At 37.9% G+C, this 72,089-nt stretch overlaps 1 non-coding gene across 1 annotated transcript; it reads left to right on the forward strand.

Annotated features, from left to right (window-relative positions):
- The first annotated feature begins 47,918 nt into the window (after window positions 1-47,918).
- TRNAT-AGU (transfer RNA threonine (anticodon AGU)) lies at window positions 47,919-47,992 on the forward strand. Its single transcript has one exon. It is a non-coding gene; the product is annotated as a tRNA-Thr (tRNA).
- The last annotated feature ends 24,097 nt before the right edge of the window (window positions 47,993-72,089 follow it).

The following is a 72,089-nucleotide window of genomic DNA, read 5'->3' on the forward strand; positions in this document are numbered from 1 at the left end:
CAAAAGCAGAAAATAACCAGTCGACTCTTCCCAGGAAAATGTTGAATGCTCGCAACATTAAGGAGCAAATGCAGAAATAGTTAGGAATTAGATTCAATTTTTAGAAATAAGTTTGCTTAGATAAAGGGCGGTCATTTAAACTGTATCCTAAATTTATGTAATTAAGTTATTTAGTTAGCAGTATTTAAACCCTTCTCATGCATTTAGAGAAGGGTCCAGAAATTTGTCAAAAACTTGTCCTCAGAACATGCACTTTTGCACCCTCAGAGGAGGTTTTGGTGAATGAATGGATCAAGGTTTATTGATGTTTGCATTTGATATCTGCTACTGATGTTGCACTTTTGTACTCTTGGTAGATATTAGAACAAGGAGAGATAAATCATTGTTGCTTGAAGCTTATGAGTAGGACCAGTCATAAATGGTACTTTTATCTCTTGACCATTTCTTCTTATATTCTTAAAGTGATATACAGTTTTTAGTTGTTTATATGTTATTGCATGAATGTTTGAGTTACCATTTGGCACTTTTGTACGATGGAGCCATTTATTTATGTTTGATATATGAATAACTTATTATGCGATATGCTGTTCACAACTGTTTTGCCTAACTTTTTATGCAAAGTGGTTCATCTTAATTGATTTCCATTCTTATGATAGCTGAATGATCTTTATTACCAGTTATTATTTGAAATCTCTTTAGATCGCATAATAGAAGAAATACATCCCGGGTTAGCATAGATTAGATGTGTTGTTTTCTTTAGATTACAATAACATAGAATTAGATTAAAGTAGCTTAGATTAGAACTCTTAGATCAGCATCATCCAACTTTGCACACACACACTCCCTTAGATTGGGAAACTGGTCCCATTATCCCCAGTCGGACCCGCTATACCAAACGGATAAGGAGCTGCCAACCAAGGTTCGGACCGGGTGGGTATTCCCCTTGTTGTCGACCCGATTTTCAGGGCTTCAACATATTTGGTGCTAGAAGGAGGGCCTGAACTATGAATGGCACCTAAATCAAAATCTAAATACCATTCTGAGAGTAAATCGCCCTCATCTTCTCCCCTGACTTCTCCAGTATATTTAAATCCAGAGTCAGAAGTCACTCGAGTATCAATCGCTGCTACACACCCTGATATTTTAGACCAATCTACCATTAAACCTCCTAGAGTTGAATCTCTGATTCACAAACTTCAGGGATTTTCCATTTCTCCTCAGAGGTCTCATAAATCTCAAAGCAGTGTGACTTCACAGTACAATCCTGCTCATCCCCTAACCAGGTTAAAGAGTGAAAAATTTGGCATCCAGCCAACTGAGTTGCCTCTTCCCACCAGGAAAAGAGCGAGGAAATCACCACAAGAGTCTGACAGTGAGACTCTTTCGTCTACATCGCCCATTTCAACTACCTCACCGCGAAGTCAACCACCCACACCTCCATTCCAAACCATCATCCATCCATCTACCAGAACTCCCACAACCCCTCTTCAATCATCTACGATCATAGTATCCTCATCTTCCCAGCCACAGAGATCATCTTCTGCACTTTTCTCTACTAGCAGCTCAACAATGGCCCAGTCTCCATGGAACAACCCTGGGGCAGTTTTAATGCCCGCGCCCTTGAGTCAAATACCAGCCCATCCTGAGAAATGGCTGCCCAAATTCAATCCAGAAGTAGGCATGCTAGCAGAAGAACACATAAACAATTTCATGCTTTCTATCAATCTCAACAGAGTTACTAACGAAGATGTTGTTGTTCGGCTTTTTCCCTATACACTACAAGGGACAGCCGAGTCATGGTATTTTTCATTACCCTCCGGGTCTATCACAAGTTGGGATATCTTCCAGAATCAATTCCTTATCAAGTTTGGTGATGACAGATCAACGGCAACATTAATCAATGACCTATCCAATCTTAAGGCCCAAACTAAAGAACCTATCAAAGATTTCGATTTACGGTTCAATAAAATTCTCAACAAAATTCCCACTGCTTCCCAACCCAGTGAAGAAGTACGATGTGAATGGTATATTACTGCTTTACCATCAAACATAGCAATCTTCGTGGATAGAGCAAATAAAACAACCTTAGTTGAAAGCATGACAGAGGCGATAGCATTAGAGAAACGCGTAATAGCCCTGGAAAAGAGATCCATGATAGAGGAACGCAAGTCTAAAAAAGTCACCTTCAAGGAAGACTCCAAGAAGAAACAAACAAAGGACCCTTTCGATTTGGAAGGATTGCAGAAAGTATTAAAGACCATGTCTAATGAGATGGTTGACATAAGAAAACAAGTAGCAGAAACTTCTTTAAAAAAGCCCTACAGAGCTTTTAAAATAGGTCCTTCAATGGATGCAAAACCACCCAATACCATCTCCAATGTTGAAACTGAGGAAGAGGAAGAAGAAGAAAGTGCCACTGAAGGGTAGACCAATGACGAAGAAGTTGTGGAATTACAAGGAATGTTGGATTTCATCCTCCCACAAGAAGAAGATCAAGAAGTATTTTCGGTTAGCACACGAAGCAAAAATTAGCTTGATCCTCCCCAAACTACCCCTAAGCAAAAGAGCGCAAGCCCTACAACAAAAGATAAAGTCGCAACAAAGAAAACAACCACTAAAGCGACTCAATCTATCCCAGTCCAAGCAGATCAAACAACTCCATCAAAAACACTGATAGTGTCGGATGAAATGGAGTACAATATTATTGATGACATGAAAAAGACTAGGGCTAATATTACCCTTTATGAATTGAGCAAATTGAAGCATCAACAGAAGATAATGATGAAAGAATTACATGTTGTGCCTATTGTACCTTTGCCTACCGTTGTACTCTCTCAAGCTTCCCACAACATGGGAAGACCTCCAACTAACGCGATCAATAAGATTGATCCAAATGATATCGCCTTGATTGGAGGAAGATCAAGATCTCACACTCCCCCATTTCTTCTCACTTATGAAATTTTCAATAAAAATGTGCACAATTGTTTGGTAGATTCCGGTGCTTCATCGAATATTTTACCCAGATCAATATGTGCTAAGTTAAATGTTCAACCACAAAAATCCGCAGTGCGCATAGTTCAGCTTGATCGATCTCAAGTCGAAGTGATTGGTGAAATTAATCAAGTAACCATAAGATTGTCATCTAACCCGAAGGTATGTCAGGTTATTGACATTCTAGTGGCTGATATCCCATAATTATATGGCTTAATTCTTAGCAGGGATTGGTCCGAGAAACTCCATGGATACTTTGCAACCGACTGGTCGCACATGTGGTTACCCTACAATGGTAAACCAAATCAAATAAAGGTTGAACGAGAGTTACACCAGAAGTACATAGTAATGGAATTAGAGGGAGAAAATGAAGCAGTATCGTATAACAGCAGTGTCATAGGAAATTACTCGGTAGATTCTTTTCTTGGTAATTTCAATGCTCACACATCACCTTACTTAGAAAATTCAGTTTTGTCCCAAGTCGAAAATTTTTCCCAAACTGATAGTTCAAAGTGTGTTAATTTTGTAGATAAACCTGTAAATACATCTTTGTTTTGGAAATTATATTTTGATGGCTCTAAATCTAATGAAGGAGCAGAAGCAGGATGCGTTCTGATTAGTCAAGAAGGAAACAAGACCATGCTTACATGCAGACTCGAATTCAATTGCACAAACAATACAGCAGAATATGAGGCCTTGGTGCAAGGCCTATACAAAGCAATTGGGTTAAACGTCAAGTATCTTCAAGTCTTCGGAGACTCTAAGATTATCGTCAAACAGGTACGTAACACTATACATTGCCTATCAGGTCATTTAAAACACTATCAATCTTTAGTACAAGATCTGACTGAGCATTTCATAGCATTTAATATTTCTTCAATCCCGAGACTCCAAAATGCAAGCACAGACCTTTTGGCTAACGTAGCCTCTAGGCTTATTCCCTCCGAAGATTTTAGTCCAGATAGAGTCTCAATAGAATTAATCTTTAGACCATCCATCCCTGACAACATTACAAATTGGAGAGTATTCAATGACGATCCTGATATTGTAAATTTCCTCACTTCTGAAGGATCCTACTCCAATCAGATAATTGACGAAGACCATCACGATCGAAAAATACAACAAAATAGCACTGATAATGCTATACCTAAATCGGTGGTTAAGTTATAAGACTTATATGATTTGAAAAATTAGTTTAAAAGGTCTACCAATTCAAAACTCTACAGTCCAACTCTGAACTACGAATTAGTAAACCTAGGAACCGATGATAAACCATAAAACGTTAATCTAGGCATCGGCCTAGTCCCTGAAGAAAAACTAGTGTATATTCGTCTTTTAAGACAATATAAAAATGTTTTTTCCTGGAATTACGATGAGCTGAAGACGTACGACACTTCTATCATTCAGCATACTATTCCTATGATTGACAGTGAAAAACCTGTCCAACAAAAACTGAGAAAGATCCACCCCAATTTAGAAAATCAGATAAAAACTGAGCTAAATAAGTTATTAAAATCCAGAATAATTTTCCCCGTCAGACATTCCAAATGGGTCTCCAATATGGTACCCGTTAGAAAGAAAAACGGAGATATTAGAATCTGTATCGATTTTCAGAATCTTAACAAAGCCTGTCAAAAAGACAATTTTCCTCTTCCACCTATGGAACAGATATTACAGGCAGTAGCAGGCTCAGAACTGATGTCTTTCTTGGACGGATTTTCAGGATATAATCAAGTGTTGGTGCATCCCGATGATCAGTTGAAAACCACATTCAGAACTAAATGGGGCACATATGCATATCGAAAGATGACATTTGGTTTGATTAAGGCCGGCGCTACATTTCAAAGAGCCATGGACATCGCATTTAAGGGTTTAGTCAATAAATCTGTAGTAATTTATTTGGATGATATAACAGTGTACTCCAAGAAGCGAAGCGACCATCTCAAAGATTTAAAACAAATCTTTCAACGATGTTGAAGGTATGGGATTTCACTTAACCCAAAGAAATCTTTTTTCGCATTAAGTGAAGGAAAACTTCTAGGATTCATAGTGTCAAAATTCGTATTCACATTGATCCTGACAGAATCAAAGAAATCTCTTAAATATCTCTACCTCATAATAAAAAAGCCATGCAATCTTTCCTTGGTCAAATCAATTTTGTAAAGAGATTTGTCCCAGATTTTTCACGAATTGTGTCTCCTTTGCAAACCATGATTAAAAAGAATTCAAATTTTAAATGGGCTCAAGATTAACATGAAGCATTCAACCTGATCAAACAAGCTATTATTAATGCTCCATCTTTAGCAACCCCGAATCTTTCAGAATCTTTTGTTTTATACACATTTGCCTCAGAGAAATCATATACTGTGATTCTAACTCATGCAAATCAAGAAAAAGCAGAAGCTCCAATTGCGTTTTTTAGCTCAAATTTACAAGGTGCTGAACTCAATTATTCAGACATGGAAAAACAAGCCTATGTTGTTTTTAAAGCGGTCAAATATTTCGGACCTTTCTTACTTAAAACCCATACTAAGATCATAGTACCATTTCTAGCGGTAAGAAATCTTCTAGTACAGAAGGATATGGGCGAGAAAAGAGCAAATTGGATCACTGCTTTACAGGAATACGACCTTGAGATCAAACCAGCAAACATTGTAAGAGGTCAAGGCTTCTACAAAATGTTGGCTGGAGCATCGCAAATCTCTGAAATTTCATCTGAAGAGATACAAATGTATGAGGTAAGCCTAAACGATGCAGAATCATTGTATGCTGATATCATTTATTATCTTAAGAACGGGTATGCTCCATCACACCTGGATCACACTAAGAAAAGAGCTCTGAGATTGAAAGCTAAACAATATCAGCTCATAAATGATATTCTTTTTAGAAAGAATTATGATTCTGTTTTTCTTAGATGTCTTGAAAAAACTGAAGCTGAAAAAGTTTTGCAGGAACTCCACGATGGACCAGCAGGCGGACACTATGCTGGAGATGCTACTGCACATAAAATTTTACGTGCAGGATATTACTGGCCTACGCTGTTCAAAGATTCACACAGTTACGTGAGGAAATGTCAAGTCTGCCAAACTACTGCTGGAAGACAAAAGAAGTCGTCCCTGCCACTACAACCGGTAAACATCGAGCAACCATTCAGTCAGTGGGGCTTGGACATAATAGCTGAGATCGTTCCTCACTCTTTTAAGCAACATAGATACATCCTCATGGCAACAGATTATTTTACTAAATGGGTAGAAGCAGTTCCTCTCAAGACAGCTAATTTTGAAAATATTATCGAATTCATAGATCAATTTATAATCACTAGGTTTGGATTGCCAACGGCTTTAATGTTTGATAATGCATCATACTTTTCTGGAAATGCAATGATTGAGTTTGCACTTAAAAGAGGGTTCAAACTAAAATATTCGGCCAATTACTATCTGCAAGGTAATGGGTTAGCTGAGTCAACAAATAAAAACGTAATCAGGATTATTAAAAGAACAGTTGACCAGAACCAAAAGAATTGGCATAAAGCTTTGGTAAATGCTTTATGGGCAGATAGAATAACGAAAAAAGCTTCGATCGGCACTTCCCCCTTTAATTTAGTTTATGTGAAAGAAGTGGTTCTTCCAACTCACTTAGTCACTCCCTCTTTGTCTTTAATACAATACATTGATGAAGTACCTACTTCCTCCATACAACTAAGACAAATGGAAATAATTAAATTAGAAGAGCAACGAGAACAAGCTAAGAAAACCCATGCTCATCATCAAGCGCTAATAAAATCCTCTTTTGATTCAAACATAATGACCAGAAAAAATTTTCAGATGGGAGATTTAGTTTTAAAATGGGATAAGGCTCATGAAGAAAAGGGCAAACATACAAAATTTCAAAAGATGTGGCTTGGTCCTTTTCAGATTGTTGAAGTCATAGGTCCATCAACGTTTGTCTTACAGGATTTAGCAGGTAGAAGGGATTCTTTGCCTATTAATGGACAAATCCTTAAAATATATTTTCCATAGAAGATTATTCTTCTATTTTGTAGAATAGTTTTATTTTTCTTTTCTTTTTCATAATAAAACCAGTTGTAAATGGTTACTACCGGTATTCACGAAAAGACACCAATTCTCTTTCAGATTTTGAGCTTTTCGCTTGTATAAATAGAAAATTTTTGAAAATCTGATCTTTATTATTGACAGATACAGTTAAAAACTTTAGCCTAGATATGATACTAGTTTCAACTTCAAAAAATTTGATGAAAGCAACCTTTAGCGAAGAAATTGTTTTATATCAGCACAATGAAAGGTATCAATAACAAAATAAAGATTCTCTGTGAAACTGGTGTTTTCAAACTCCATTATTTTCGTCCAGAGCTTTCTTAAGGAAAACAATGATTTCCTCCCTGTTAAAGAAAATCGCAGCATTCAGAGGGACAATCCAAGAATAACTATATCTCAAAGAATAAGAGGTCTCATCGCGAGTCGGCTTATCATGATCATAGATATTATAACTTTGCTGACTTTGCCAAACACTGTCCATCAAAACAGGGCAATGACTCAAGATTGTTGAAATCAAAAGACAAGGGGCCTCATCACGAGCCAGCTTGTTCAGCAAAAGTGTAAATCAAGTGAATGACTGTGTCATAATTTGGCTACCAAACCAAGACATTGTTCTTTAAGAATAAAAAAGGAAAAAGTGTCAATGTGGATTTTTCTTTGAAGGTTTTAGATAACCTTAAGCAGGATAAAGGATCATTGCTGGGTAATAGGTAACCCTGTCGAGGCTATGGACGCCTGCTGGCAGCAGAGGCTCTACCTACGACAAACGAGCATATTTTAAATCTAGCACACAGAGAAGACTTTATTTTATCTTTACAAAACCAAGTAATGGCTGATATAGATACAAGGACAAGCCTGAGGAAGAAAATAATTAGAATAGAAATAGGTTGAAACAAAATATCATTGATAGAATAAGGCATAGTGTACTCTATCTGTCCATAACAAAGTTTAGATTTATGAAAATTTTTCCGTTTTGGAAGTTTAAAAAATTCAATAGAAATGCAGAGATAACTGGTTCTTCCAAGTGAATCACCGTTGTTGTGGCCACCAACAACCCCCCTCCTTCTTTAGTATTAGCAATAACACTAAACAAGTGGGGACCCTTAGTAAAAAATTCAAAAAAATTTATAAAAAAATTTTGTATTATACTCCTTAAAAATACATCGCACGGAGAAGAGTAAAACATTTCTTTATGAACACAATGAAAAATTGCGAAGAAGTGACGTGAAATTCATCGCATCGCATACATTAAGAAGCGCCCATAAATGAAGATCTTAAGAAATCTCCGATGGCCGATATGCGACATCGCATATCGCAACATCGCATAAACAGCACACAAAACTTAACAAATTGCAACGATCTCTGATTTGCGATCTTGTGATAAATGCAATGTTGCGATCTTGCGACAACGCGATAACGCGATTCTGTGATAAACTGATCAGGAAACTCTGCGATGACACATCTTGATAATGTGATCCGCGATGCTGTGATGCGAGTCACAGAAATCACCCATCGCAAATTTTCCTCGGCTCAACATTCAAGAAAAGTTGTCCCTAAACCAAAAATTGGGTGCACGCCTTAAAGGAAATTAATGAATGTACGCCAAAGTATTCATGAAGGATAGTTTTGTGTTTTTCGAAGAGTCAGATCATTATGGGTGTCATGATTTTATACATTCATAGAGCTTAGAGCTTTCATGTCAAAATTTATTATCATTACTCCTTTCTTTTGCGTGAACTGCAGGAATGAAAAACAGGAAACAACATGAAGCAATGTGCAGGAAACATCTAAGGAAAAAGGGAAAGCGTCAATGCTCGGAGAACAGAGAAGAGATATCCTCATAAACAGATACCGCATGCAACAGAAACGCAGATTTCAGAGTATTATTGAACAGATGCTGATATCAATAGGCGATTCGACACTCAAGGTCAAAATCTCACAAAAGCAGCATGTTTACAAAATTCTAAAGCTTATGCCCGGTAAAGGAAAAAGCGCTAAAGGCGGAAAACGCACCAGAAAGGCCCGGATCAAAGAACAGAGGCAGTTTTAGATGCGCGATTAGCGCCTAGCGCTAATCGCGCATCGCTAAGAAAATTGTTCAGAAAGCAGAGTCCCTAACTTGCTTAGTCATCCATGAGTCACGAAACCGAGATAGCAAAAGCAGAAACAATTTGAGAGAAATTTGGGTTGTTACCAAGTATATACGCAGTAAATTCACCCAGCAAGAGGATGATTCCCAAAAATATCTTCTAGTTTACTAAAAAAGTGGTGCCAGTGCTTGCCATTTCTATTTGCGTAGCTCAAGCAAAAGCAGAAAACAACCAGCTGACTCTTCCCATGCAAATGTTGAATGCTCGCAACATTAAGGAGAAAATGCAGAAATAGTTACGAATTAGATTCAATTTTTAGAAATAAGTTTGCTTAGATAAAGGGCGGTCATTTAAACCGTATCCTAAATTTATGTAATTAAGTTATTTAGTTAGCAGTATTTAAACCCTTCTCATGCATTTAGAGAAGGGTCCAGAAATTTGTCAAAAACTTGTCCTCAGAACATGCACTTTTGCACCTTCAGAGGAGGTTTTGGTGAATGAATGGATCAAGGTTTATTGATTTTTGCATTTGATATATGCTACTGATGTTGCACTTCTGTACTCTTGGTAGATATTAGAACAAGGAGAGATAAATCATTGTTGCTTGAAGCCTATGAGTAGGACCAGTCATAAATGGTACTTTTATCTCTTGACCATTTCTTCTTATATTCTTAAAGTGATATACAGTTTTTAGTTGTTTATATGTTATTGCATGAATGTTTGAGTTACCATTTGGCACTTTTGTATGGTGGAGCCATTTATTTATGTTTGATATATGAATAACTTATTATGCGATATGCTGTTCACAACTGTTTTGCTTAACTTTTTATGCAAAGTGGTTCATCTTAATTGATTTCCATTCTTATGATAGCTGAATGATCTTTATTACCAGTTATTATTTGAAATCTCTTTAGATCGCATAATAGAAGAAATACATCCCGTGTTAGCATAGATTAGATGTGTTGTTTTCATTAGATTACAATAACATAGAATTAGATTAAAGTAGCTTAGATTAGAACTCTTAGATCAGCATCATCCAACTCTGCACACACACACTCCCTTAGATTGGGAAACTGGTCCCATTATCCCCAGTCGGACCTACTATACTAAATGGATAAGGAGCTGCCAACCAAGGTCCGGATCGGGTGGGTATCCCCCTTGTTGTCGACCTGATTTTCGAGGCTTCAACAGTACCCAAACTTATAAAGCACATTCTCCCTTAAGAATTCTGCCACTTTTTCTTATGTTGCTACTTTAATGGCTTTGGCTTCAAACCATTTTTTTAAGTAGTCAGTGCACACAACGATGTACTACTTCTATTTGGATGGAGGGTCAATGGGCTCAATGAGATCCATGCCCCACTTGTCAAATGGCTCGAAAGTCACTTGAGGTTGCAAAGGAATCTCAACCCTTGGGGTAGGTTGCCCCATCCTTTGGCACTGATCACACTAGTTGGTATACCTCCTCACATATTGGTGAAGAGTGGGCCAGTAATAACCAGCTTGTAATACCTTGAATTCTATTCTTTTGGCTACAAAGTGACCTCCACAAGGCCCATCATGATAGGTCAAAAGGATGTCGAAGACTTCCTCCTCCTTGACACATCTTCTTAGAATTTGAATTTTGATCTAGACCTAGCTTGAAGAGATTTCCCCCAATCCAAGTGAATGGGGCACTCTTTCTTATGATTCTACTCTTTTCCTTGGAGAACAAATTTAGAAGAAACTATGTAGACACCAAGTATTTTGCTATGTCAGCAAACCATGGAGAGAGAACTGAAATGGCAAATAAATGTTCATTTGCTAACTAATCATCAACCATTCCTTCCTCCCCTGTAGGCAAAGTCAATCTAGATAAAAAAATCTCCAACAACAGTCTCCTTGTCGAGCTTATCAATAATAGTTACATCAAATTGTTACAATAAAAGTAAACCTCTAATAATCCAGGCATTTACATCAGGTTTATTCATCAAGTATCTAATTGCAGCATGGTTGGTATGTGAAAATGTCTGATAACCAGTAATTTAATGCCTAAATTTATTCAATGAATGCACAATAGCTAGGAGCTCTTTTTTAGTCACTGTGTAGTTCAGCTCGACCGCTTTCAACATATTCTTATTGATGAAGTAAATGGCATAAGGTAGCTTGTCATCTATCTAGCCTAGAGCTTCCTCTATAGCTTTGTGAGAGGCATTGGGATGAATATGAAAAGGAAGAGCCCAATTTGGGCCTCAGATAATAGGTGTAGTAGTCAACTTGTCCTTTAGGGTGTCCAGGGCTTCGTGCCAACTTTCTGACCATAAAAATTTGGAGTCTTTGGCCAATAACCCAAATAAGGGAGAAGCTAACTTGCTAAAATCTTTTATAAATATCCTATAGTATCCAGCTACACCTAAAAATCTTATGACATCCCTCTGTGTCTATGGATTCGGGACCCTTTTGATGATGGCTATCTTATTTGGGTCTACCTGCAATCCTTCTTAGGATATTGAGTGACCTATAATAGTCCCTACAGTCATCAAGAACTCACATTTTTTGTGACTAAGGGATAAGTTCATTTCAATGCATTTTTTTAACACATTTTCCAGGTTAGAGGGAGCCTCCTAGAAATCACACCCATAGGGTGTGAAGTCATCCATATAAATTTCCACTGCATCATGGACTAGCTCTCCAAATATACTCGAGATTGCTCTCTAGAAAGTGGTAGGGGCATTGCATAGACCAAAAGGAAGGACCCTATAAGTGAAATTACCCCAAGGATAGGTGAACGTGGTTTTATCCTGGTCTTCTGGGCTAATCTAGATTTGATTGTACCCGCTGAAGAACTTTTTCCCTGCCAGACCATCTAACATTTGGTCAATGAAAGGTAGAGTAAAAGGGTCCTTCTTTGTTGTTTTGTTTAACTCTCTATAATCAACACAAATCCTCCACTTTCCATTTTTATTTGGAACTAGCACTGGAGGCGACACCCACTCATTTTCTGAGATAGGGTAAATGAATCCTGCATCCAATAGCTTCTATAACTCTTCTTTGACTATATCCCTGAGAGCTGGATTCATTCTACTTTGGGGTTTTCGGACTAGTTTGCAACCTTCTTTGATGTAAATGTGGTGAGTACACACCGATGGGTGCACTCGCTTCATTTCTTTTTAATTCCATGAAAAGGAATCCAAATTCTCTCTTATCATATTACATAACTCTTCTTCTTGGTGTGTGAAGAGAGAGGGGTTGATTTTCAAGGCTCTTTTAGGGATGAATTCTATTGTCTTAACATGAGTAGGGTTTGATTCAGCTAAGCATAAATCAACCTAATGGTTTTTCTTGGTTTCCTTCACTACCTCCTCCAGAGACATGGAGTTGGGAGTTGGATTTTGGAGGATGTGTTCAATAAAATCATCTTCATCAGGTTGCCCTCCTCCTATGGAAGTTTCTAGGGTATATAGTTGGGAGGAGTAGACTTCATATTCTTCCTCCTCTTCTAGCCATAAAGGTAAGTCATGTTCTATATGGTTGAGAAAGAGGGTACAGGACCAATTTCTTAGATAGATGCCCATTTTTTATAGTCATATTTCCATCCCTGCAACTTATGTAGGCATTGATAGTGGCTAACAAGAGCCTCCCAAGTATGAGAGTATAACCATTAAATTTGGTCTTACACTGGAGAACTAAGAAGTCTACAGGGTATTCCCAGGAATCAATGGGGACCATCACATCCTCAACAATCCCCTAGCGGCTCTTGTGGATCAGTCTGCAAGTTGCAAGATTGTCGTGGTCTTTCTTAATGATCCCTGGAGATTCATCTTCAGTATAGTGTCCTTAGTCATTACATTAATGGAAGCCCCAAGATCAATCAAGGTATGGGGGACAATGGATCCATTGATGTGTACATTTACTACAGGGCTTTCAGGGCCTAAATACTTTGGGCAAATTACCTGCCCCAACATTACGTTGGACAGTTGTCCAATGAAATTAATGGTAGTTTTGTCTTGTTTTTGCCTCCCTGGATGTTGGAAACACTTCTCTTTAATCAATGTATTATAATAGGTACATCTTTAATAGCTTGGATAAGTGGGATCTTGATACACAGATTTTTCAATTCACCCAGAAGTCCATTCTCTTCTAGGGTATGTTGGACTGGATGGGTTCATCTTTTAGGAAAGGGTGGTGGATTCACTCTAGGCATATTTTCCTCTCTTTCCTCCTCACCCTCCCTAGGTGGAGATGGAGGTTGGTTGTTTAGGAGAAATCTCCCAGACCTAAGGTTGATTTCCTAAATTTCCACAGCATAAGCAGGGTAAGATGTCTCTCCACTGTAGACCTATTGTGCTTGTCTATTGTTCGGGTTCAGGTTTGGTTGGGCAAGCATCTGAGGTTGTTTAGGTGGAGCAGGGTGTAAAATTTGTGGTTGAGATGGAGACGAAGGCAATAAAGCTATATCATTGTTGTATGGGGCCTCCACCCCTAGGGTGGTGCATTCCACTGAGGTTGTGGAGGAGTATATGGCTAAAATGGTTGGTTGGTTGGCTAGGAATGATATTGAGGTGCAAAAGACTAGGGAGAAGGTGTAGACTGGGAGGGATGAGCATGGGGGGCCCAAGAGGGAATGGATGTGTTTTGATTAGGGTTGTAATATGCATAAGATGACCCTTGCATGCCCCGCTGGTATGGTTGAGACCCATGAGGCCTCCTTTGATTTATGTAGCAGATTTTTTCAATCACTAATTTAGTTCCCTAATACACAACTTTTAGTCCAAGCAGAGAAGGGCACTTGTCTGTGGAGTGGTTTTTTTCATAGACTGAGAATATTTCTATAATGTTTATTAGACATTCATTCCTAGGATGCCTCCTTATGCATCTAGGGTAGAAGATGGCTAATTCTCTCTATGATTCCTCCTACTTCCTCTTGATTTGCATAGTTTCCATCTGCAGGGAAAGGGTTTGCATCATTTCACTCTTAAAATCTTCCAACATGTTTCCAATTTCACTTTTTATAGATGTGTTGGAAGAGGATGAGTTGGCCACTATTTGACTAACCCTACCCCTTTTTCTAGCTACCCTAGAATGATTCTTAAAAATGGTCTTGATATCCTCATAGGGTACTTGGTAGATGTCCCCTCTTGATAGTAGGTTTAGGGTTTCTAGGAGATCTTCCCTAATCCCCCTAAGAAGGACTAACTTAAGTGACTCAGGATCAAGTGTGCACCTATCCCTTTTATAGATGAGCTGGAATCTTTCCTCATAATCCTCTAAGGACTCATCCTGTCCCAAGGTCATTCTAAAAATTTCCTCTTTGGTATCTTTGGACCTGCGGTAGTCCTTATACTTGTTGTTGAAAGCTTGTTGCATCTGAGCCCAGGTGGTGATACTATCCCTAGGTAAACCCATGAACCAATGTAGGGCTACATCTTTGAGAATGGATGGGAATAATTTCAACTTTTGACCATCAAAGGTGTAATCATAAGTTTCATATATGACAACAAATTCGAACAAAAAAAGTATCTATATCTTCTAAGGTCAAGCCATGGAAGTGAGGAAGAGCAGAGGGGCTTACATTTTTCATCATGGCGTCCCCACTGGTTTCTCTGATGGGAAAATTACCCTCAATTCTCTCTTTATCTTCCCTTTCGTTTCTATTTTCAACCATTATGTCAGTTGGAATGGATTCTTCTTCTTCCTCTATAGGCTCTTCAAAAATCTTTGGTTGTTCGCCTAAGGGGTCCTCTAATTCATAGCCACCAAAGAAGAGGGAAGGTTGGTTGTTTGAAGTGGTGGGGGTATTTGGTAGAAATTTTCCTAAGTTATCCCTATTCCTACAAGGAATTAAAGGTGTGTTTTTTTTTCAAGTTTTAAGACTAATTGCAGAATTGAAAAGACAAACTAAATTGAAACTAACTGCTGAATGAAATCAATTGCAGAATGGAAAGGAAAGCAAACCAACTTACAAATACTTTGAAAAATGGGACTAATAGAAAAATTAAAGAGATGAGAAATGGAAGAAAGAAAGCAGAAATCATATCTACTCAAACACATCCCTGGTAACGGTGCCAAAAGGTGGTGAGCACCAATATTGCATCAAGGATGTTGCAACTCCTGGGGCTACCAACTTTACTTCATCAACCTGGGGTTCATACAAACTTGGAGGTGACAGTGTTGTATACACAAATAGATGTAATGGGTCCACTCTTTGTCACTGTTGAGCTGGGGTGATAGACCACTAGGGATTCTCAAACCAGCCTTCTATAGATTTAGAAGAATTTTGATTACCAATTGAGAGAGGAGAATTTTACCCTAATTAAGAGAATTGAAATGCTACTTACTGCAGTAAGGAAAGACTAAAGTAGATTACTACAAAACACATAACTCATTTATCTATTTGTTAATTTATCTTTCTTTCAAAAGAACTCTAATTTAACACATGTGAAATATTAAGGAATCTAATCATGAAGTCTGATCTAATCAAGAAATTAACTATTGTGTACATGAATAAATATAAAAACCTTTTTCTCTTTATCTTTTTGTAAAAATGTAAATTCTAATCCTTCTTGGTTGCATGGCAGGTAAGATAGATTGATGAGCCCCAAAAATGGATAATTATATGGGCTCATTCAACCTTCTAATTTGACTTAATCCACCATTCTCATTAGTTTATTGCATGTTTTTTATTATATTTATGCTAATAGAGTGAATTGGGTTAGTCATTATGCCAACAAGTCTAATGGGTGCTTTGTGCCGATTTTTAGTCAATTTTGAGACAAAATCAAAGGTTTTAATGAGCACTTGGCAACCAAATTCGTGGAAGAACAAGGGAGAGGATTTGTAGGAAGGTCTCCCCTTCATTTATGGGCCCTTACCTCGAATTCTCCACCATCAGCTAGGAGTTCAAGGGCCACCAAATCAATCATCACAAGGGAAGCTAAGCAAGTGCTAGTAAAAGTGTTTGTAACTACAAGTTTTGGCAGCCGAGTTCCTTAAGTTTAGGAGGGTTGTTAGGGTCCTCAATTTGTATAAATAAGAGGGCTTAGGGCCTCATTTCAGTTAGTCACTTTGTAGGTAGAAGTTAGTTAGTTTGTAGTTCGATTTTAGTCATTTTTTAGGCAGTAGATTAGCTTTGCATTTCAGCACATTTTCAAGTTTTCCTTGTGGACAGTTTTTGGAAAGTAACTATTCTTTTGATCAATAAAGATGAATCCAGCTTTGCACCAGCTCTAAATCTCTCTTAGGAGACTATAGCTCTTAGGGTTGGGCCCATCTCAAGTGCCTAGTACCTCCTTTGTTTACCTCTATGTGTTTTTGCTGCATTCTTAGAATAAAATCTGCTATTTAGATTTAAATCTTGTTTTGTTGTTTAGGTTTCTTTTGATGATTAAAAAAAAAAAGGCTTTTCATGTTCATATTTAGTTGATAGGTTAATAATAGGGAAGATCTTCAGAAAAATGCCATCAAATGCCTTTGATTTCACCTCTCCCTGAGTGGGATTAGGAGTGGGATCAAGGTGACCTTGCTACCAACAAAAACACAGTCTTTGCTTCGCTATGCAATCATTAGTGTCGATTTTTAATTGCAGAAGTTGGCTACATGTTCAGATTCTTGATTACTTCGTTGCATAGTTATTTCATCTGATTTCATTGCAAATAAACTTATGTTCCATTTCTTTGTTGTTATCTAGGTTAGAATAGACTAATGTAACTAGGTCTATGATTTTCCAAATCCTTGTTTGTTTCGTTTGAAAAACAACTTGCAGAGCACCTGTTATCCTTCTTTATCTACCCATTCTCCATCAATCCCACCTGCTTCATCCTCTACTATGGATTCTTGCCTCACGTTTTCCATTTGCTCACTTTGCCCTAATTCCCATATTTTTGTGCAACATTGCTTCACTCTAACTTGAACAAATCCAACCATCCTCGCCATTCCTTAGCTCCATCCACCAAGTCCTGGACCTCCTCACACCCTTATCTCACCTCCATACCCACTCCTTCATCTTTCTTCCTCCATCCATCCTCCAAAATCCCATTTCTGAACATCCTGTAGAAAATTACAAAACATCCTGTAGAAATTCCAGAACATCCTGTAGAACCCCTGCAGACTTCCTATAGAGGCTCAAGAATGAGGTTGCTTGGTAGCCAAACTCTGTTAAACTCTCTGGAAGGGTGTTAGGGACCCCTTAGGCCCTCTCTGAGCCTTCCCGACCTCCTCCAAGCCTTTCCTTTCACCAATCCACCTCTGAACATTCAAAACAGTTAAGGCACATGCATGATAATTCTAATAACTTATTCAAAAATACAAAAAGATGTTTTCTTCAGATAGTGATAACTTAGACACATGCATTTTACCTTCCTAGAATTCAATGGCATCTCTTTCAGTAGCTTGCATCCTCTTTTTCGCATCAATGGGGCTAGCTGGTAAAATTAGGGTTTTCTAGGGTTTGCATTTCCTTTCAGCTTTTCAGTTTCTTTCTGCAAGTAGATTAGCTTCCTTCGAGTTAGCTTTCATCCATCAGTTAAAAAGCTTCTTCTCAGAACTCAAAGAAGTTGGCTTAAGCTCCTAGAGGACTTGTGCCAATTGACCAAGTGACAGCTGCGGAAAGAGCTAGTACTTGTGCATACAACACCGTCACTTCCAAGTTTGTTACGAACTCCCGGGTTGATAAAATTAAAGAAGGGAGTCCCAAGAGTTGCAGCATTGTTGTTGTAATACTGGGGCTCACCACTCTTTTTGGCGCTATTGCCAGGGAAGCGTCGGAGTATTGGTGATTGCTGCTTTTCTTCTATTTTCTAGTACAACCTTCTGCTAAGTAGTTTATTTCGTTTACATTCTACAATTTCATTTCCGCAAAAGTAGATTAGACATTTCCTTCTTTCATAGATTAGCATTTTAATTCTGCAATTTCAATTCTGCAAGCATAGACTAGCATTTCATTCCTGCAATTTCATTTGAGCAAAATAGATTAGTCCTTTCCTGCTTTCATTTCAATTCTGCATTTTCATTTCAGCAAGATAGTTAGTTGCAGTTCAATCTATTTTAGTTTTTGTAGGTACAAGCAGAAAAAAGAAACAAAAATCAACCAAAAAGATTTCCTTTCATGCCTTGTAGGAGTAGAGATAATTCAGAAAAATGATTGCACAACACCCCCACTGCTTCACACAGCCAACCTTCTCTCTTCTTCGATGGCTGTGATTAAAGAACCCTTAGGTGGACAGCAAGACATATTTGAAGAACCTCAAGGGAAGAAGAAGAAGAAAAAATTCCTCTAGAGTAAATGGCTACAAGCAGAAATGTTGGGAGTAGTACCTTATCCAAAAACGAATTTTCAAATCAGATGGAAGATTTCAAGAGCGAGATGAGACAGTTTCTTTCCATGCAACTGGATACCTTGCAAATCCAAAGGAAGCAAGAGGAAGCCAAGAGGGCTTTGGACATCTTTTTTCCTAGGTGCACTAGAAATCATCCTAGGAATGAATGTCCAATGCACTCCCTAGAAGTGTGTTTCGTCTGTAAAGAATACCATCCTACGAATCAGTGCCCTTCCTTGCCTAAACTTAAAGCTGCATATCAGAGAGCCAAAGGAGCCACTAAATCACTCTATTATATGAACCAAAGGAGGCCACATGGACCTAGATCTTACCAGCAGGAACTACAAGGGACATCCGAGACCTATTACGACCCCTATCAAGCCACTTTCATGCCTTCTTGGGGTCCCCCTGCTCATTCTTCCTGGTTCACACCTCCTCCTTGTTCCTTCACAGATCCATATTATGCCCAACCAGTTGCTCATTCATTTCACTCTTATGCTCAGCCACAGCCTCAGTGGAATGCACCTCATCAGGGGTGGAGACCCCAGTACAACTCTCCTCCTGCTCATTTGCCTCCACCACCTTCCCAACCACAAACCCATCCACATCCATCTCAAAAATACACCCCCACTCAACTACCCGTACCACCATCTCCAAACCCGCACATTGGAATAGCTCAACCCAATTGCAAAGCTAAGGCACAACATGTCCAAATGACTCCTCTTGAGCTCAATGATCTTCACCATAGCTTAGGAAGAGTGTTGAAAAACAGAGATTATATTGACAACATTGAAGGACCAAAGGCAAAAGAAGATTCCAAAGGGGAGATCAAAGCACCATGGGCTGCACTTGATGAAGAGAAAACATCAGAAACAAAAAAGAAAGCTCCCTCATGGTTACCATCAAACCCTCCATGTAGTCAAGAGAAAAATCAGCACAAAGAGGAAGATGTTAAGGTCATGAGAGAAGAAGATATGGAGAATGATCCAGATCAGCAAAAGGACCAAAGATATCAAAGCTATATTGAGACATGGTTCCAGACGGTCACTAAGTTGTAGCATTACTCTCTTCTTCAGCTATGTTTGATCCCTTCAAATTCAAATCATTTGGTCTCTGAAATCCGGATAGCTGTCAAAGCATGCATTTCAAGCCTCCACATCATCTTGTCTCTAATCTCGATGTGCACATGGCTCCATTGGAAGTATTCTTATACTTGAAAAGAATTTTGTTTTTCAAGTAGGGTAGGGTAGAAAAAAAAAAGAAAAAAAAATGAAAAAATAGAAATAAGAGGAAAAATCTAAGGTGAAAGCCTCCTCGAAGGCGCCTTAGATTTGCTCATTGATTGAAAACCTCCATGAGGCAGTCAATGGGTTGAAAAAAATAAGAAAAAAGAGAATAAGATCCCTGGGTGAAAACCTCCCTTAGAGGCACCCAAGGCAGGAAATTAGGGTGAAAACCTCTATGAAGCGCCCTAGTTGTTTTTCAAAAAAAAAAAAAAAAAGCAGGACTAATCTCTGTGAAAAATTGTAGGTTGCAGTGAATACTTTGCAAGAAAAGAGGGGTGTGCAAAACAAGGACAGGAGTCCGTAACAGGCTCCAAGATATCCCTTCAGACACTCCCTCCATGGCCACACACCTCTCCTAGGATTTGGTCACATTCAGGTTAGGGTTTGGCTTTCTACAGGAAGTTCCAGGCTTTTCTACAGGAAGTTCCAGGCGTTTCTACAGGAAGTTCTGAAACATCCTGTAGAACCTTCAGACGAACCAAATTCAATTTTAAAAGGGAATCTAATGGTTGGAATCTATTGGTTAGGCTTGCAAGCACCCTTGTTTCCATCCCTCACCCTTCTCCATCATTTTTTCCATCTCATTGTGCTTCTTTCCTCAAAACTGTGTGTTCTAGAGGAAGTTCCTGTAGAAATTATAGGATTTCTACAGGAAGCTAGAAATGGATTTCAAAAAGGTATTTTGGCGAACATGCTAGCTTCCTCAAGGGTTCAGAAGTCCTCCTACTATCTTCAAACTCCTCCTCCATCATCTCCATGCCTACATCACAGCCCAAGCTCATTTTTTCTACCATGCAAAAACTTGCAAAATGCTTTGAAGAAAAAATACATAGAACAGAATTTGTTTTTTTCCCTAGCTTGAAAACCGTGCATCCATTTGCAAAATTGTTACAGGGGGAGTTGTATAGGGACAATGCAACATGCCCGAGCAATTTCAGCCCATTTCGGTGCACGGTTTCCAAGAAACCATCCTCCATCACCTTCAGCCATTTTTGCATTTTCTCCATATCCGTGCATCCGTTTCAAAACATGTTTCATGGAAAGATGCACATGGGTGATAGTAGCCTACCCAAGCAGTTTCAGCCGATTCCAATGCACGATTTCTGAGAAATTGATCTCTGTAATCTTCAGCCATTTTCTGTTTTTCTCGAAATTTATGCATCCATTGATTGCAATTTTGCTATGGGAGGTGCATAATGATGATAGGAACGTGCTCAGCAAGTTTTAGATCGATCCGATCTATCGTTCGGGAGCAATGGCGAAAACAAGTTTCTGTCCTGTGAAAATTCAACATCAGCAACTTGAGGGTGCAGATCTGAACGTGGAAGCCAGCTCCTGCAGTGTGGATCCAACTAGAGCACACCTGCACAAGAAAATAGCCATGAATCGGCAGCCAATTCACCATGCAACCACAGAAACTAATGCATGCAGCAAATGAAAGGCCACAACACCTCACAGCAACCATTCGACTTCCAGGTCTGTGACTACAGCAGAGAAGGCAGAAGCTAAACAAGATGAGAAGAAAGTCAAAACAGAGCGTGAGGAAGCAAGCTAACAGAGGTAGAGAAGACAAAAGAAGAGGGAAAAAAGGAGGAAGAGCCACATCCATCCAAGCAGACCAAAACATTTGAAACTGTTTCTATAGGAAGCCAGAAAACAGTCAGCACAGGACTTTCTACAGGAAGTCTGGAAAAATGGCAACAGAAGGAAAAATCGTCAAAAGAACCAATCACGATTGTGGACACCCCATCTACACAAAATGAGAGGTCTCCCTCCAAGGCATCCATCACCTAGAAATGGGGAAGCCCGAAGACATCCACCTGGAGAGAAAGAATGAAAATGTTGGACATAAAGGCCTCTCTACAGGATGCTGAGACAGTTCTACAGGACGCTGAGAATTCTCTAGGAAAAGGAGCACAGACAGTGGGAAGAAGCATAGAGAAAAGCATGGTTTCATGAATGAGAAGAGGACATCACTTCAGAAGCTTGGCATGACAGGGAGGCCACCAAGGCCATGAAAGATGAGGAGATAGATTGGTTGCTCAGACGATGAGCAACACTTTCAGTAGGGGGTGATGATGAGCCCTAAAAATGGATAATTATATGGGCTCATTCAACCTTCTAATTTGACTTAATCCACCATTCTCATTAGTTTATTGCATATTTTTTATTATATTTATGCTAATAGAGTGAACTGGGTTAGTCATTATGCCAACAAGTCTAATGGGTGCTTTGTGCAGATTTTTAGTCAATTTTGAGACAAAATCAAAGGTTTTAATGAGCACTTGGCAGCCAAATTCATGGAATAACAAGGGAGAGGATTTGTAGGAAGGTGTCCCCTTCATTTATGGGCCCTTACCTCGAATTCTCCACCATCAACTCGGAGTTCAAGGGCCACCAAATCAATCATCACAAGGGCAGCCGAGCAAGTGCTAGTAAAAGTGTTGTTAACTACAAGTTTTGGCAACCGAGTTCCTAAAGTTTAGGAGGGCTGTTGGGGTCCTCAATTTGTATAAATAAGAGGGCTTAGGGCCTCATTTCAGTTAGTCACTTTGTAGGCAGAAGTTAGCTAGTTTGTAGTTCGATTTTAGTCATTTTTTAGGCAGTAGATTAGCTTTTCATTTCAGCACATTTTCAAGTTTTCCTTGTGGACAGTTTTTGGAATGTAACTATTCTTTTGATCAATAAAGATGAATCCAGATTTGCACCAGCTCTATATCTCTATTAGGAGGTTGTAGCTCTTGGGGTTTGGCCCATCTCAAGTGCCCAGTACCTCCTTTGTTTACCTTTATGTGTTTTTGCTGCATTCTTAGAATAAAATCTGCTATTTAGATTTAAATCTTGTTTTGTTGTTTAGGTTGCTTTTGATGATTAAAAAGGATTTTCATGTTCAGATTTAGTTGATAGGTTAATAACAGGGAAGATCTTCAGAAAAAGGCCATCAAACACCTCTGATTTCACCTCTCCCTCAGTGGGATCAGGAGCTGGGATCAAGGTGACCTTGCTGCCAACAAAACATAGTCTTTGCTTCGCCATGCAATCATTAGTGTCGATTTTTAATTGCAGAATTTGGTTACATGTTCAGATTCTTGATTGCTTCGTTGCATAGTTATTTCATCTGTTTTCAGTGCAAATAAACTCCTATTCCATTTCTTTGTTGTTATCTAGGTCAGAATAGACTAACGTAACTAGGTCTGTGATTTTCCAAATCCTTGTTTATTTCGTTTGAAAAACAACTTGCAGAGCACCTGTTATCCTTCTTTATCTACCCATTCTCCATCAATACCACCTGCTTCATCCTCTACTGTGGATTCTTGCCTCACGTTTGCCATTTTCTCACTTTGCCCTAATTCCCATATTTTTGTGCAACATTGCTTCACTCTCCCTTGAACAAATCCAACCATCCTCGCCATTCCTTAGCTCCATCCACCAAATCCTGGACCTCCTCACACCCTTATCGCACCTCCATACCCACTCCTTCATCTATCTTCCTCCATCCATCCTCCAAAATTCCATTTCTGAACATCCTGTAGAAAATTACAGAACATCCTGTAGAAATTCCAGAACATCCTGTAGAACCCCTGCGGACTTCCTGTAGAGGCTCACGAATGAGGTTTCTTGGTAGCCAAACTCTATGAAACTCTTTGGAAGGCTGTTAGGGACCCCTTAGGCCCTCTCTAAACCTTCTCGACCTCCTCCAAACATTTCCTTTCGCCAATCCACCTCTGCATAGTCAAAAGCAGTTAAAGCACATGCATGATAATTCTGACAACTTATTCAAAAATACAAAAAGATGTTTTCTTTATATAGTGATAACTTAGACACATGCATTTTACCTTCCTAGAATTCAATGGCATCTCTTTCAGTAGCTTGCATCCTCTTTTTCGCATTAGTGGGGCTAGCTGGTAAAATTAGGGTTTGCTAGGGTTTGCATTTCCTTTTAGCTTTTCAGTTTCTTTCTGCAAGTAGATTAGCTTCCTTTGAGTTAGCTTTCATCCATCAGTTAAAAACCTTCTTCTTAGAGCTCATAGAAGTTTTCTTAAGCTCCTAGCGTACTTGTGCCAGCTAACCAAGTGACAGTTGCGGAAAGAGCTAGTACTTGTGCATACAGCATCGTCGCTTCCAAGTTTGTTATGAATTATCGGGTTGATAAAATTAAAGAAGGGAGTCCCAGGAGTTGCAGCATTATTGCTGCAATACTGGGGCCCACCATAGATGTGGAGGGAGATGAGTGCAATGGGTCAAATCACTTGAGAGCCAAGAAGGGGTCTTCTCCTAGCCTTTGTGATGTTTCTTTCATAAATGGGTCTCAAAGGAAGCCACTACAAGTTTTCCTACAGGATGTCTACAAGATGTCCTAGTTCACCTACAAGATCCCTTGTTTTCCTACATGAACAGACCGAAAGCATAAGAAGTGATTAGGAAAGTGGTATGGAGCTTAGGGAAGGTGAGGAATGGAATAAATAAGACAAGGGAGTGGTTGGAAAACACTCAGAACTCAAACCAAAGATTTATGATGGTTGGATCTGCTCAATAAGCATGGCAAGCTGTCTTTGTAAAACAATACTTCAAATTGAGAACTTAGTGGCCGTTGGTGATCATGGGTGGATATGTTTTGGCTAACGCTGATGACATAAGGTATTCTTGCAATGTATAAACTCTTGTAACATATACATCATTGATGGCATTTATCCATAAATCATCTCAAAACAAGAAGGGTTTACAAAAATATAAGAAAACATAATTTGCATCATTTATTTGCCAAGTTCATGCATGGAAATGCTTGAAACCTATTATGAAAGCAACATTAAATCTAATGCAAAACTTAAGATATCAGAAATTAAAATTGCAACCAATATTTTAAAATTGAAAGAGGATGACCTAATCAGCAGAAGAACCCTAAATTTCATAAGAAACCAGAATTCTATCTTTTTTGGGTTGAATGGGAGTTATTCCTCAAGCCATGGTCCCTGAAGGGAGGAATGAGGTAAGAGCCACTTGTTATCAGCCTTTTTTGAATATTTTCTTATCTCTATAATGCTATTGTTAAAGCTATGCACAAATGGAAGCAAACTAATCAAATCTACCAATACTTGCAATTTAACAACACCAAAATCAATTTAACAACTAATATATGAGATAACCTAAGCATACAAGTACAGTAAGAGGAAACTCTGATGCTAGCTTTGGGCCCTAACCCAAGAGCTTTAGCCCTCTAAGTCAACTTAGTGTTGGATCAAGGGAATGATGCTCATTTTCATTAACATATCAAAAAATACATAACCGTGTTTGATCACAATTCTTTAACTCGAAAACTGCTTAGCTATATTGAATAGAAAATTTGAATCCTAATGAGGCCTTAGGCCTCTTTATTTATACAACTGAAGTTGTCAAAAAATTCCTTAAATATAGGGAGGGTTGGCTTCCAATCTTGAGATTAACTGGTTCTTAATTATCACTGGCTTGGCTGCCAACGATCCTCGTGACTTAGCTGCGTGCAACTCCGAGATGGTGTGATTTGATTGAGGGATCTTCAAGTGAGTGAGGACTTAATGAGGTAGATCCATCTCCTATAATATATCCTTCTTGTCTCATTCAATTTCCTACACCCTAATTAGCCATAATTTTCTCCCAAAAACCTCCAATCAATGCACATTAGACCACTAGACATGATGTCTTACTTTTACTCATCTCATTAAGAAAAATATAATTAAAACATGTAAATAATTATGAGAAGAGTTGACTTTAGTAAGCTTGGCGGTGTATTAAGGTCCATATATTTTACTAATGATGAGCCTCATCAGTGTTTCGACTATGGCGAATTGCAGGTTGCAATTTTCACTACTTCTGCCGAGATATATGACCTCCCTAGGAGATTGGAGACTCAAGAGTGAGGATTTTTCTTTGATCTCTCATTTATCTTATGGTGTTATCAATGAGGCTATAAGGGACATGTACAATGGTGCATCAAATCATATGATAGGTTCATAGGATATGTTCGAGACTCTATCTAAGAGGGACTCAAAGTTGCACATGATGGTGGGCGATAAGAGTTTGAAAGAGATTAGAGGATAAATTTTCATGCCATTTAGGATGGAGTCAAGTTCATTAATGTGATTTTAAGATGTACTATATGTACCATATCTCAAATATAATGTATTGTTTGTCTTAATGATTGAGAAAAATGGTTTTGATGTGATTTTCTGGGATGGGATAGCGAAGCATAGGCCCAACGACTCTACCTTTGATGGAGTGGTAATTGGAGTTTTGGAGCATGGTCTATACATTCTAACAGGAAATATTATAGATCATGAGAAGTAGAAAGAGGAGAAGTTCAAGGTTCTATAGTTTTAGAGAAAGATGGGTTCTATTAGGAGTTTGCAAGTTCAAAGGGAGAATGTCCAACCCAAGAAGAGCACATGGTCAGGAGGGAGCAAGGGTGCTTCTACAACTAGAAAGAAGGAATTATGGAATGGCCTAAAATAATTTTAGGATAAGAAGAAGAAGGCTTCCGATGGTAGTGACACTTCCAAGAAGGTTGTATTTCATGTTTCAGGGTAGGCTCAAGTGATGAGCTCCAAGAGTTGGGCTAGTGTCGCCTGCAACGATAGTGATCTCAAGTTACTTTCTAGTCTTGGAATTACCTCCCACGGTAGGAGGAAGCATTGATATTTGTAGCTTGGAATGTACTCCAAACCATAGGGTACAAGGTTGTGGAGGAGTTGGACTCACGTGGACTTTTGGGCTAAGTACCCAAGATGTAGGCTTTGCACCCAATATTGTGGGTGTGAAACCATGAGGAATTTTGTTGGTTTGACACTTTTAGATGGAAGAGAACCCTTAGAGGAATAATGATTTGCTTTAACCACCAAGAGAGGAGTTGTAAAAGTTGAGATATTAATTTATTAGTTTTTCATTTGGGCTTGAAACAAAGAAGTCAAGTCGATTGACTTAAAAAGGGGCCTCCAAGGGCTAGTCATTGCACACCCTAAAGAATCATATAAATAAAGAGAGGAGAGACCTCATTTATCATCATCCTAAGAGAAAAAATCAAGGAGAAACATCTCTGTGAGTAATCCATAGACACAGGAAGCCTAACTAAGTTAAGGAGAGGGTCTATTTGACATATTTCTTCTTTTGACTATTGGGATGAGTAAGTGAGAGCTAGAAATTAAGGAAAGAGGTGTGCTATGGGCATGTTTTTAGCAAAATTTATGGTGAAAAATTATTTAAAACTAGGACAAAGTTTTCTATGTTGGAAAAGGAGGGATTGAGCCCTATTTTAGGATTGGTCTGAGGTCTGATCAAGCTAGAACAATAATGTGAAATAAGTCCTAGAGACCATGCAGAAGATAAGGATCTATTGAGGATAATTTGCGAATTTTTGAGGGTATAATTAGGGTAGATGTAAGCCCTAACCAGTACCACCTCAGACTTCATAATCTAGCACAATTCAGGACTCTAAGAGGAAATAGAAGGAAAATAATTAAGGTATGTTGAATGAGTCTTATGTTGATGTTTTCTAGTGGATATAAGGTCCAATACTGAACAAATGTTTGGAGCACATTGTGGTTTTTTAGAGGGCAACAAGTAGGTGTTTTGCTATGCCCTAAGTGTAGACCTTGAAGGAATATAGGTCTACTAGGAGAGGTATAAGCTTTATTCTTAGGGATTGATCTTTGGAGGACCAAAAGAAGGTGGCCAAGAGAGTAGTTTGTCTATCCTAAGTTTGTTAAAGAAAAGGGTGTTGTACAATGATAAATGGTAGTACTTTGTGCCCTAATTTTGCCTCATTGGTGCAGCATAGGAAGGGATAGAGGGAATAAGTGCCTAAGATCTAAGGAGAAGTGGTAGGCATTCAAGGAGTTGTTCACAAACAAAGTTGTGAATAACTCATAAGAAGACCCTATGTGTTAATTTGTTGATGGATTAATGATCAACTAGAGGGTAGGTTGGAGAGCCGTTTTTAGTGACCTAAAGGAGAAGTATCCATTGATAGAGGTAGATTTGTAGATTGGGAGAAGAAGGACCAACATATATCTTTAGGGTACGACCAAGGGGAGTTGTGAAGCATGCTACATCAACTAGTCAGGCATTTGTATCTTATTCAAGTTAGATTGGTTGTCATAGTTGTTGACACCAAACCCTAGTTTATATTCTTGTATCAGTGATTATATGAGGGCCATGATCCTTTGTATGAGAGCCCTAAACGGTTGTATTATAGATTGATAATATAACGAAGTTGGGTTGTTAAAAAATTGCAAAACGTTGTCTATTTGTGCACGTGTTGATTTATTCTTATTTATATTCCCCTGTGTAAAGTAGTTTGATGTGGAATTGAGTTGGTTACGTCAGAGATTCTAAGACTCTAACCTAGATTCTCTAGTGTCATGGAAAAACAACAAGGTGTGTCAGTTGCAGAGGTTGGATGGCCTGCCAATCGAGTGCTAAAGGAGGGACATAGGAAGTGGTTGATCACCCATTGAAAGAGGGAATAGAAAAGGAAATATAGGGAATATCGATAGACTGAACTAACTCATTTTCTTTTGGTAATTTACAAATTTTTTGTACAATATATTTATTACAATTTATCATATGTTTTGTATTAATAAATATCATGAGAATACAAAACCATTATATTTTTAATAGTGATGAGTGCACAAATTAGAATGTGGATATAATCAGGGACTTGCGGTTGAGAAAAGCATCAAGTATTTTTAAGAAACCACAAATCATAGTGATTTCAGCAAAAATCCAGATTATATAGGAGTTTGTCCTATTGTTCTTACCCAAGAAGGTCATTGCAAACTAGGTGAGGTTTTGTTTGGTACATACTCCCATACTTGCAATGTTGGTGCATTTGGACAGTTTGCAAGCGGAATAGGAACATTGATGTAGGATTTATAGTGGGAATTGGAAAACTATTGGTAAAGTTTCCATCGACACTGAGATTTGCAATGGATGGAGAAATGTCACATTACCTCCTTGCAAAGGATTTTATTATGCATGATCCACTATTAAAAGTTTGACGATGGAAGATAGAATAACATTTTGCAACATGGTTATTGAAGTGGGAGGGAAGAATGGTGTTGTTGTAGATTAGACAACATTTGACTATCTTGAGGGGAAGACATCATATAGTTTTGAAGTGCTTTATGGTGATGAAGTAACTAGATATCTTCAGGAATATTGATTTGATGCTTCCAAACTATTACCTTTAGTAGAAAAGCCTCACTCGCCTGACAATCTTGCTTTACCAAGGGAATGTAGGACTGTTAAAATAAAAAGAGTATACATTGGTTCATGCACTAATGGAAAGACAATATTTTGTGGTTGCAACTAAAATTTTGATTTTGTAGGAAAAAAATTTATACCAATGATGATGAATCATTGAACCGGATGACTAACAATGACATACTGAATAAATCTATTTAAGTCTCCACAACGAACATGCAAATCAATGCATGTGTTTTCATTTAATTTCACTAGTTTTGAATGTATTTTAGATACCTTGTGCGCTATTGAGTCATATGTTTTGAACATGTATGTGTGATCTATAGAATACACTATCTAGTAACGTAGGAAGTAAGAGAATTGTCACAATTCTTACACAGGGAATTTGTGGTTATATCATGTAAAATATAACAGGTTTTAAGAACTTCTTTATAGTTAGTTGTTCTTTTGTTTCAACAATGCATACTATTTATAAGTTATTTTTCTATTCTTTCAAGGAAAATAAGTATAATTTAATGTTGGGATCTTGATACCATCCTAAACCTTTAACGTATATGTGATAGACTATATATTTTATTTACATCAGAGGTAATCTTAGAAACAATGTTTTAGTATTGTAATTACATTCATTGTAACCAACTCAACACTCTTGGACTATGTCTCTTATTCTTTGAAATTTCTTTTAGTCAAAAATAATATTTTAGTTGTGGATGTACTTTCAATCCTTTTGTAATGTGGAATTTGTTACATATTATTGTTGTAAAAATTAACATTTTTGCAGAGTAGCACAAAAAAATTCTTAAATGTATTATATGTTTAACATGTCTCGACTTGCTAGATATATTTTATGTGGTTAAATTAGAGCATATTGATAAGCATCGAAGTACAATATATGGAAGTAGCATGAAGAGGAAAAGTTTTGGTTCAATCAATTTGGCCAAAAAGAAAGAGTCAGGAAAGTTATATCCTGGGCCTAACTCGAAGGTGCAATGGAAATTGCATGCTATAGGTCTAGAGAGTCATGGCTAGATCTTTGGGAAAATGGTTCATCCATGAAATATTAAAGAAGAAGTAATCCTTTGTGGTTTTCCCTTTTAGCCTTTGAAAATCAAGTTAGAGAAATTTCTTCAAAAAACTAGTAAGTACTTTACATAAAGCATTTAGGGTCATTTTCTTTATAAATAGAATAATATTTGGAATTATTAAGTCTTCCTAATATCAATTTTTTGGTAGGTGTGTGAATATGAGAAGTGATGCTAGTCCTTACACATGAAAGTAATTGATTTTGGAAGAGAAGACACTTGATTATGCCCCTTGTAAGCATGGTAAATAGGGTATGGGAGATAACTCGACATAGAAATTAGAAACATACAAGAATGTAGGGTGTGGGGATTTTACTTTTGTTGTCTTAGAAATATATTTATTTTCTCAGTGTAATTTATTATAAATTTTCAATCCACTTTCTCTTGTATACTTCATAAGTTTTTTTTCCAGGTTTCTTGAAACTACAATTTTCTACCATAGTTCTAGTTAGCAAGTTAAGGAGAGGTGTCTCCAGGGATTCTGATGAGTATACCGATAGTTTTTGTTGGGGTTTCTAGTTAATTTATGGCCTTTTTCTTTTATTTTTGGGTAAAGGCTAGGGTTGTTCTAGTGATTTCTAGGCCATAGATTTAGAATCTAGGCCCTGATACCATGTGCAAGGACCCAACCTAAGGTCCTCAACCATAAACAATTTTTTTGTCATTTCGGAACAAAATAGCATATTCATAACACAACATTTTTTTTACAGTGATATATAAAATAAATAACATATTTGATTTATTTCATATTAAAACATGTATAGAATTTGATTCTCGACAATTTACATAAATTACACAACATGAAGAAGAATACCTGATACAATGGCTCAGTTGTGGTTCTCCGTCTGGGACCACCCTACAAAATATGTTTCCCAACTAACTAGGAAATTCCAGTTGACTTCCTAGCCCATGGAACCTCCATAGGTTCCCTAGCCCATTAAGCTAGCATTTAACTGCAATCATAGTGTGTTCAAAAATGGATACAACACCCTCCACTATATAGACCAAAACCAAGTCTGAGTTGTCACTCTCCTCTCTTGGTTTCCTCCCCCTCTCAGTTCTCTCCTCTCTTCCTTCACCACTTCAAACCCCAAAAAGAGAAAAATTAAAATGAGCCCCTCTTCTATTCTCCTCCTCTCGCCTTATGCTTCCATTCCTCATCCATTTCATCCACCTATCATAAATCCCATGAATGCCCCCACTCCTTCGAATTGAATGCCTTTGACTCCCCTATCATTGATTTGACTCTAGGTCATTAGACCTTGTGAGGTCATGGGAAATATAAATAATTAAAATAATAATTCTAATATAATACAATAATAAAAGTATACAATAATAATTCCACTTTTATGGGTTAATTAAACCAAAATGGTCTTGTGAGAATCCTAATTAATTAAATGTTGAATTAATAATGTAAGTTATAAATTATTAATTAATTTAGATTGTTAATAAAGGTTAAGGGTTAATCAATCAATTAAAAATTAATCAAGCTTAGCTATTAAGAAAGCTTAAAGATAACTACAAGCTTGATCATTAATGAGGCTTAAGGTTAATTGTAACTTATTTTTTAATAAATCTTAAATGTTAATAAATTGTATAGCATAATAAGCTATGGGTTACTAGTGTGAGGTGTGGGTATGTAGCTAGTCTACACATACTCATATGTATACTAATAATACTTATTATAATTAAGGACAAAGAACAATCATTTAGCTGGTAGGTTATTATCACAATGTAAAATAATAGGATCAAGTAGGGGAATTATATACACCTCTCTTTCAAAGAACTTCATCCCAAAGTTAGATTTAAGAGGATACAAGAAGTCAACAAGCAGTATGACAATAAGGAATGACAAAGCAGGAATAAGGATATAATAGTCAAATTAAGTAAGCTAAGTGAAGTAACCACTTTTCATCTAGAGTTTGTAACTAACCTATAACCTCCTATCCTTTGTAACATAGTTCTTCTCCCATCCTATCCAATCCTCTAATGCAATATACTATTGCATCGGCTATACTGACCTAACCAATAATAGAACTAATATGGAGGAACCATTGACTATATCAACCTAACTTCCCCAACAAGAAACTGGAAATCATCATCACACATCTAGGGGAGCATGTTCGCCATTGGCCTCAATGATTCCAGGCTTGGAGATTACATGGTGGGAAATGCTTCCACCCTTACTCAAAGAACTAGGGTCAACACCCTAATATGGACCACACTATGATGCTAGTTGGATACTTTTCATTGAATAATCCAGTCAGACAGTCATGTCACCTGCAATCTTCTCCTAAACCCATTCCATAATAATGCATATCAAGTATATATAAATTATAATAGAATAATGTACATCATATCATTCTTCATTGGATGTCTTGAAATACCATAGTCACTAGCATGTATCTTGTCTATGACATAGACCCTTCCAATATGTAGGTTGGTTCTCATCCAAGCGCACATACATACATACATACATACATATATCCATATGCATATGCATATGCATATACATATGCATATACATATACATATACATATACATATACATATATAGATACATACATACATACATACATATATATATATAGATATATATATAGATATATATATATATATATATATATACATATACATATATATACATATATATATATATATATATATATATATATATATATATATATATATATATATATATAGAGAGAGAGAGAGAGAGAGAGAGAGAGAGAGAGAGAGAGATTATCATAATCATCATGTTATTAGGTATGATATCCACGTACCCAATTATTTTTTCAATTAATATCAACATGCTAGAAGTAAATATTATATTAGATAAACCATAACTTTGATAAGTCACACACTAGATAAATTGTAACCAGATAAGCCATGCATCAGATAAATCATACATTGGATAAGTCATACATCAAATACTTTAATCAAGAAAACGTAATCCATGAAGTGTTTTATATAACATTTTTCCAATTGAAATGCATCAATATTACATAGTTCTCATAAATAAAACAACATGAAAATACAAATAGATCTTCAGGATATGTAGTTGTATAGGTCAAAATGGGCATCACAAATGGTCAAAAATTGAGGGGTATTCACAACGTATGGTCTCCACATCCTCCCAGGTAACAAATCGCGGGCTATACTTGTCCCACTACACCTTAACCTATTCCACCAAGCGACACATGAGCTATTGAACCCTACAGGTCCAATATGCTTAACAGTTCAAACATTATGGTTCCCACATCTACGGCTTGAAATGTCCTATAAATTGAGGTGACAACTTCATCCCTCTCCAAAGTTGAATGGTGCTTTTATTGGGTTAGATACGAATAAAAAACTGGTCTCCAAATTCTTAACTTCAATCAATCATATGTGAATCAACATAACTATTATGTTTATCATGTGATTCCTATAACCTTTGTTAAATTTGTGTTACCTGTTCCGACATTTCTTGAACCAATTCTGACTTTATTTTTACTATGTCCTCCAACCTTTCCTAACACAATGGTATCCGACATGGCCTAACATATAAGGCTTGATAAGTAGCCATCTCGATTAAAATATGGTAATTGTTATTATAAGAAAACTCTACCAATGGTAGGTACCTTTCCCAATGAGTCTGGTTATCTGTAATATACATTCTAAGAATGTATTCCATGACCTAATTTACACTTTCGGTTTTCCCATTCATTTCTGGATGAAATGCGATGCTCTAGTTCAACTAAGTTCCCCAAAACTGAATACAAACTTCTTGAAAATATAGATTTAAAGTGATATTCGCTATAATAAATGACCTTTTTTGGGTAACCCATGTAGTCAGATAACATTTATTATAAACAATGATGCCATATTAGTAATATCATAAGTGTGTCTCACTGGGATGAAATGGAAATTTTAGTCAATTTATCAGCTACAACCAATATGGAATTGTTACTTTTTGAAGTGAGTGGAAAACCCATAAAGAAATCCATGTAAATGACCTCCCATTTAGACATAGGGATTTCATACAGTTGTCGAGACCTGCTGGATGGCAATGATCAACCTTCACTCATTGGCATTGAAGACAATTGGTGACAAAATATACTACATCGTACTTCATTCCTTCCCAAAAAAATAGTTTCTTTGTGTTCTCATACATCTTCTTCATTCTAAGATGTGCATAATAGAGTTCTCTGTGTGACTTCTTAAGGATGGTTCTCCATATACTCCCTTCCTTAGGGATGTGAATTCTCCCTTGAAATATCAATAGTCCATTTGATTCAAGGCCATAGCTCTCAAACTTTGGTTCTATTTTCTTCCCACTCTAGAGTATTGATGTAACCTTCATATACCACCTATCTTCAAAGAGTTTTCCCAATACACACTCCCTCAAATTCACCCTTGAGGGTACTAGGGAGAAGTTTTGTGGCCTCCTTCTTAGTGCATTGGCCACCATATTCTCCTTTCCACTTATGCATGAAATATAAAAATCATACTCACTCATGATTTCACTGCACTATCTCTACTTACATTCAAACCCCTCTGAGTGAAGAGAGGATTTAGTCTACTCATGATTATTTTTTAACTCATAACATCTCCCGACAAGGTAGTGTCTCCATAGTTTCAAAGATAACATTACTACCATTAATTTTAAGGCATGTTTAGCGTACAACTCTTCATGTTTCTTCAACTTCCTAGATGCATATGCTATCAGACTACCTTCTTTCATTAACACAACTCCTAATCCTTTTTTGAAGATTTGTGCAAACTGTGAAGTCCTTTTCCATGTCAGGCACTTGAAGGATTGATGTACTAGTTAGTAATCTCTTTAGTTCATTGAATGTAGTGTCACGTTCATTTGTGCATTCATGCATAATACCCTTCTATTGTAATTTGGTGATCAATTTCATAATCTTCAAAAATCATTCCATGAATCTTCGATAATAACTCACTAGCCCCATGAAGCTACACACCTCATGAGAATTTTTTTGCACTGACCAATCCATTATGGACTTCACCTTTTCTGGGTCAATTGAAATCCCTTCTCCTGAGATGATGTGCCTGAGGTAATTAATTTTCTTTCGAAATAAAGAGAATTTAGATGACTCCCCATACAACTTAGTTTCCCTTAAGCATGCCAACATGACCCTTAAGTTCCCTTCATGATCCTTTTGATTCTTGGAATACATGACAATATTGTCCAAAAATACTTGCATAAACTTGGTTAAGATGCTTCCAGAACATGCCATTCATGAGGTTCATGAATATTGTTGGTGCATTGGTCAAGCCAAACAAAACTACTATCAACTCAGTGTCCAAACTGAGTTCTAAAGGAATTTTTTTGGATTTCACCTTCTTTAATCCTTAACTAGTGGTATCTAGATTGTACTTGATTTTCAATAAAAACATTGCTCCCTTCATTTTCTCAAAAACATCATCTATTTTGGGTATCAGGTACCTATTCTTTATTTTGGTTGGATTCAATTCCTTGTAATCTATGCATAATCTTAGGGAAACGTTGATGAAAATCACTAGCACACCTTGAGGTGAAATACTAAGTATAATAAATCCCAAATCTAATAGCTCTTTAAACTACATCTAAAATCATAAAATTTTGGAGTTTTCATCCTATAGGGTGTTTTGGATATTGGCTCTACACCAGGTTTCAAGTCCATTTTGAAATCAATCTCCCTTGCAACGCTTGGGGGAAAGCATCCTCAAATTTTGATAAAATTGGGTGCTAATCTGGGGAGTGTCCCTTTTGCTCCCTTGCAGCCTTGAACACATATATTCTAAAACCTTTCCAGAGACAATGACTTACCTTCATGGTTGAGATGAATTGTAGGGACACTCCTCCCTTGATACCACAAATCTCAATTGACGTACCTTCATCATCTACACAAGTCAATTTCTTCTTGAATTAATCTACCAAACCTTGATGAGCTTCTGGCCAATCCATTCTTATTATTACATCATACGTCCCTAATGCAGTGACATATGCTTTCAACTTAGTTGTACACACCCCAACATTTACTCGACATTTGTCAACACTAGGTCCTATTAATTTTTTTTTACCTCAAAATCCATTTTGACTTGTTTAAAGTCATTTTTCTCATAGGTTGTCAACCCACATTTTTCTGATGCAACTGGTGAAATGAAACTATGTGTAGCGTCAAAATTAAACAAAATTTAAATTTTACATGGTTCATTATAGTTTATGTTTCTACCATCGTGAATTGATGGTCAACTTGGTTGTTATCAATCGTTGTGTAGTTTTGTTGGTGGTTGCCTGCTCCTCCCATTAGTGATTTTCCTTCTTTATGGTTGCTACCAGTTTGTACCTCAGGGAAGTCATGCTCATAGTGAGGTCCCCTACATCCCCAACAAGTAATTGGTGGTAGAATATGAATAATGTTGTAGATCTCTCTAGAAAGAGCTCCCTCCTCTAGGACCCTTTCCCCTACTTATAGCTCCACACATCTGACCTTGACTTGCATGAGTCCTTGACACTGCACTGGTAGCCATTGAAATCCTAGCTACTTTTTTTCTAGGTACAAACTTGTTTCGATATAGTGGTGTCCTTGAACTTCGTCCCCTAGAGAAGTTCCAAGGGGCCTTCCCCATAAACATTGGTTGTTGTGGAAAAGTAACTTTGGTTTCCCCTTTCTATAACACCCTCCTCCCACATCTACCCAAGTAATCATCCAACTGGAATAAACATGTGACTAGATGCTATTATGATTGGATTCAACCTCCTAGGTGACCTAAAGGAAATGGAATCAATGGAAACACATCATAAAAACCTTCCACATAAGGTACAGGACCCCTAAGAACCATCCCAACACTTTTGGTAACCAACCCTTGGGTCCCAATGAGGTTTTAGACCTCTTGACCTCTAGACACCCCCATGTTGTGGGCCTAACAGCATCCAAGAGGCTCTAGACACTCTCATGACAAGGCATGGCAGCATCAAGGGACTATTTTCCTCAGTGTTGTGCCAACGTCCCTAGGATTTGAGCCACTTTTTAAGACCCAAAGCCCATGTCACTGCCCAGAATTGAATGACGCCTTGAGAATATAAAGATAACAAGTAAATAATTATGTAAATGTAAATACTTGAACAAACCCTTAACCAGACCCTTACTATCCATGGGAGGCATTTCATCAAACATATCACGAATATGTAATCTAAAGGTGTAAACAACATATTTAAGCATATGGGCATATACTTATATGAGAATCGCTAAGAGACATTGATACCTCAACACATTAGTTACAGTTTCATCCATTAGGTCATAGATACATTGTTCATTTATTTACAAGTAAAAACATTATGAAAGCTATGCGTAGCTACTGTCATAAAACATATGCATAACCAGCATAATAGAAATATAAATACCAAGGAAATCATAGCCATATGATCCACATATAAACCAATATAATACTCATAGAAATACAAGGAGAAATAACCTCATATTGATGATGCAAAATCCAAACCCGGGATGGGAATACCACATCCCACTCGAACATAGAATGGTTGAGCCAAATCTCTCTTCAGCCATTCACCTTTGTGCCATATTCCAAGAATGAATGTGGGATTTCATAGAACACATCAATCCAAAACCATCGAGGGCTTCCAGAGGTCATCCACCTCAACCCATCAAATAGTGATTCCACCTTACAATCAAACATCACAAAACCATCATCATATTGGTCTCTACCCAAGCCTTCCAGGGCTCTAGAGTGTTTGTTCCAACCAAGGGTTCCATGACTAGTTACTCAACCCCCAGCTTATTTTGGGATTATAGATCATTTGTCTAATCAAGGCTTCCAGGACTAGTAACTCCTACCCACCTAGGGCCTCCAGGTCATTTTTCCAACTAAGACTTCCAGGGCTAGTAACTCAACCCAAGTTGTTACAGGACTTCAAGAGCATTTGTCCAACCAGGGCTTCCATGAACTAGTAACAAAAGCCAAGTTAAAGGAAACATGAGAACCAACAAAAACAAAACAAGGAAATAAATCCACAATCACCATGGTTGTCCAGGAAATGGCAAGGCTAGGAAAATCCACTGTCAATCCAGGAAATTCTCCATGTCAGTGACAAATCATGACCAATAAACCACATGCATATGCCATGCATGCCAAAACTAGTGAGGAAAAAATAGATTCAACTTGGTACCTACAAGAAAAACATGTTGTAATTTTTGATCATGATGTCATATTGTGCTTTCTTTCTCTTCTTTTTCCTTCTTGTTCCAAAACTCCAAGTATGCCACACCCTCCAAGAGTTCTCCAAGAAAACTCTAAGTGTCCAAGAGTGAGAGAGAGAAAGAGAGAATAATGAGAGAGCTCCAAAAATGAACTAACAAAAGGTTACAAACTAATCCTCATAAGCCTTTTTATCAATGATTCCTTTATTTTCTTCATTTTCCTCCTCACATGCAACATGTGACCTTTCACCTCCCTTTTCTCCTAATTTCCATTATTTTCATAAATAAATGTGCCAAAAATTCCTTTTTGCCTTTCCAATGCCTTAGCCACTGCCTTTGCCAATTTCCTTAGCCATATTAACCAAAATGAACACCCACACTAGGATGTCTTCCCCAATATTCAGCTTGGGAAGAAGTGTCCCATCAACCATGGTTATTATTTTTCCTTTATTAACTTTTATTACATGGAATTTTCACTAGGGCTATTACATAAATCTCCCCCTTGGGGGAACACCATCCTCGTTGTTCAACAACCCTTATAACCACAAGACTGCTATAAGAAAAACATACAACCCATGGAGCTTTATAACTTAGCTTGTTGCAATATTTACAATGATCAACCTGCTGAGAAGAAACCAACATGAAAAATAGAAAACATAAAATCATAATGACATGGCACCCATACCACTTAATGAAGCTTTATAAAATAGCTCATGGAGTTATTTACATCCATATACATACACACATCACCAAAACCTATACCAAAACAGCATACCAAAATTGCTTTGCCTCAACCGGAAAACAATGAAGGACACATAGCCCGCATCTAATCCGCTATCTCCCATTGAGCTTCATCAGGCCAAAAGTTCTTCCATTACATCGTAACCTACTCAATTGCTCAATTCTAGAGCATGAGAACCTTTTTATGCAATATACACTGAGGCTCCAGCTGGAATTCTCCATCTGGTTCCATCTGCAATACAGACCAGTTAATCATATGATCAACATCTTTAACATACTTCTTAAGCAATGACACATGGAAAACATCATGGAATTTCACTGTCAGAGGTAGTGCAAGTCTATAGCTTATTGGCCCAATCCTCTCAATAATATTGAAGGGTACACAAAAATGTGGTGCCAACTTGGCACATGATCCAATCCACAAGGAGCTATTCTTTGGTTTGATGCGCAAGTACACATGTTCCCCAACCTAGAACTCTTTGAACAACCTGTTCCGATCTACATAGATCTTCTTCCTATCTTGTGTTGCCTTTAGATTCTTCTTTATAACCTACATTTCTTATTCCATTTCCACCAACATGTTCGCCCCAATCAACACCCTATTAATTGGATCTCTCCAACTGATGGGAGTGTTGCAACTTCATCCATAACATGCCTCAAATGGACTCATATTCAAATATTCCTTATACCCATTGTTGTAAGAGAACTTTACCAGTGGAAGATACTCTTCCCACTTTTGTTGCTAATGCATCACGTACATCCTCAACATGTAATCCAATATCCTGCTGACCCTCTCTGTCTATCCATCTATCTACAGATGATAAGTTGTATTGAAGGCCAACTCTTTGCCCAAACCTGCAAAAAACTCCTTCCAAAACTTGGAAGTGAACTTTGCATCCCTGTCTAACACAATATTCTGTGGAACTCCAGGCAATCTGACCACCTCTCTGATGAATACCTATGCTACATTGCTATATGAGAATGTAGACTTCACTAGAATGAAGTACGCAACCTTTTTCAACCTATCCACAACAACCATGATGGAATCATGTTGTCTCGTTGTCCTCGGAGAAACTGTGATGAAGTCCATGGAAATGACCTCCCCTTTCCATTCTGGAATCACAATCGGCTATAGAAGTCCACTTGAATGAGTACACTCTACCTTCACAAGCTGACAATCGAAACACCTAGCCACAAACTTTGTTATATCCTTCTTTAGATTTGACTAATAATAAAACTTCTTTACTATATCCAATGTCTTCTGATAAACTAGGTGACCCGAATATGGTTTCGCATGAAACTCCCTCAATATCACCTTCTTGATATCACTACTATCTGGAACATATATCATGTCTCTGAATCTAAGCAATCCATCCATTGTAAGGCAATAGTCTACATCTTATGCACCTGCACCTATACCTGTACCTGTACCACTACCTATATACATGTACTACTACATATACCTGTACATGTACCTGTACCACCACATGTACCTCTACCTGTACTCTACTACAACCAATGCATAATCTCCATATACCTGACATCTTGTTGACCTACCTACAAGATCTTATCCGGTAAGTTTTTCCCATAGGAGCTCATAGTTGCTAAGTGATTTACCTGTATCCACTTGCTAAGGGCATCTTCCACCCTTTTCTCTTTGTCTTTGATATACCTAATCTGAAAATTGAACTCACTGATCGTGAAAAACCACCAAGCCTACCTACCATTCAGATACGATTTGTCAAATAAATACTACAACCCATTGTGATCACTCATCAACACAAGCCTCCTGCCCAAAAGGTAGTGCCTCCACATCTTCAATGCATGTATCATCATTTCCAACTCAAGATCATGTGTGGGGTATTTCTGCTCATGCTCATTCAGTTTTTGTGACTCATAGCATACCACCTGTCCATATTGCATGAGGACTCCACCAAATCCTTTCTTGCAAGCATCTGTGCATACTACAAACTCTTTGTCCGAATCTACAATCTTTAACATTGGTACATATGTCAACAACTACTTGAGATGCTCAAAACTAGCCTCACAGTCCTCTATCCATTCAATGTTCTTATCTTTTCTCTGCAATGATGTGATAGGATAAGAAATCTATGAGAAGTTCTTGATGAACCTCCTATAATAGCCTACCAACCCCATGAAATATCTCACCTCATCTACATTTCTAGGAGCTACCCACTCCATGATGGCCCTTATATTTTTTGGATCTACTGCAATTCCCTCCTTGGAGACAACATGTCCCAAGTAGTGTACCTCATTCTAAAATAAAATGCACTTGTTGAACTTAGCATACAACTGATGCTCTCTCAACAACCTCAACACTGCTGCTAAATGCTCGGCATGCTCTTCCTCATTTTTAGAATATACCAATATGTCATCAATGAACACAATAACAAACTTATCCAAATACGGATGAAACACACTATTCATCAAGCACATAAATGTAGATGGAGCATTAGTAAAAAAAATGGAACTACAACAAACTCATAATGCCCATACCTGGTGCAAAAAGCTTTCATGTAAATGTCCTCCTCTTTGATATGCACCTGGTGATATATGGATCTCAGATCAATCTTTGAGAACATTATTTCTCCTTTCAACTGATTGAAAAAGTGATCAATCCTCGGTAACGGCTACCTGTTCTTGTTGGTCACTTTTTTCAACTATATGTATTCAATGCATAATATGAAAGCGCCATCTTTATTCTTCACAAACAATATCGGTGTGCCCCAAGGTGATACACTTGGCCTAATGTATCCCTTGTCCAACATTTCCTTTGACTATAACCTCAACTCTACCAATCCAAGTGTGCTCATCCTGTAAGGTGCTTTTGATGTTGGAGCTACCCCTAACACTAACTCAATAGAAAAGTATACCTCCCTGTGATGTGGAAACTCTAAAATCTCTTTGGGAAACACATCCTAAAACTATTGTAGAACTAGGTACCTGCTCGAAACATCTACATCCTCAACTTCCTTACCTTTGTCACTAGAAATGTGCACTGTGAATAGCATACACACTTTTCTGTGACTACATTTTTCCTGCATAGTTGTCACAATCCTAACTGATGTGACTTTCTTCTTTCCCCGCAAGACTCTTGGTTCCCCATTGTCATCCACGCACTCAATGGCCTTGTCATAATAATCCACCTTGGTTCTATCAAGGTACATCTAATCCATGCCCAACAACATATTGTATGATCCCAACAGTAATACATTCAAATGTGTTGCAGTAGGAATACCATTCAAATAAAATGTGCAAGTTCTTACCTAATGATGAACTCGCTTCTTTGTACCTTTATCCAACTGCACTGATCAATATTCCACACCCAATTCCTTAATCAAACCACACTTATCCACCAAGTTAGGACTAACATAGTTATAATTAGATCCAAGGTCAATTAAAATAGAAATAACTTGATCACAAAACTTACCATCCATCTTAATGATAGATGCCTAATGGTCTAGCTTTTTGTTATCCAATTTTGCATAAATACGAGGAATGCTCTGACCAACATCCCCAATTGTTTGTGCCTCTGGAGCACTATATATCTAAGACCTACAACCCTGATTCTGCAGACAATCTCTCCTGTGATGATCTTTGCCACAATTCCAATACTTTATAGGCTTCCAACCTTCATCCTCTGTTCGAAGACCTTATCCCTTTCCAGATGCATTTAACTTCTTAGGTGGTGCAAAAATCCCTTTATTTTTTGAATCCTAAGGTCTTACTCGCTTCTTGTACCATTTCCCTTGTTCTTTGCATTACCTTTCTAGTCTGGCTTAGTCTTGAACTTGCACTTTGATTTTCATATCAATGCTTTAACTTTCGAATGGCCTCCTTCAATGATCTAGGTTCATCGAACTCAATCCTATCTTTGAATTCCATCAATAACCAACTAGTGAATCTCTGAATCTTGACCTTCTCCTCCTTGAGGTAAGGCACATACTTCAGTAGCTCCATGAACTTGCTAGTGTACTCATCATCTTTCATAGATCCCATCTTTAGCTCATATAATTCCTTTTCCCTATCATAAAAGTATCTCTTCAATAGGTACTTCTTCTTGAATAATCTCTCAAACTCATTCCACATCAATTTCTCCTCTTGTAGACCTCTAACATTCTTCACATCTTCCCACCAAATGTCTACTTTACCTCTGGGACTAAATGTAGCTATTTTGGTTTTCATGTTGTCTGAGTAATCATGTAGCCTAAAGAACTTCCTTATTCCAAGTAACCATGCCTCTGCATCTTGTAATTTCTTCATCTCTCCATTAAATGTAGGTGTCTTTGATTTCTTAAACTCATCCTGAAAATACCCCCTATTGCTCCTCCTATAAGCATGATAACCATGTCAATCATCATGCTTATCAGAACCAGAACTAGAATAGTAATTGTGTCTATCACCTCTCCTATTCGGAGTGTCCAACAATCTACCATCTTTGACCGTGTCATATCTATCTAACCTATGATAATCGTGTGACCTACTACCATATGCCCCATTAGTTTTATCCACCTTTTCATGGTTGATATGAAGTGGTCCATGTCACTACAATTCTAGAAAACTCTAAAGTATCGTTGCATTTACCTCTACAAGTTTCTCTTGTGCTTGTATGATTCGTTCATTGTTTTCTTTACAAATCCTTATTTCATCCTTTAAGCTTCTCATTGTATCTGCCAAATAGGAAGAATTCCCAACACCATGTTGCTCATCTGATCCATATGGAGAGTCTTTATAGTCTACCATATTGCTAGCCATTTTGATATTTCTTCCTGCAAGGTATATCATTTCAGCTAAACCAAATCACAATAAACCAACATACCTTAGTATAGTTTTGGGAGGATACCTCATCAGCAAGATCAACAAATCAACGTGACACATGTATAACATAATCATGACAGCATATAGAAACATAACACATAAGCATATAACCATGTAACCATCATTCTAGCTAGGGTCCAGTCATCAATGCATGACCTTATCAACAACACATACCATGACCTCATGCATGACAACAACCACTACATCATTGTACACTTGAACACATGTGAACATTAACATGTGTAAGAAATGTGTAATCAACCACACACTCATGATGACACACTCCACAACAACACCATCAACTTCCCATGATGACATCACTACAACCATGATCCATACCATACAAATGCAACAAGCACATGGCTCTATCGTACAAGAAACACATATGAAATCGACATGAATGCATGACCAACACACAACCCATCTAGTCCAAGGGGTGAACCATGCTCTGATACCACTCTATAACACCCTCCTCCCACATCTACCCAAGTAACCAACCAACCGGGGTAAACATGTGACGAGATGCTACCATGATTGGATTCAACCTCCAAGATCACCTTAAGTAAATGGAATCAATGGAAACACATCAGCTATAGGACCCCTGCGAACCATCCCAACACTTTGGGTAACCAGCCCCTGAGTCCCACTGAGGTTTTAGACCTATTAACCTTTGAAACTCCCATGTTATGGGCCTAACAGTATCTAGGAGGCTCTAGATGCTCTCATGACAAGGCATGCAAGTGTCCAGAGACTATTTTGCTCAGTGTTATTGTCCCCAGGATTTGAGCCACTTTTTCAGGCCCAAAGCCCAGGTCACTACACATAATTGAATGACACCTTCAAAACAGAAAGATAACAAGGAAACAATGATGCAAATGTAAATACTTGAACAAGCCCTTCACCACACCCCTACTAGCCATGACAGGAATTTCCTAAAACATATCACGAATATGTAATCTACAGGTGTAAACAACATATTTAAGCATAGGGGTCTCATACGTATCTGAGAATCGCTAAGAGACATTGGTGCCTCAACACATTAGCTGCAGTTTCTTCCATTAGGGCATAGATACATTGTTCATTCATTTACAAGTAAAAACATGATGAGATCCATACATAGTTAATGTCATAAAATATATACATAACCAACATAATAGCAACAAAAATACCAAGGAAATCACAACCATATGATCCACATATAAACCAGTATAATACCCATACAAATACAATGAGAAATAACCTCATATTGATGATGAAAAATCCAAACCCGAGATGGGATTACCACGTTCTACCCAACCATAGAATAGCTAAGCCAAATCTCTCTTCAACCATTCAACTCCATGCCCTATTCCAAGCATGAATGTGGGATCTCATAGAACTCATAAATCCAAAACCATATAGGGTTTCCAGAGGCCATCCACCTCAACCCATCAAACAATGATTCCACCTCACAGTAATACATCACAAAACCATCATTAGATTGGTCTCTAACCAATCCTTCCGGGGCTCTAGAGTGTTTATTCCAACCAAGGGTTTCAGGACTAGTAACTCAACCCACAACTTATTCTGGACTTCCAAAGTGTTTGTCCAATCAGGGCTTCTAGAACTAGTAATTACTACCCACCTAGGGCCTCCAGAGCGTTTGTCCAACCAAGGATTCTAAGACTAGTAACTCAACCCAAGTTGTAACAGGGCTTCTAGAGTGTTTTTCCAACCAGGGCTTCTAGGAACTAGTAACTCAACCCAAGCTAAAGGAAACATGAGAACCAACCAAAACAAAAAAAAAAGGAAATAAATCCACAATCACCATGGATATCCAAGAAATGGTAAGGCTAGACAAATACACTGTCAATCCAGGCAATCCTCCATGCCAATGACAGATCATGACCAATAAACCACATGCATATGCCATGCATGCCAAAACTAGTGAGAAAAACATACATGCAACTCGGTACCTACAAGTAAAACCCAGTGTAGTTGCTGATCCCAATGTCTTGTTGTGCTTTCCTACTCTTCCTTTTCTTCTTGTTCCAAAACTCCAAGTATGCCACACCCTCCAAGAGTGCTCCAAGAAACTCTAAGTGTCCAAGAGTGAGAGAGAGAGGGAATAATGAGAGAGCTCCAAAACTGAACTAACAAAAGGTTACAAACTAATCCTCAGAAGCCTTTTTATCAAGGAGGCCTCTATTTTCTTCATTTCCATTATTTTCCTTCATTTTCATCCTCACATACAACCTATGACCTTTCACCTCCATTTTCTCCTAATTTCCATTATTTTCATAAATAAACGTGTCAAAAATTCATTTTTGCCTTTCCAAAGCCTTAGCCATTGCCTTTGCCAATTTCCTTAGCCATATTAACCGAAATGAACACCCACACTAGGATGTCTTGCCCAACATTCAGCTTGGAATAAGTGTCCCATCAACCATGGTTATTATTTTGACTTCATTAACTTTTATTACATGGAATTTTCACCAGGGTTGTTACACTTACAAGTCCAAGTGTTCTTTAAATAACATGCATGTTCAATTGCCTCTTCAACTAAAGATGGTTTGCACATCCAAACCATTTCCCTAATATTAGGGTTCAATCCATAAAAGAAGGGATCTTCTTGACGCTAATTAGTATCCATGTATGGGACATAACCAATTCCATGAATTTGATCTCATATTCTTCTATCGTGCGATTTCCCTGCACCAAAGCATGGAAGGGTCCTACTTGTTGCTTCTTTATAATATATTGGCAGGTACCTTTTTTTTAATCTCTCCTTAAATAACTCCTAGGTAACTATGTCTGGAATGAGGTGTAGTTATCGCTCTAGGTTACGCCACCAATTCAGGGTAGTCTTTATGGATTGAAATATTGCTATCTTAGCCTTCGAATTGGAAGTATACTCTCTTAGTGTGAAACATCTTGTCATTCCCCCAACTAGGTTTTTTCTCATTCGCCGGTACGAATTCTAACCAATTTTGGGAGCTTAATCTTCTAAAGCTCCCTAGTAATGTCCTCAGTTGGAAGTCCTCTATCAAAGCCCCTCGATCCTTTAGGGTTTCCTATCCCTAATGGAGGGTACTCTACTTCCACCTCATCTTTTTGGCATCCTCTTAAAGTCTCATTAATTGCCTCCAGGGAGTGCAAGATAACAACCAACTTTGGTGATGCTAATGGGGTTTTTGGAGGAGGTGGTCCTTGTGTCGATCTTCCTCTACTTCGATTTCCTTGTGTCCTCATCATTATGTATTATTCAAATATCTGCATGGCACACAGCGTACATTAATGCAATTTTGGACATTGTCAACTCTTACTTGGCTCCAACATGGACACAAAATTATATATGTAAGTTTTTCTTTTACTATGCTCATAAACAAGTGTTACTAATATTGAACAGATCCTCGGTGATCTACTGAATAAACTCCCATCACTAGCTAAGTAAGACGATATGCATTACCAATGACTCCCGGATATCTTTTACTAGTATCGAATTATTCACGTCAATAACTTTAATTAATCAATTAAGGCATTAATCTTATGTTAATCATTTAACCTTAATATATAAAAATAAATAATTAGAAAAAACCATTAAAATACTGAAAAATAAAACATATTATGAAAAATTCCCTACCCTTTAATTAAAAAATCCAAAATAATATTTATTTCAAATTTAACCAATACTTTTTTACTTTTATTTTTATTTATATAGAAAATAATTTATACCTACAAGCTTCAAAAAACTCTAAAAAACAATAATATATTCGATTTTAAACTTGTACACTTAAAAAAATATCTTCAATTTTGAACATATATACTCCAAAAAAATTATCTTCCCTTTACTTACCAACTGAAAAACAAAATACTTAAAAATGAAGTGCTTGATTACTAGGAAAAATCCACACAAGATAATTTTAAATAATGGAAAGTGAACATAAAATATATTTTATTCCAAACGTTTTAGATTTTCACTATGGTTTAGGAAGTAAATTCAAAGTTTCACAGCCACCATATATGTAGGGTTTTAGAGACCTCGTAATTTTCGGTTTCCTACCAGCAAACGCATCGATATGAATAATTAATATAAATATCAACACGTAGAAACAGTTCGCTTTCATAGCTCAGTTGGTTAGAGCACCCGTTTAGTAAGCGGGAGGTCATGAGTTCAACTCTCATTGAAAGCAAAATATTTATTAAACACACTTTTAATATAACGGAAACGGTTTCCGTAAAAATTCAAATTCAATGAATGGGTTTAAAAGAGAAAACCAACTTGGCAAAGCAATGTTATTATAAAATCCCCATACAAAAAAACGGAAACGGTTTCCGTAAAAATTCAAATTCAATGAATGGGTTTAAAAGAGAAAACCAACTTGGCAAAGCAATGTTATTATAAAATCCCCATACAAAAAATGAAAGCAATGTTATTATAAAATCCCCATACAAAAAATGAAAGCAATGTTATTATAAAATCCCCATACAAAAAATGAAAGCAATATTATTATAAAATCCCCTTTGTTAATGGAAACTGTATAATTCAATAAACATGTTTTAAATTTCTGTGCTTTAAAAATGTTTATTTTTTTATAGTTTAATGTTTTAAACACTTTGTAATAAATATTTTATTTTTTTATAGTTTAATTTTTGCAAACACTTTGTAATAAATATTTTATTTTTTTATAAAAAATGAAAGCAATATTATTATAAAATCCCCTTTGTTAATGGAAACTGTATAATTCAATAAACATGTTTTAAATTTCTTTGCTTTAAAAATGTTTATTTTATTTTTTTATAGTTTAATTTTTGCAAACACTTTGTAATAAATATTTTATTTTTTTATAGTTTAATTTTTGCAAACACTTTGTAATAAATATTTTATTTTTTTATAGTTTAATTTTTGCAAACACTTTGTAATAAATATTTCTGGTATAGAAGAAAACAAACTTTAATCACCAAGCAGATTAGGAAAATTCTATAAATCAACCAGGGTATTTTGGATTTCTGTTTTTTTTAATGTTTAATTTATTTTTTTAAAGCATTTTACAATAAGTATTAACTTTTCCAGATTTTGTGGTTGAGAAGGGGAGGTGAAGAGGAATCTTAATCACCAAACTGATTCTGATAGTGACTTTAAAAAAAATATTGTTAAATTATTTTTTAATAAAACTTTGCATGATGATTGAAGCTCATTAAAAATAAACTAATTAAATAAGTAATTTTTGGTTTTTAAAATGGTTAGTGGATTTCTTTTTAAACACTATCTAAGAAAGATTAATTTTTCGAATTAAAAGAGATTATATTTTAATGAGTATTTTTTATTAAAAGGAAAAAATATATATATTTATCAATAATAAACTAGTTGAAAATAATTAATATTATATTGTATTAATGGAGAAATGGTTACATGGTTGTAATGTAACTTATTATGTTAAGATTTGTTTCTAGGTTGTAGGAGTTTGTTGTCACCTCCCTATTTTTTTGAGATGTATTTATTGTCTTATCTTTGATTAATTGAATATGAGAGTGTATGCTCCAGTTTGTGCAGTCTCCAAGTGCAGCTTGCTCACCTGTGAGCTGCTAGTTAATTCAATTCATTTCTTTTCTTTCCAGTTTTCTAACATGGTATCAGAGCTCAGATCTGGTGAGCCTGATTTACCTGCAGAGCCTTATTGGCTACATTAGAGCCCTAGTGGCTACAAAGCCTTCGTGGCTATAGTGCCCCAGTGGCAACATAGGAGCCTCAATGCTCACAATTTCGGAGTCTAGGTGGTTGGAGTGACATACCTTACTCACAGGGAGAAATTTATTTTCTCACAAATCTCAGCATATCTCCCACTAAGCACAAAGCGACCATCGCACCTTTCGTCCTAACAGAAGCGATGATCATCGCAGATCTCAGGGTCAAACCCACGATGATCAACCTCTCATTAGAGGGATTTTATGTTATGCTCTTAACCTGCAAAATGATACCCAAATACAGAATATGCGAAGAAAAGATACCCAAAACACAGAATAGCAATGATTTTATTATTCAGAGAGTAATGTTCACTTGCCTCTTCGAGGCAACCTCCAATAGAGCAGAGCTCAACTACAAAATAAGACACGATGCTCCTCGCAGGGAGTCTCTATCCTTTATATATGACTCATACATGCAATACCACGGGCCAATACCGTGGGTTTTATTAATACCATCTATCTAATACTACGACCCATTTGCAACTAATTGTGGCTCCATCATTAATTGCGGATTAACCACTTACAATTATTAATATGGGCTTTATTGACTCTTGACTATGACGTGATCCCATTACATAAATAAAGGGGTTAGGGTGGGACCCTAACATGCCCTCCCCCTTAAGAATAGCCTTGTCCTCAAGGCTGAAGCTGCAGAAACTGCTGAAGAATAGTGGCTGGTTCCCAAGTTGCATCTTCCGGAGAGGTGTCTTTCCATTTGACGAGGACTTCCTTAAACATGCGGCCGTGCAGTTGCTTGTCGCATGTGTCTATGACCTGTTCAGGTTGAAGCCAGATGGACCCTTCTTCGTCCAATTCAGGTAGACTGGTCTGAATTCTGCAATTGTTCCCAATCACTTTCTTGAGGCATGAGACATGGAAAACTGGATGGATTTTTGCAGTAGGTGGCAAGGCCAACTTGTAGGCCACTTCTCCAATGCGCTGAAGTACTTGATATGGTTCGTAGAATTTGGGAGAGAGTTTCTGACACCCCTTGTCTTTGAGTGATGTTTTCTTATATGGTTGGAGCCGTAAAAAGACCTGATCCCCTTCTTGAAATTGGCGCTCTGAGCGATGCTGGTCTACCTGTTGCTTCATGCGGTTCTGAGCTTGATGAAGATTCTCTCGAAGATGGGCGAGCATGGTTGCGCGGTGTTGTAGGAGTTGATCCACTGCTTTTACTTTTGAGCATCCCTTGAGATATGAAGTAGGTGAAGGCGGGAGTTGACCATATACTGCTTCATAGGGAGTCATTTTGGTGGTGACATGATAGTTGGTGTTATACCACCATTCAGCCAGAGGTAGCCACTGTACCCAAAGGTGTTGCTTTTCTGAAGTGAAACACCTAAGGTAGGTTTCTAGACATTTGTTGACGGCTTCGGTTTGACCATCTGCTTGCGGATGATAGGAAGTACTGAGTTTTAGTTGAGTGCCCTGTATTCTGAAGAGTTCCTGCCAAAAATTACTGGTGAAGATCGGGTCGCAGTCGGACACAATAGAAGTGGGCATGCCATGCAATTTGAATATCTGATCCATGAAAGATTGAGCAACCAAAGTTGGTGTAAATGGGTGGGGTAGGGCGCAGAAATGAGCATACTTCGACAGTCGGTCCACATCCACCATGATGACTGACTTGTTCCCTGACTTTGGAAGACCTGTAATGAAATCCATAGAAACCTCCGTCCAAATTGATGCTGGAATGGGCAATGGTTGTAATGTGCCTGGTGTGTTGACGGTTTCCCCTTTGTGGCGTTGACAGACATCACATTCTGCTACGAAAGTAAGGATGTCCTTTTTCATGCCTGTCCAAAAAAATGATCTTCTGGTGCGAGCATACGTCTTCTGAAAGCCTGAATGTCCTGCAATGGGAGATGAGTGCAATTCTGCCAAAATGTGACTTTTGAGGGTGGATGTTGGTGATATTACGACTCTATCCTTGTAGCGAAGAATACCATCCTGCCACGAGTAGCCCTTGGTGGAATTTGGATCTACCTGTAATTGAGAAATGAGTTGGGAGAGCCCGGGGTGTGAAAACAATTCCCTGCGAGCCTCTTCAATCCATTCTGGAATGGGGAGGGAAATTGCTAGCAGAGTACTTTCCTCCTCAAATTAGCGAGATAATGCATCTGCTACACTATTGTCTTTCTCTTTCTTGTAAATGATCTCCTAATCATATCCCAGCATTTTGGCTAGCCATTTATTTTGTTGTGGGGAGGATAGGTGTTGCTCCAAAAAATATTTAAGACTGTGATGATCTGTGCGGATTTGGAAACATCGCTCCAATAAGTAAGGTCGCCAGGTCTCGACCGCATGTAAGATGGCCATCATTTCCTTCTCGTAGGTAGATTGGCCCAGATTCCTCCCATTGAGTTGTTGGCTTGTGAAGGCCAACGGTCGCCCTTCCTGCATTAAGACCGCCCCAATACCTGTACCCAAAGCATCACATTCAATGACAAAAGATTTGGTGAAGTCAGGTAGTGCTAAGACTGGAGTGGAACACATGGCATTTTTTAGAGCTTTAAAGGCCTGTTGTGCTTCTTCATTCTAGAAGAATGAATTTTTCTTTAGGAGTTGGGTGAGGGGCTTCGCTATGCAACCATAGTTGCGGACAAATTTACAATAATAGCCTGTGAGACCCAATAATCCTCTCAAGCTCTTCAAGGTCTTAGGTTGAGGCCATTCCTGCATTGCCTGGATCTTTTTGGGGTCCACCTTGACACCTTCACGCCCCACAATGTGGCCCAAATACTCTACTTCTGCCATGCCAAACGAACACTTAGGACACCTTGACAAATAATTTATGCTTGCGGAGCAGTTGCAAGAGTAGATCTACATGTTGAAGATGTGCAGCCCAAGTGCAACTATAGATGAGGATGTCATCGAAGAAGACGAGGACAAATTTCCTGAGATATGGTTTGAGAATGTGGTTCATAAGGCTCTGAAAAGTAGAGGGGGCATTACAAAGACCAAATGGCATGACCAGGAATTCATAATGGCCTTCATGAGTTCAGAAAGCAGTCTTGGGGATGTCGACTTCCTTCATGCGAATTTGGTGGTAGCCTGAGCGAAGATCCAGCTTAGTGAAGAATTGAGCCCCATTGAGTTCATCCAGCAAATCATCAACCACCGGGATGGGAAATTTATCTTTGACTGTCAACTTATTGAGGGCCCTAAAGTCGGGACACATCCGCCACTCCCCATCTTTCTTGAGCACCATGACCACTGGGGATGAATAAGGACTAATGCTGGGACGAATGACACCTGCTTCCAAAAGTTCCATGATGATTTTTTCTATTTCATTCTTTTGGGTGAACGATATCTGTATGGGCGCACATTTGGGGGTTGGGCCCCTGGAACCAAGGTGATGCTATGATCATGTTCCCCTCGCGAGGGTGGAAGCTCATGAGGCTTGTCAAAGACCGGCAGATGGTTATTTAAAATTTGTTGCATCTTAGGATGAATTGGTAGAGGCTTGGTTTCGACTGCCTGGATGGCATTAAATTGAGCTACAAATCCATGATTGCCCTTCTTTAACAATTTTTCCATCCTATGCGAGCTGATGATAGAGGGGGCTCCCGTCTGGAGTCCATGGAGGGTATGTGTGTAGTTGTTCTACTTAAAACTCATATATAACTCCTGGAAATCCATTGTGATTGGCCCAAGAGTGCGGATCCATTCAGCGCCGAGGACAATGTCGCAACCCCCCATGTATATAGCAAACATGTGAGTTTTCAACTAATAATCCCCCATTTGAAGTTTGACATTTTCACAGCGGCCTTCACATTTCATTGTGCCTCCATCCGCAATTTGAACTTGGAAGTTAGAAACTGCTCGTACAAAACAATGCACTGCTTCTGCGACTTTTTGATGGATGAAATTATGTGTACTTCCACTATCAATCAAGACTACTACTGGGCGATGTTTAATAAAACCTCTGATTTTGAGAGTTTGAGGGGAAGAAATCCGTGCCAACTCATGTAACGAAATAACTGGTTCATCAGAGACATTGTCCTTTTTGTTGTCTTCTTCTAGCGGCTCATGTTCCTCCAGTGGTGGATCTTCCTCTGTTGAGCTGTATTCAGTGGCATCAATTTGAAAAAATTTGGGCTCCTTGCATTTATGACCTGGGGAGTATTTTTCATCACAGTAGTAACATAGGCCTTACTTTCTTCTTTCGGCCATTTCCGCAGGTGACACCTTTTGGACCTTAAGTGTTTGAGTCGTGTTGTGAGCCTGTGGGGGGCGACCTTTAGCGGAGAAATTTGGGCGACTGTATTGGGATGCTAATGCACGTTCCACGTTACGAGTGACCTTGCAAGCCTTCGTCCATGTGGGAGGGTGGTGCAGTAGGACTTGGGCTTTGATAGCTTCTTTAAGACCGCTGATAAAACATTCCGTGTAGAACACATCTGAGAGACCCCAAGTGCGGAAGGCTAAGGCTTCAAAAGCTATAATATATTCATCCACTATACCAGTCTGTCGGAGCTTAGTAAGACGACCCAAAAAAGATGATTCCTGGTCAAAGCGGTCTTGAAGAGCTTTGGTGAATTTGGTCCAAGTCTTAAAAGGTCCAGTGCAACGTTGATGCCATTCCCACCATTGCCACCTTTCATTGTCCAAGTACATGCTCCCCAACATAAGCTGAGTCTCATCATCAAAGATGTGATTCAGTTTGAAATACTGCTCCATTTGTGCTATCCATGCCGACGGGTGAGAGCCGTCAAATTTATGCATATCCAACTTGGGAGGTCGCTGACTAGGTGGTGGGTGGGTGTGCCAGACGTGAGGAGAGTGGCTAGACTCACCCTCACTGCGTTCAGTGCCATTATACTCCTCCTCGTGGGCTTGCTCCTTGCCCTTCGGGACTATTTTCTCGACCATGTTACATAGTTCGGTAAGCTGAAGGTGGAGGTTGCGCATTGATTCTTCAAATTTGTCCATCCTTTCATTGGCCATCGCTTGAGCTCTAGTTTCTACCATACACCAACCGGGTTTTTTGAAAATTGGGACCGCCTAAAATTTTTTCACTAAGAACTGAATGGTACCATCGTGCTCAGCTCGTCGTCCTAATTCTGATGGGCTAGATCACTAATAAGCACCCCGAAACAGACTGGCGGATCTGATAGCTCTGGGGGACGGAACAGACTGCTTCTGCGGATCTGATGGATCTAATAGATCAGAATGGCTAATCTGCGAACTCGAGACTGCGGGATTGATGTCTGCTGCTGCTGCACCCCTTTGCACAAGCGGATCTAGAAGAGATGTTGTGTGATCCCCCGATAGAAAAGGGAACTAAGGTCTTGAGGAGTGTCAGGTGCTACAGATCACAATATACATAAGGGTCTGGCAGTAGTACTCGGCCCAATGTTTCAGGGCTCTAACTAAGGAGGATCGACCGTAACCTTAGCCGTACAACCCGACTACCCTATCGTACGGGCGAGTAATCTCCCCGAGCACTGTTCTCGGTGTACTGTAGCCGCAAGACGGCCGACGATTTATCTACGGCGAGGTTTCAAGGGAGCCTAGGGGGCTTCCGAAATACCCAGAGGGTACGTGGAAGACAATCCGTTCACGGTTCTGTCTAATGCGCTACTACTCGAAGGGGTACCCACAGGGGTTACAAGGGAGTCCAACAGACGTGACCACCGCTCAATGTATTTCCTGCGTGCATGCCTCCCAAAATCCACAGGTTTATGCGCTCAACGATAGATCCCGTAAAGACGTCGGAACATGTCTCTAGCCAAAAAAAAAAATTGCTAAGAAATGGAGATCCCACCGGCCCTGGAAAGTGCTCTGATACCACTTGTTATGCTCTTAACCTGCAAAATGATACCCAAATACAGAATATGCGAAGAAAAGATACCCAGAACACAGAATAGCAATGATTTTATTATTCAAAGAGCAATGTTCACTTGCCTCTTCGAGGGGGAAACCTCCAATAGAGAAAAGCTCGACTACAAAATAAGATACGATGCTCCTCGCAGGGAGTCTCTATCCTTTATATATGACTCATACATGCAATACCATGGGCCAATACCGTGGGTTTTATTAATACCATCTATCTAATACTACGACCCATTTGCAACTAACTGTGGCTCCGTCATTAATTGCAGATTAACCACTTACAATTATTAATATGGGCTTTATTGATTGTTGACAATGACGTGATCCCATTACATAAATAAGGGGGTTAGGGTGGGACCCTAACATTTTAAATCATTGTTGTTTTTTAGTCTAAAAGAGTGATGGTGTGTTTTTTATGGTTGTTAGCTTTAGATCGGGCAGTTTGGTGGTAGATCTGAGTTGAAAACACAGAGATTGTGGTATATTGGTGGCAAATCAACCATATCGGAGGCAGATCGAGCAGTCTGGTGGTAGATCGACTAAATCGGAGGCATATTGCACAGTTTTGGTGGCAGATTTGTGAATGATTCATAGGTTCTGGTATGTTTTGAGATTTTTTTTTTGTAGCTTGTAATTGTTCACTTGTTGAGAATTGATTGTAGATCGAGGGATTGGGATTCTAATCAGTCGAAAATGAACAATTTTATAGAAGCTTATCTCAACAAGTCTAATAAACTCGATTGGACCAATTATACCAATGGGAAATTCAACCTACAACCGTTGCTTGAGGGATCAAGCACCTGGTCCATCATTAATGGCAATGAGTAGAAGCTGACCATGGCAATAGGCGCACAACAACACTAATGCAGGATTGGGATAAAAGGGAGAATAAGGCAAAAGTCTTATTGAAGATGTCTATTAAAGACAATATTATCCCGCATATCAGAGACTGTAAATCATCCAGTGACATATGGACTACACTCAAGAACCTCTACCAGACACAGAACACCAATCGCATCTTGTCACTCAAAGGCAAGTTGTTTTCCATAAGGATGGAGGAGAATGAATCCGTTGTTGGATTCATTGACAAGTCAAGGACCAGAAGGATAGATTGGGAGACATCGGGGAGAAGGTGTCTGATTCTAATCTTGTCACAATTACATTAAATGGGATGATGGATGAATACCAAATGTTCATCACAGGTTTTTCTGCAAGGAAGGAAACCCCTGCATTTGAAGAGCTAATAGGAATCCAGATACAGGAAGAAATGCGACGAAAGAATTTGAGACCACAAAGTGTCGACCTTGCTCTGATGACGAAGAAGAAGCCATACAAAAGGGAAACAACCACAGGGACAGAAAGGTGGTGGAAACTTTCAGAAGAGACCATTTAGAGGTATGTCTCCAAGTAACAATGGTAACAAATTTGACATTAAATGTTTTTATTATGGTAAAACTGGTCACTTTGCTAAGTTTTGTTTTAAGAGACAAACATATGAGGTTATAAATAAACAGAGAAAACACACAAGGAACTTTGTCGATGAAGGTCACAGTTATGATCTTCGATTATTTGTAGTTGATTATGCTCTTTCAGCTATTGAGGAGGATGAGTCTGAAATATGGTTCGTAGATTCAGGCATCTTCACATATGACAAGTAATAGACATTGGTTCGAAAATTTTGAAGAAACTACTTGTGGAGCTAGCATATATTTAGGTGATGGCAGAGGTTATCATATCAATGGATACGGTGATATTCCGATGATTTGCCTAATGGTAATATCAGATATATTAGAAATGTGATGTATGTACCCGGGAACAAGAAGAACTTCATCTATGTTTCAATGATGGCAGATCAGGACCTGCAAGTCGAATTCTTCAGATCATATTGTGTCATAAAGGACAACAAGAAGGAACCAGTTGCATCAGGAGTGTGTGTGGGAGGCCTATATAGGTTGAATGTTAAGAGCATGCCACACCAAGCTCTAGCTTCAACAAGACTAACAGCCGAGAATCTCTAGCATCAAAGATTCGGTCATCTGAACCTACAAGATCTCATGCTGCTACAAAGAAAAGGTATTGTTGATGCACTACCGGATTTTCAGAATGTTCACTTAGATTGTGATGGATGTGCATTAGGGAAAATGCATAGAGAAGATTTTTCTTTGAATATTGATAGGAAGAAAAGAGATATTCTGGAGCTTATTCACACAGATATATGCAGACATATGCATACTAGGTCTCTGGGTGGTGCATATTATTTCCTACTCTTTACTGATGATTGCACCAGATTCTCTTGGGTATATTTTATTAGAAAGAAGAGTCAAACATTTCAATGCTTTAAATAATTCACGAATATGGTGGAAAAGCAGATAGGGAAATTCATTAAGATTCTCTGCTCTGATCAAGGGGGAGAATACAAATTGGGAGAGTTCATGAATTTTGCAGGAATCATGGGATTATTTAAAAGTACACAGTACCTCATACTCTGCAACAGAATTGATTTGTTAAACGTAATAATAGAACCCTTGTGAAGTGTGCATGAAGTATGCTTCAAGGTAAGGGTCTATCTAATTGTTTTTGGGCTGAAGCCGTCAACACTGCAGTATACTTGAAAAATAGGAGTCCAACTAAAAGCCTTAATTTTAAAACTCCTTTTGAAGCACTTTATGGATATAAGCTTGCAGTGAATCATTTAAGGGTTTTTGGGTCAAAATCCTTTGTCCATATTCCCAAGGATGATAGGAAGAAGTTAGATCCTAAGGCCATGAAATGCATCTTTGTAGGATATTACACTGAGTTTATAGATTATAAGTTGTTTAATCCTTTGACTCATAAAGTTTTTGCGAGTCAAGATGTGTTATTTCATGACCAAACTAAGGAAGGAAATAAGGAGAATAGCCTTGAAGAGTGGCATAGTCCATTGTTGATGGAAGAAAGCAGTGAGGACATGTAGCAGCAACAACAACAACAGAAAGAGGAAGAGGGAGGTGATGTAATCAGTAAGTCGAGCAGGCTAAGGTATGAAGCAAACATATTTGAGGTGAGTCCCTTACCGAGGAGATCGGGTAGGCAGAATCAACTACCAGCCAGATTGAAAGACTATGCTTTAATGTCAAACACTTTAAATGTTATAGAACACGCAAATTATAAAGAAGATAGTTAATCACATGAGTGTAGGGCCACAATGAATGAAGAATTTGAATATATTATTAGAAATAATACTTGGAAACTAGTTGAATTTCCTGAAGGAAAAATACCCTTAGGTTGCAAGTGGATTTATAAACCTAAATTTAATGCAGATGGGAGTATAGAAAAGTTTAAATCTAGACTCGTAGCAAAGCGTTATTCACAAAAAGAAGGAATTGACTATGAAGAAACCTTTGCTCTGGTAGCCAAACTGAATACTATTAAAATGTTAATTGATGTAGATATAAAACATCAATGGAAGCTACATCAGTTAGATTTTAAGTCTGCATTCTAAATGGTGATTTAAAAGAAGAAGTTTGTTTAATGTAGCCTGAAGGGCTTGTTAAACAAGGGCAGAAGCATTTAGTTTGTAGATTGAAAAAGGCCCTTTATGGTTTAAAGAAGGCACCCAGGTCTTGGTACGAGAAGATTGATTCATTTTTCTTACAGCATGGTTTTCATAGGAGTAAGAATAACCCAAATCTATATACCATGTATGATGAAAAGGGGCAGATAATTTTGATTTCTTTGTATGTGGATGACATGATTATAACAGGAAATGTAAATGCATTAATCAAAGAAATCAAATTGCAGATGTCACAGGTTTTTGAGATGAAAGACCTCAGAAGTTTATTTTATTGTCTAGGTTTGTAAGTGTGGAGAGACTCTGGGTAGACTTTCCTTACTCAAGGTAAGTATGTCAAAGGACTGCTCAAAAGGTTTAGAATGGAACAGTGTAAGACAACATCAGTACCTTTGTAGTAGAACCTAAAATTGTGCAGAGACGATGGCTCTAAGGAGGTGGATGCTACTTTGTATAGGCAACTAGTTGGTAGTCTAATATATCTGACTACAACTAGACCAGACTTAGCATACTCTGTTAGTGTGTTGAGCCAGTTTATGTCTAAACCTCTTGAAAGTCATTGGGTAGCGAAAAAAAGTGTATTGAGGTATCTTCATGGTACTTTTGATTATGGTATTTTATACATTGACACATATGATGTTACTTTAGCAAGTTTTTCAGACTTTGATTGGGCAGGTAACTTGGATGATCGACGATCTATCATGGGTTATGCATTCAATGTTGGATATGGGGTCATAGCATGGAGCAGTAAAAAGCAGAACATTATGTCTTTATCTTCAGCTGAAGCTAAGCGCCAAGAAATATGTGCAACGACAATATGGCTGATATTTTTACAAATCCTCTTGGGAAAGTGAAGTTTGAATTGTTTAGGGGGATGTTAGGACTTCAGGATAATCCTTTCTCCATTAAGGGGGAGAGTTGAAAATAATTAATATTATATTGTATTAATGGAGAAATGGTTACATGGTTGTAACATAACTCCTTAAGTTAGGATTAGTTCCTAGGTTGTAGGAGTTTGTTCTCACCTCCCTATTCTTTTGAGATGTATTTATTGTCTCATCTTTGATTAATTGAATATGAGAGTGTATGCTCCAGTTTCTACAGTCTCTAGGTGCATCTTCCTCACCCATGAACTGCTAGTTAATTCAATTCATTTCTTTTCTTTCTAGTTTTTGAATGGCTATATTATAAATTATGGTCTTGGAGTATGTCTTAAAATTATTTTTGCTTGGCTAAGAGCTCGTCTTTCTCATACGTAAGGAAACAAGTTAACAACCCAAAACCCAGAAGCATTTGGTAGGAGTTAAAGCCTCCCCCTAATGGACCACTAGTTGGTTATTTTAGGTGGCATGGCTTTCCTTGAATAACAATGATGAGTCAGCGTAGCTTTACGGATAACAGCTACAAATGGTTGTCCTCACTGCTGGTTTGAAAACAAAATTATAATAGGCTTTCCCACCTGTGAATAAAAAGTACAAATTATATCAACAAAACTCTTTTCCACAAAGGTGCGATCCAAGATGGGGTATAAGCAAGTAGCTTGTCATGTTAGATGGAGCATAAGGACAATTAATGTTAAGCTTTTTAATTGTTTTTTATTAAATGTTATAGTTATTTCCTTATATATTTTTCTTCTTATATTTTAGTTGGTTTGTAATTTGGATTTGTTATATTTTTTTAAATAATAAAAAATAAAGTGTTATTATTTTTATAAGATTAAATGAAAAAAAGTATTAATTTAAATTTATCTTAACCATAGATTTAATAAATTCATAGAAGAATCAAATTTTCCAAGGTATAAATCACTTTAAAAAAAAAGGAAAAAATGTTTTCACCTCAATAGTGATATATATTTATTCCCCAACTCAATAGTGATATCTATATATATATATACCCACTATGTATATTTCTTTCATTATTTAAATTGCATTTTTTAATTTATGAATGGATTCAATGCCTTGGAAATCATAAACTAAATAACTTAAACATGAAATTTTAACAAATGTTTACTAGATTATAGACAAAATGGACCAAACAATATACTGCAAAATGGGCTAAAACTTAGAATAGTGAGGTTATTTCAAATGTTTTAACCTTAAAATTTATTTTTTTTCAATTGTTTTATATAATATACACACAATTTTTATTGTTTTAACTATATATAATATATACATAGTTGACATTGAAATATTTTACCACGAAGGGAATATTTTAAAGCACGTCGGCCATACTAGCAGGGCCTAACCCCAAGGGCATCGAGGAGAATCGACCCCGTGACCTCCCAATCAGCGAGGTACTTAACAACACGGATTTGACCAATTGAGCTAAACCTTGGGGCTGGCTTACATTTTTATTTTTATTTTTATTTTTATTTTTATTTTTATTTTTATTTTTATTATTATTATTATTATTATTATTATTATTATTACCAAATATTAACTTTATATTAAGAATTTATTATTATTATTATTAATTGAATTTAGGCTTTTGTAATCCATATTATGAAAAGTAAGAAAACTTTCAATAAAAATCACGTCATCAGAGTTTAGTCGACACGCGGACAAACTTTGATGATGTGGTTGTTGCTGAAAGTTTTCTTGCTTTTCATATTATTATTATTATTATGTGTAAATTTTGTATTTCTCTCTAAACATGAGTGTACATGAAAATTCTGAAAATCTTGTGTCGATTGTTCACTCGGAAGACCAGACCATAACCAAAAGTTTACTCTCTATAGAAAGGCTTAAGATATCAGAGTACTTAGAAAACAAAAATTAACCATATAAAATTGAAAAGCGGGCCTATTTAGCCTTGAAAATAAATAGTAGAAGCAAGAAACAAGGAAACTATGGACATATTAGGGAATTTAGTGAAGGGATCAAAATTTGTAGTCCTGACCTAGATGGGTTCCTTGTTGTCTCATGGGACACCTCCAGTTGGGGGTGAGATACCAAGGCACCCACTCTATGTGTTGTAACATACCCCCTACCAATCCCAACCCTAACTAAGGTTAGAAGGAGGCAGTTACTAGGATGACCCAATCTCTAAGGTCTAGTTATGGAAATGGGATCCAAAATTTTCAACCTTTATCAAATTCCTTAAAACTTAAAATGGATAATGTCATTGCATCCATTTTATAGAGACTTTTCCAACAATATAAAATTTTCTTTGATCCAAAATCCAGATCAAAAGATATGGCCGGTTAAAGCTAGCTTATCAAAGAACACCATGTCATTTAATTTTCCATGTGGTTATTGATGACAGCTCAGCTGCTTTGATACAACAAAACTGCATCTTTACAAAATTAGCGCATGGATCTGTGGGTTATGGGCCCACGTATACATCAAAAGCATTATAATTGGTGGACTTCACAATGAAACCTGACCAATCAACCAACAATGAATAGTCTTGATGGTCGGAACTCAACAAGGTTTTAATCTCGTTGTATAAACCCTTATCACGTCCAAATCAAATGTTAGCCTTCATGCACTTTTGGAAGTGATATGCGTCTGATCACCATTAAACAGATGGTCTGATCATCCTGAAGTATAAACTCTTTTTAATGAGTTTATCGGGTCCGTTAGCCGAGGTAACTTGCTTGCAAGTTTCTGCGCAATCACCGTAGATTTTCTTCCATCAGATGGTTATTACATCGTCTGCTCACCAACTAGCCTAGACAATCTTCATGTTGATGTGACCCTGCTCAATCCAATAGATATCGCGCAATCTTGCACTCCAACTAGCATGACGGTTAATACTACAAAAGCACGTGAGAAAAGTTGTTTTCCCGTGCTACATGTCAACAGCTAAGGTTAATCACGTAGAAGTTAGAAATACAACTTCCCACTTTTAGGGTGCGTGAGATACCACTTTTCATCTTTGGAAACCGCCCACGTGCTTAAATCAAAACCTTTAAGAAACTCGGCTTAATAAAGGGTTAGCGCTTAATCTCTGTCATTCCTCTTCTGTCATTATTATCTGTCAATCTCATCGATCCGATGGTTTCTGTTGTGTTATTCAATCGACTCTAGTTTCGATTGAATACTCTCCTCTATTGATCTGTTTTCAATCCAATAGATCTCTCGTCTGCTTATTGGCGGAATTCGCATTTCAACACAAATTTAACTCTGCCATACTTTGGCTAAGGCAAAGTTCATAGGAACTTCGTCCTTTACACTTGCACACGCATATTTATTAACTTACAATAAAGAAACAATACATAGACACACAAAATATAGATAACACACGTATTTCAATTATATACAGAACTTGTTTACAGGCTAAGGCCTCACGGCCTGAACTCACAAATCGCCCTACGACTACATTGTGTACTCTATCTCCCTTTTTCTCACAACACAGAATCTTTTATATAGGAAATTATAAAGGGAGGGATCACTTATGATCCATGAGTTTCTCCAACAATCGCTCAATCAAACCCCTAAATCTATTTATACGCACACATGGCAGATAATTACATTTAATCAAGTCTTCTAGAGACTTATCAATTCCATCAATTTAGCTCTGTTTCAATAGAATTTTCCCCAGCTTACAATGATTGTCCACATTTCCCCTTTCATAGGTTTGAATTTAAATTTTGATTAAGCGTGGTCAGATGCTCCTACATCAAACTCCCAAGGCACAAAAATTTATGACCTCTTATTCATATGCTTTCTCCATCCCTTAGCAATTCTACCCACATCCTCTATGGAATTGCCTTTATGATCTTTCTGTGAGCTGCAAAAAACCTTTGTAGTAACAAGTCCTCCCTACTACATGATACCTCACCAAGCTTATCTCCTCTGAGCTCAGTGTTTCGACATCTCTCTGGTTATCTCTTCCGGAACCAATTGAGCTCTCCTGGCTCTAGGTTGCTGCAATCTTCTCACTTTCTTCTATTGCTACCTGTACGATAATATAAGACCATAAACTTTACAATCTTCAACATGATTGTACCTCCTTTTGCATGCAGAATATTCTTCTACTCTGATACCAAAATTGGTGATAGCTCAAATGCTTTGATACAACAAAGCTGCATCTTTACAAAATTAATGCGTGGACCTGTGGGTTATGGGCCCAGGTATACATCGGAAGCATTATAATTGGCGGACTTCACAACGAAACCCGACCAATCAACCAACAATGAACAGTCTTGATGGCTGGAACTCAACGAGGTTTTAATCCCGTTGTGTAAACCCTTATCGCGTCCAAATAAAATGTTAGCCTTCGCATACTTTTGGAAGCGATATGCGTTTGATTACCATTAAATGGACGGTCTGATTATCCTGAAGTATAAAATCTTTTTAATGAGTTTATAGGGTCCGTTAACCGAGGTAACTTGCTTGAAAGTTTCTGCTCGAACACTTAGATCTTCTTCCATCGGATGATTATTGCATCATCTACTCGCCAACTAGCCCAGAAAATCTGTACCGTCGATGTGACCCCGCTCAATCCAACGGATATCGCGCAATCTCGTGCTCCAACTAGCACGACAATTAATACTCTGAAAGCACACAAGACAAGTTGTTTTCTCGTGCTACATGTCAACCGCTAAGGTTAATCACGTAGAAGTTAGAAATACATCTTCCCACATTTAGGGTGTGAGAGATACCACTTCTCATCTTTGGAAATTGCCCATGTGCTTAAATCAAAACCTTTAAGAAACTCATCTTAATAAAGGGTTAGTGCTTAATCTCCACCATTCCTCTTCCGTCATTATTATCTGTCGATCTGGACGATCTGACGGTTTCCACTGTGCTATTCAATCGACTCCAGTTTTGATTGAATACTCTCCTCCATTGATCTTTTTTCAATCCAACAGATCTCACGTCTTCTTATTGGTGGAATTCGCATTTCAACACAGATTTAACTCTACGATACTTTGACTAAGGCGAAGTTCATAGGAACTTCGTCCTTTACACTTGCACACTCATATTTATTAACTTACAGTAAAGAAACAATACACAGACACACAAAATACCGATAACACACATGTTTCAATTATATACATAACTTGTTTACAGGCTAAGGCCTAACGGACCAAACTCAAAAATCTCTCTGCGACTACATTGTGTACTCTATCTCCCTTTTTCTCACAACACAGACTCTTTTATATAGGAAATTACAGAGGGAGGGATCGTTTATGATCCATGAGTTTCTCCCATAATCGCTCAATCAAACCCCTAAATCTCTCTATACGCACACATGGAAGATAATTACATTTAATCAAGTCTTTTAGAGACTTATCAATTCCATCAATTTAGCTCTGTTTCAACAGAATTTGCCCCAGTTTACAATGATTGTCCACTTTTCCCTTTTCACAGTTTTGAATTTAAATTTTGATTAAGCATGGTCAGATGCTCCTGCATGAGTTATCCTATTCATTTTCCATGTCATCATCCACGTGGTAATTCCACATAGCTACCAACCCGTTCATACTGGGGTCACGTATTAATCCCCTTCTGTGGTCCACACGGACCAACCCACTCACCCGCACACACACACACACATGTATGTATGTATAATTTTTACTCAAATGGGCACTGGTGCAAGCCCTCTATGGCACATCACCCTTAGAGTTAACTCTCGACCGGTCTCAACATTGCTCCCCACTGAAACCTCCAGGGACAATCTTCCAAGCTCACTTGGCATTGCACTTCTGCCTCACAATGCAACTCCCTTTTGACTGAAAAGTGAACTCATCAACTCCATGTGGCACTTGTCCTCACCAATAGGTCCCTCATGATAGGTCACCCCACAACTTAAATCCCAGACATTCTATGAAGCATGCATCCAAATATTCTGGGGTCTGGGTTCCGAGGTGACACCATCCATCATCACTTTTCTTACATGGATGGGGTCCCACACAACCTTCAAACACCAACCATTCATGATATTCCCCATTGTGAGAAATTTGGAGGGTTTTCTCCACTTTATGCACTAAGCTCTGGCCCCACTGCCACCTCATTCCGGGACTTCCCTTGGTGCTTCACCTAAAACCTTTGGGATACCAAATCTTCAAGTCATCCAACAGCCTTGGATGCTTCTCCACTCTCGATAATCTCGATTTAATAGTGGACCCCCTCATCATCCAATGGAAGTTGTAATTCACTGTCGATTTGCATTAGTGTCGACTCACTCTGACACCAAGTTACATTATGACCCGCACCCCTTGTCTTTATACACTGCAAAGGTTAATCCCCTTAACAGAGTGATTCGCCACTCAACTTTGATTTTTAGTTGTGAACGACAGCTTGAAACCAGTGGTTTTCAAGGAACTCTCCCCTTAGTTCTTGCCCCCCCCACACACACACACATTTATAGCCATCACCATCCCTCATGAGCTTATAAGGGCTTCGGCCTAGCCAGTTTATACATAAGTCTTATATATATATATATATATATATATATATATATATATATATATATATATATATATATATATATGCTATCCTTCATGAGCTCATAAATAAACACCAACCAGATATACAGACCAGACAGTTAGGTCATTAAAACACAACAAGAGAATTTAAAAAACAAGGATTTTCTCATCCTTCATACTCAACTAATTAGATTGAATTCAAACTCAGAGTAAACATAGTAGTTGAAACATTACTTCAACAAAATGATAAACATTATAGAGATCTACCAAACTCTCAATACACAGGCCATGAACATATGGAAATATTCATTCATTTACTCAAGGGTTGGACATGAATGCAACATTCCTCAAGCATGTAGAAAACCACATTCCATGTCATCTTGCGAGCATTTAACCGATACATTGAACGGATACCAACATACATAGGCTTTAAACCAACACATTGACTACATATCAGTTTAGGCCTTGGGAAAATACGGGGACTTAATCCATTCCACTTCCATACCTTTAAACAATAATGCTCATTCAAGCAAGAATACCACATTACTCAACATTATAAGCCACAACATAAATAATTTATAAAACAAGAATAAGGAATTCAGAACATAAGAGACATCAACAAACACTTATCTTTGGTAAATTGATCCAAGCAACTGAGATTGAGACTGTAACTCTCCACCTAACCTTAGACACACTGCAACCAATTCTTTCTTGCAGTAGTCAACCCCAAGGTAGATTCTAGAGCTTGAGGATGAGTGCTTAAAGGATCAATCAAGTTTTCCATCTGAAATAGGGAATCTAGAGGACCATACACCTCCAAACACTAGCTATTGCATGCAGTTAGTGTCTTTTGGGGAACTTAAAGGTCCACCATCTCCACCCTTCAAGTCAACTGGGGAATCCATAAGCTATGCTTCCACACACAAAGCAGTAAGGAAATCCAAAGGTTATGCCACCACCCTCTAATCAACAAGGGAGTCCATAGGATGTGCCTCCACCCTCTAATCAACAATGGAATCTCAAGGCTATGCCTCCACCCTCTAATCAGCGAGGAATCCATGGGTTTTGCATCCACCCTCTAATCAGCAAGGGAATCTATAGGTTGTGCCTCCACTCTCTAATTAGCAAGGGAATACAAATGTTGTGAATCTACCCTCTAATTATCAAGGGAATCAATAGCTTATGCCTCCACCATCTAATCAGTCAGGGAATCAAAAGGCTATGCCTCCACCCTCTAATCAACAAGGAAGTCCAAAGGTTGTGCCTTCACCATCTAATCAACAAGGGAATCCAGAGGTTTTTCCTCCACCCTCTAATCAACAAGGGAACCCAAATGTTTTTCTTTCACCCTCTAATAAACAAGGGAGATAAGAGGTTGTGCCTCCACCCTCAAAGAAACAAGGGAATTTAAAGCTCTTTGTAACAAAGAAACCAAGAAAACAAGTAGAGGGAAGGTAAATAATTCTCTGTTAGGAATCCAAGGAGCAAACCTTCACCCAAGATGTCAAGGGGATCTAGAGAAAACCATCTCCACCCTCCATAATTATAAGGAATCCATAGATTACTATTCTCACCCAAGAGCTATTTTTCTACCTCCCTATGCTTAACCAAATAGTATCTCTTCTTCCTTGCACTTTGTTGGTATCATAGAGGTATCTTCTCTTGTTCTTTCTTAATTTATTTCTCTTGTGTTCTTTTTAGTTTCTTTCTGCATTGGAATTTGATCCCTCTCCTCTGTGTAGGAGAGTGTTCTCTTTCCATTACTTCTTCGTTCTCTTGTGTGCATATCTCCTCTTCCCCGAGGATGCTTTGCCTTTCCCTTAGCTTGTTGCAACCGTCTTCTGTTTTGTGTGCTAACAATGTTGTGTTTTACTAGTGGAGGAAATGTTGTGTGTCAGCACCTCCTTTCTTTCCACTTCTTATTGGATGACTTCTATGTCCCTCATATGTTAGTGCAACCCATATGTCATTCAATTTCGTCATTTATTCCTTGCATATTTACTCAAGGAAAGCATGGTCTCTTTTCCTTATTCTTCAACTCAATTAATTTAGAAAACCAGTCCATTTAAGGCACGCCAGTAAGCCTTCAATGGTTGTCGTAAAAAAGTCAAGCCTCTACTAAACTCCAATCTCCCTTCTCAAAATTTGGAATCTGTGTCCCAATTATTAGGCCTTTTAATTATAATCAAATTGCATGGATTATTCACAATGAGGGGGAATTAGCTCAGGGTTGTCACAAACCCCTCCCCTTTGGAGGAACACCATCCTCGGTGTTCTATAGGTAAGTACAAAACAATAACATGCTTTTAAACCAATCACAATAAATTTGGAACCTTATATACACAAATCTACACAATATTTACAATATTCATATACATTTGCCCCAACAAACAAACAAAAAAGATATTCTTCCCAAATATGGTCAACCATTTCCCACATGGCTTCCTTTGGCCCAAAGTACTTCCACTTCACTTTGACTTTCTTTGTTGCATGATTTCAAAGAATGAGTTGCCTCTAATCCATAATTAATAGAGGTTCTAGTTGGAACTCTCCCTCCCGCTCTACCTATAACACAGACCAATCAATTACATGATTGACATCATGTACATATATTTTAAGCAATGAAATATGGAAAACATTATGAAATTTCACTGAGTATGGCAAGGCCGGCCTATAGGTTATTTCCCTATCCTTTCAAGCACTTCAAATGTTCCACAAAATTTTGGTGCCAACTTGGCACATGACCCAATTTTCATGGAGCTCTTCTTGGGTCTAACTCGTAGGAACACGTGCTCCCCAACTTGGAATTCCTCATGCACTCTATGTTGGACTTTGTAGCTCTTTTGTTTGTCCTGTGCCACCATTAAATTCCTTTTTTTAGTGTGCACTTCTGATTCTGTTTCCTTCAACATATTAGGACCAACAAGGACCATGTTCATTGGGTTATTCCAATTGGTATGATTGCTACAACTCCTTCCATACAGTGCTTCAAATCGGCTCATTTTCAGCGATTTCTGCTACCCATTATTATATATAAATTCTACAAGTGGAAGGTATTCTTCCCACTTCTTTGGCTAGTGAATTACATACATTCTTAGCATGTCCTCAAGAATTATGTCTATACTCTCTATTTTCTCATCAGTGATCTATACTTGAAAACTGGAGGTGATATACAAATTGCAAGTGAAATTTTATATGTGTTTTGGGTAATGGATCAAGTTACTAAACACAAACAAGTGATTTTAAACAGTAGACACTTTGACCAAATTACCAACCTATCATTACCTAATAACCAAACTCAACAATTATTACAAAACCTTTCCATACAATAGACATCCCTTTCCAATGACTGACCTTAATGACCAGATTGATGATCTAACTAATGATGACTCCTTTAGGCAGTGACAGGTCAAATCATGACAACGAACAAACTTATGATTTTGACTTCCTTTAAAACAATAAAAATTAACTCGAAGTACCTTTCGACTGACAAACTAACCTACTCTTACATGGGCTCCGTTGGGGATGGAAGCCTCCCTATGAGGTGACAAGAATGGCACCGTGGACTAGTAGCCTTCCCATTTGGAAATACAGTCATAATATGCAAAAATTGATATACAGACTCTAAATCAGGAAAATTTACTTACTAGACTGACTGTAAATGATAAAAAAAATTGACCTATAGAATCAATTATTTATGGTAGCGACCAGTTATGATCTCATGGCCTTCACTTTGGGCTTCAAATCTTAACTATAACTACCCACACTTTCATTATTCAAAATTAAAATGGTATATACAATGAAATGATCCTTGAAAATCCAACTTAAGTGAGGAAATGTTTGAGTAGCCTACCATTCACATGCCCTACTCCAACTGTCTCATCTGACAAATATTCAAGTAAATATGCATCCTACCCTATAAATGCAACAAATTTGAAAGGCCCCTTCCACAAGTTCTCAGATTTCCCATGCATGCTCTTATCTTCATTCTAAGCATCCCATTTCAATACCAAATCCCCAATCTGAAAATCGGTTGCCTTAGTTCTTTTATCATAGATTTTGTTTATCATGTCTTGTAACAATTGTCTGTTCTTGAACACCTCTTCTCTTAACTGTTGGAGTTGAATCATTTGACCAATTCTCCACTACATGTCATTGGGCTCTGCTTCTACTTCTTGCAACAATCTCATGATCAACACTTCGAGAGATGAAGGAAAAAGTGCCTCTTCTCCATACACCAACTCAAATGGAGACATGGCTATGGATATTTTAGTACTCACATGATCTTCCTGTAGTGCATGGGTTAGTTTTTTATGTCAGTTCCTTTTGTTTCCCTGTAGAAATTTTTTAATAATGTTGACCAAACTCTTGTTGGATGACTCTGCCAAGCCATTTCTCTATGGGTAATAGGTTGTGGAATGACCTAAATTGATGTTATATTTGTAGCAGAATTCAATCACCCTTTTTGACTTAAATGAAGTAGTATTTTCCGTGATAATATTTTGTGGATAAAAAAAATGGGACAGAATGTTGTTCTCCAGAAATTGGATGATAATTTTATCCGTGTCCTACCTAACAGTGACTGCTTCAATCCATTTTATAAAATAATTTTTTCCTGTTAAAATCCATTTATGTTTCCCAGATGAGGAAGGATGAATTTCTCCAATGAATTTAAGTCCCCATTATTGAAATGGTGACTCGAATACTATAGGATTTAGATGTAGGGGAAGAAACTTCTTTCTACCCTTAAACATTTGACATTCCATACAGTTTGCCACCTTCTTATAAACATCAACAAATAAACTAGGCCAATAAAGGCTAGCTCTTAAAATTTTATTCGTTGTAGTTCTACACTATAAGTGACCACCACAATCTATTGTTGGGAAAAGTATCCAATTCAGAATGCCCCTATCCCACTCTAAGAGGTGATAGTGCCTTAGCAACAAACAAGGAAAACTATCTGAGTATTCTTCTTTATGAGATGCAAATAGAGAAAGAAGGATGTAACTAACCGGTGTCTTCCGCTAGTTTGTCGATCCAATCTCTCTCTCTTTCGTTCGCTTCCCGCTGCCTGCTCTTTCACTGGTCCAGCTTCACCCAGTTCCTGCAAGATCACAAGAGAGGAAAACTACACAAAAGATATAGATTCACATTCATAACTAGTTTAGGATCAGATATAAACTAAATATGCAAATATAACAAAACATCATTGAAATACAAGCATATAGGAGAAACTCAAATAGCTTTATTGATATGATAACAAGGTTCAAGAGGAGATACAACCAAATGAGTCCCAATCTAGCATCTACCTCCCAGCAAAAGAATCCCTTCCTCTCCTCCAACAAAGCATAAATCACCCAATGTACTAATCTCAATCTCAAACCGACAGCAATTCTCTGCAAAGTACAAAATTCCAGCCTCTTGAACCTCTGGGTGAGAGATCCATATATAGATGTAAGCAGAGAGGATGAGTCAGCTTATGTTTTGACTTGTGGCTTCTCTTTGTCAGTTCTTGCTTCCACTTGGAGGTTGAGAACCTCTTACTCATCACTAGTCGAATTCATTGAGGCAAGTGTCATTGAGGAAGATTTTGGAAGCTTCCAGGGTCTTTCCACCTCGTTGAATGAACTTGCCATTTGTCATTTCCCACTCAGTGCACCCTGGTAGTGCTTCTACCTGCGTTGCAATGCACCTAGCCATTGTAATCTCTGCATTTCAGCGCAGACAGCTAGTGGAGCCTCTGAATTGATCCTGAATTGACTGTTTCTGAGTTATT

Source organism: Pinus tabuliformis, chromosome 6 (genome assembly GCF_031772625.1).
Source record: "Pinus tabuliformis cultivar Carrire ecotype Pingquan chromosome 6, CPIR1, whole genome shotgun sequence".
In the NCBI taxonomy this organism is placed as follows: Eukaryota; Viridiplantae; Streptophyta; class Pinopsida; order Pinales; family Pinaceae; genus Pinus; species Pinus tabuliformis.